Genomic DNA, 72,089 nt, shown 5'->3' with positions numbered 1-72,089 from the left:
GCATTGACATGGTGTTTCATTAGACTCATAACTGGAGCAAGAGATCTTAGGGTGGGCTTTGAAGTGGTGCACTCTTAACGGGCCATGTCAATCGAATTAGGAAAAGGAGAAGAAAAGCAGACAAGAAGCAACAACTTAAGATCGACAACTTTCAAAAGAACATGACACAAGGGACAGCTCAGATGCAGTCTGCAGGTGCTGGAAGCTCATTTTCTTCAGTGGCCCAGGAACAAAGGTTTAAGCAGCTCCTACGGGAGAGCATAGCAACCCACGCTTTGGTTACCCAACGAATTGATACACTCACCCACTACGGACCAGATTAAACATGTGCAGCTGCACTAGCACATCGGAAACGAGCAGTTTTATGCACAGCCCCGTGCTTGAACCCCACTATCCAAAAGAAAAATGCTCCTTGGTGCACACACAACCATTGCATACGTCAAAGGACTTCTTAAATGATGCAGAGACATGTTCACCTTCTCAAAAACGGTCAGCATAGGACCGTTTTCACAAGGGAGAACGACAGCGCTCCTGTGAATATGCCAGAGCATGGTCTCGCATATTCTCCAATCTTCTCCAGTCTTTCACTGCATCGACCCTACAACTTTAGAACGGGACCAGGGAATCTACCAAGAATGATTTCACAATCCCCAGGGCTGAAAATGGGCCTTCATTCGAACAATGGATTTCAATGAGCACGCAAAAAAGCCATCCTCATTCACAGACTGTACCCGTTGTGCCCACTGTGGTGCCCTGAGGAGGCCATAAAGAGGCATTGGGGAACTCTGGGGCCCATGAAAAGCCACCAGCTATGTGGTGAAACCCCCAGAGGTGGTATGGGAGATTCCCCAGAGCTCTCCCAGTCTCCGCTCATCCACCAAAGCAAACATGAAGCACATCTACACGGTAAGGCCCACAATTAAATGACTTCATGGGTCGGGGGAGAGAGGTGCCACTGATTGAGACATTCACAGGGGAATAGGGTGAGGAGGCAGAAACCCAGAGAAAACCAGAATCAGCAAAGCTTTTTAAACAATCTTGTGCACATTGTAAGCAGCCGCTTTGTCTGGGATCAGTCCACAAGTCTACATGTCCATATGTTCACAAGTCCACTTAAGGAGTGGTATCCTTCACTCAGTACATTTTTGGTATAAAAGACCTGGAGTGCTCTTATTGGAAAAGTTAACGGCCAATCCACTGTATAAAAAGAGGCATACATGACCAGGCTGTGTTGTGTGTTTTATGGGAAGGCGTTCACATAGACATGACACAACGATCTAACACCCCCATTTATACAATCCCACCCCACAATATAGAGCAAAGAACAGAAAGTGAGGTATTCAAAAATCAAAATATATTTAAAATAATTATATACGTGATAGCTGGGTCCCTAGCTTTACCCTGGAGCCCAGTACAAAATGGTGTATATAAAATTGTACCAAACGAAATGTTACCTGCCTATATGAATCTCACTATTATAAGCCTACAAAGGCATCCACTTTCAATCACAACAATCTCCATATACATCTACTGTATTCTAATAAACCACAGATATAATGACAATTCACTTACATTCAAATTTTCTATGCAGAAACTCCCCTGTGTATTTGGAAGGTATTGAATGCATAAGCAATGTAGAAGCCACATATAGGCAAGGATCAGACACATTGGGCTATGTGTTAAGCCATTTATATGCAAACGGCAACTTGTTTGCATTGGCTCCTGTAAGTTTGCATTCACAAATAAAGTGCTCATGAACCTATATAGTCTATTCTGAGGCCACATACATATTTAGTTCTCTAAAAGACATGGGCACAATTTTCATTAGTCAATCCTGTGTGACATTAGCTAAACATGAGTGTGTGATTACCAACCAATACATGTTAGTGTATGTGTGTAGGCATGTGTGTGTTTTCAAATCACTAACTCATCCATCTTTCATTTCATGTTTATTTAGGCACAACAAAAGAAGTTCCATAAAAACACATACATGGGATAAAACCTGCAGCATACAACATGAATACAAAAACTGCACTACATTTCCACAACTGATTAACCATAATAAACTTAAAAAAATGTTAAATCAGCCATAAACAAACAAATTAAAATAAGCACTGCATAGCCCATCTGCGCAGAATACCTGGTATCGAGAATGTGTGATGGTTAGAATAACTTTGAAATCAGCATGTTTAAGATCTATTGCGGATCAAACGCATCCAACTCTAACACCAGTAATTTTCTACCGTTATAAAAGCTGCACAAAGCCTAAGTTAATTTATATATTCATCCTCGACAAAGCAGCTTACCTGCATGTACACGAGTTTCTAGAGGCCAATAACTTGCCGGGTCTCAGGCAGTCCAGAAACCACATTACTTGACCTCAAAAACCAGATTGATGACTTCAGGGATGCAGGAAAACCAGCCCTCCTCCTGCTCCTCGACTTATCCGCAGCATTTGACTTGGTGAACCATGATACTCTTTGTCACCACCTCTGTACAGCTGCCAATTTCTCATCTAACGCTACAGCCTGGATCACATCTTTTCTCCAAGAAAGGGTGATGAATGTCTTCTCGGACCAAGCCTGCGTAAACTCTAATTTTATCAAATGTGGAGTCCCTCAAGGATCCTGCATATCATCCACCCTCTATAACCTGCTCATGAGGCGTCTGTTTAACTTCCTGGACGCACGTGGCATCACTTACATAAACTATGCTGATGACACGCAGGTCCTCATCCCCCTAACTGACTACTATGAAGTCAACAGCAAAACTCTTAACTCCATCTACGCTGAGATTCAAACATGGATGGCTGAGAATAGGTTGTGCCTTAACGGTGAAAAAACTGAACTTCTTCTCATTTGTTCACCAATAACGCTCAAGAAACTTGATGTAAAGCACAGATCATTCTCGATCGATAACGCCTCCATCCCAGTCCCACAAGCAGTGAAAGCCTTGGGAGTCTACCTAGACTCAAACCTTTCAATGGGCAGACAGGTCAATGTCATAGCATCTGCTGCGGCCTACCATTCCAAACTGGTCACGGCAGCTAGACCATTCCTGATAAAACATAACTGCATCACCATAACCTGAGCAATAATCGGGTCTCGGCTTGATTACTGCAATGCCCTCCTGGCAGGCACCTATGCAAAAGACGGTCCAAAACAATGCACTTAGAGCGGCCATGTGTATAGCCAAAAGGGACCGTATCTCAGCAACCAGGAAACGTGTCCACTGGCTCCCCATCAAGGAACGTATCATGTTTAAAACCCTCTCCCTCACCTGTCTTCATAACACTGCCCTCTTCTTACATTTCGCAGCATTTTGCCAAACTCTCATCTGTCAGACCCACAAGAAGTGCCTACAGAAATCGTATCACTATCCCTAAGACCCTTAGGGCTCGTGCAGCAGGAGCCAGCTTTCCGGTCATTGCAGCGACCAACTGGAACTCCCTCCCCCCGCACGTGAGAAATATTGACTCACACACAGCATTTAGGAAGGCTGTCAAAACCCTATTGTTTGTATAAATTGTACTAGACTTTGTTATTGCCACGAACATTGTAAGTAAGCTTTCCTATTCTGTGTAACCGGTTATGTAATGTACTACATTTGGAAACACAATGCACCCTGTTAGGCCTTCGCTCCCTGTAACCATGAGCTAAGCTTATTGCCTGTAACTAAGACACCTTCTTGCAACAGTGCCTCGATGCCCATGGGCTGTAGAGCGCTTTACAAATTCAAATAAATAAATATTCCATTTAGTGCAGTGGTCTTCAAACTTTTTAGGCCTGGGCCCCCCGAGAAAATGTGGGTAGGCCGTGCACCCCCAAAAATGTCAAATGGACCGTAAGTCCAAATGGCTATGAACTATTGCATGCCTTCACCGCACCCTACTCCCAGTATAGTCCCTGGGCTCACTCACCTGCTCCCATCACAGTCTCTGGCCTCCCTCATCCACTCCTAGCGTAGTCCCTGTGCTCTTCCCAACCCACCCCACCCCACCACAGACCCTGGGCTCTCCAAACCCTACTCCCACCACTATCCCATGGCTCCCGCCCATCCTGCTCCCACCAGAGTCCCTGGGCTCCCCCACCCTGCTCCCAGCACAATCCCAGGCCAGTGGTGGCTGGTGAATTTTTTAAGTGGAAGTGCATAAACATTTCCACCAGATATGCCATAGCGACCGATCGCAGTGAGGGAACCTGAACCAATCAATGGGGGTTTGGGAAGTTTCCCCGTCAACTATTTTTCAATAATGGGTTAAAATGTTGCATTTTAGATCATGCTTAAAAAAAAATGGGTAAAAAGCCCAACAGTATGCAATTGGTGCTGGGGGCACAAGGGGCAGGCATGATACGTTTTTACTGGACATCTATAATAGATGTCCAGTAAAAAGATACCATCCCTGTCCCCTGGGCCCCACAGTGCCTAACACAATAAACATGATTATGTATGTATGCAAGGCACTGGGGGGCCAAGAGGGAAAGCATGGTATTTTTGACTGGCATCTATGATAGATATCCAGTAAAGAAACACTATCCCTGTCCCCTGGGCGCCACAGCACCTCAGAAGGAGAGCTGATTTTGGCAGGTAAGTATGGGGATTGTGCTGCTTCCCCTCTACCCACACTCGCCAAAATCAGCTCAACGAACCAAAACAAACACAGACACACACACATTCACACAGCAATCACTCTATCATTCACACGAGCACCCATCACCATACAATCACTCATAACACAAGCATACACGCGTCCATACACATATTTAAATAAAAAATAAATGAGCATAAACGTACTTTCTGCAGGGGGCCTGCACTTGGGTGCTGAAACGCCTTGCTCCAGGCCGCTCTGTTCGTATGTGCGAAGAGGCGCAGGAGCTCCTCCTCGCACATACAGACATGCAGTGCCCCAGCCAGCATTTCCAATGAGCTCTGCAAGGCTGGCGAAGCAAAACGCCCCAGCCTTGCATGGCTCAGTGGGCATGTGCGGCTGGGGAACTGAACTGAACTGTCAAAGGGAAACAATGTTTCCCTTTGATAGTTCAGCCAGCCCAGGAGCACTCCCACAGCTGGAAAAAGTAGCTGAGGGAGTGCTCAGTGTTTCACTGGGCCCGCTCCTCAGCTCCTCCATGATGGGTGAGGGGGCCACTGGATGGACGCCCCCTCGCCTATTATGGATGAGCCGCCAGGCTCTGACTGGCCTATAGGGCAATAGGGCAATGTCCATACCAAAAATTCAAAATGCTAGTGTGGACCAGTCAAAATAGGCCACTTTATTGGCCAATGTGTGCCAGTTTGATGAGTTACTTCAATATGCAGCTAGTAGTTTTGACCATTGTTGCTGAATAAATATTCTTTAAATATTACAATTTGCTTACATTTGAACAGAAAACACCCCCTTGGCAACTATTCAGACAGTCTCTGACTAAAAGAATGAATACGGGCCACTTGTTCATTGGTGCCTGAGACAGTTTTATCCCCAGCCTGACCATGTGAGCTGTCCAGCCCATTTCCTCAACAAAAAAAAAAACAAATATATATATATATATATATTTTACATTTCATGCCGGGCTCTCATGCCCGCCCCCAAGGTTGCAGTCGTGCCCCCCTGGGGGCGCACCCCACAAGATGAAGATATCTGATTTGGTGGGCGTTGGGACTGAGTCGCCATTAAGTTATGTCTAGTGTTCAGTGCAGATTTTAAAAATGACAGTAAAGCCCAGCCAGTTCTCAAGGTGTTTGCCCAGAGCTAGTACACCAGCGCTGGACAACATTGTGTGAAGCCCTGCTCATGTGGTATTGGCTTTAAAGTCCTGGCTCTGAGAGAACAATAAGCTGGGCAGAGAAGAATAAGATGTAGCAGAGCTTCAGTCGGACCTTGGCATAACAAACAAGGTTTCATATTGGGTTCACCCTTCCATAAAGCGGTGATCGATCTGAGAGGGAGGCAATTAAGCCTCGATCTGGAAATGATAATCCTTTAATTGGGGTAATTAGCCCAGACCAAATAATTTTGCATCAATGGGTCTGTTATGATCGTTAGGTTAAGACTGCTTGGCTTTGTTAATTCTGTTGCTTCTCTGTAATCAATTGTGCGCGAGATAGGCTGCAGTATCAGCTGTCTCGCCACAAAGGGTATCAACAAGGAGGAGTTAGAGAAGTATTGTTCTGCATTATATTTTCCAAGTAAGGCTTTTACATAACAAAGCCAAGCTATTTTCATTGCTCTGTGACATTTAAACATATCAGATATAATTAGTTGGGATGACCCAGCCTTTGGATTGCTCCAGATTCTTAACCAATGTGAAGGGGGTTGGGCCATTATATCATCGTTCAGGAAGAACCTCCATAGTTACATGTGGGTCCCGAAATTGGGCGCTGAGCTTGGTATCCCCACCAAGCTTTTAAAGAAATCATTTTCTATCACCAGAACGTCTTTTGGGTTCATAAAACCCAGTGAGTCACCCTATACTTAGAGACTGATACTGCTTTTCTATTGTACACCTTTGTTATCAGGTCTAGTGATTGGCATTTGGAGATACTGGTGAAGCAGGTAACTCCCCCTGGGGCTTGTTTAAATCTAGCAGTCTGTTTTCTTAAGTGCGGTTTGTCCAACAGTTTAGAAGCGAATCTGATACCTAAGAAATAAAATTCCTTAACTAGCAGGATTATGTTATTGTTATAGCGCATTGAGGACATCTTCAGCTGGTGCTTTCCTTCCTGAAATATCACTCCTGTTGATTTTCCAACATTGATTTGCAGGTCAAGATCATTCATAAAGATGCAGTAAGCATTGATTAATCGTTGCAATGCCCATGGATCATGGGCAAAGAGTACTGTGTCATCTACGTAGGCTAACAGTGGTAGGGCAGTGTTTCCCAATGTTGGGACATCAGTGCATGTTTTTATAAGAGCAGAGTACAACCTTTTAATAAATAAGGAAAACTACAGGGGGGGAACAGCCATGGCAAACCCCAGTCTTTACTGAAAAGTAATCTGTGCATTTACCGTTTGACCCCCTCCTCACACATGGATCTTTTCAATCTATGTAGGCCTGCACAATATTGATGCACCTGTGTGTGCGGTTTTCCCCAAAGGGCATGTATATTATGCTTTCAGTCTCTTCATAGTTCTGGGCTGGAGATATACGATTCTCCAGTAATAGATATTTAGTTGAAGAATCTCTTCTCTCCCACATTATACCTGACTCTGGGCCTCATCACGAGTTGGGCGGTAACGCCGGCACTATTAGCGCCGGATCACGGGTTTGGCGGCAGGGTTATTGCCCATTCCCCATTGGGCCCATTCGGGAATTCCTCATTCCCCATTGCGCCCAATGGGTAAAATTTGTGCTATTAATCGCACCAAAAATCAGCAAATTTGCAGTGGATTTCCCCCCAGCTCAGAGCTGGGGGGAAATCCCCCAAAGCCATGATCTGGCAGACCCTTAAATGAGGCGGTAATAGGGCTACCACCGCATTTAAGGGTTACCGCCAGACTCGTGATGAGGCCCTCTGTCTAGGCATTAAAAGGCAGGAGAATTCAGGGGATTTGCACTTCGCACAGTTCTTAATAAATAGAGTTAATTCTTTTAGCATTAATTTACTCTCACAAACATCCAGACTATGCTATGGTTTACCTCTGTGGCATTAACTGTGTGATGTCACTACAGGCATTAGAGGCATGCTTTTATACTATGAGTCAACATGTCTCTGCACCCCTTTAAACCACTACTTAGTTTTCAAATAATACTTAACTTTACAAAGGCAATCCCACTTTAAAATGGCAACCTAAATGCTAAATGCTTGTTTTTCACTGCAAAGTCAATTAGTCCTTTAATGGACAGCCTCCCCCTTTACATTCAATATGTATTGGCAAACACAGGGCATGCATTTATCAACACCTGTATTCCCTTTTCTAAACTGCGCCCCCTTTGCATTCCGAGTCCTTTTATCTTCCCAGATTTTACCCAGTTTTCTAATTGAACAATCTAAAGACTGGGTTTGACATGCCTTTTTATATGTAACTTCTGGTTTTGGAAAGACCAGCTAGGAATCCAGTTAGCCAGACATTATCATGTCAGTAAACCGTCAATTCAGGGGGGCTTTTTTGAATCAATCACCAAGTGCCGGCTGGTCATCCCTCTATGAGCTTCTCTGGTATCCTTCTCTCAATGGAAATGGCTCATGGACTGGACTGCCATCTGCCAAGTGTCAGTTATTTGGCTCTGAAATGTCCAGTGTGTTACCATTCTGTCTCTTCCTCGCCCCCATATTCCTTAATCCATCCTTCTGTCCTCTGGGCCTTCCATTATATTCCCTTAGCCCACCCATGGTTTTTCGCAGAGGAGTGGTTTGTTTTCCACATGACTGAAGAGAAACTCATTTAATTTGTATGCTCTAATTTCAGACTTATCGGTGCTACCTTGATAAAATGTAAATTTTTAGTTTCTGCACTTTGATGTGAAAAGTTTATTAGATGATTACATTCTGATAATTTTGGATGATTTCTACACTTTTTCTGCCATTTTTGATACATTTCCAAATGACAGCATTTCATTTCAATATTTGAGAGAGCTTACTTTTATGTACAAATGTTCAAATATGGGTTAATTGGATTTTTCGGTATGATGCACTGATATGTTTAATTTGTGCACATTTTAGGCATTATTTTTGTTCATATAAATGAATTTGGATTTCTGTGGTGTGCAATTGAAGCAGTTCTCCACTTAATCACAGAGATGATACATGACCTAAATATTCCTTTGCCATGCTACCACTATTTACAGTAAAGGGTCTTGTTTGTGCATATTTACAAAATATTTAACTTTGACCAATCCACGACAGATGGCTGGTGCCATGCATTTAAATATCAATGGGCCTCATTACAACCATGCCGGTCTGGAAAGAACGGTGGCGGTAATTCATGATTCGCTGATTCAGAGTCCTGCAGGGAGGAGATGTGACTCCCAGCAGGTCTGACCCGACGGGATTAACACCACCCACCTGCAGGCGGACATGGAAACAACGGCTCTGTCATAAACGGAACCAGTGTTTCCCTGGTCCCCATCCCCATGGTATCCTATGGAACTCCATGGGAATGGGGATTTACAGAATTCCGCCTCTGGAATTACCGGGTCACCAAGGTTGTAATGCCCTGGTGATTCCGGCAATCACGGAGGTGGAATGGTATTACGGTCCGGCGGTAGCCTGCCGGTTTTTCAGGCACAGCTACTGCTGGACTCGTAATGAGGCCCAATGACTCTATCTGTCAACCTTGAAAGCAAAGCCTGGTTTCATGAGTGAATGCCTGAAGAGCATTTATAGTGTTCTATCTGCTTTGAAAACTTGTGTTGAAAACCAGAAAATAGCATCTTGGGGTAGTCCTTAAAGCAATCTGGCCTGGCCATAACATATCATTATTTTCTATCCAGTTGCCACTAGACTGGAAACCTTTGTTATTGTTATCTTGAGTAGTCCTATACGTGTGGACAGAAACTTTAAAATGTTATTTGATTCAGTTCTTTCATTCAGGCCCCTTTGATTATGATTATGAGTGGTCATTGATAACGCGCTTAATACCCAGAGGTTTCTAAGCACGGATACGTGATTGAACCTGTGTTGCTCCGCGTCGTCTTGCTTCCAAGGTGAGTGCGTTGCGCCTGAGCTATCCTCCCGAGACCTTAGGTTGCATTGCTTCATTCTTCAATGCAGACCTGCCTTTCCATGACACAGCAAAACACAATTCAATAGAATTTCAATACAAATCGCATTCGAATTCCTATTCCTAAGCTTCAAATAATATAGTTTGACATACATTACTAACATGGCAGAATAAAGGAAAACAGTATATATTCATTTTCACATTGAACGTAATGTAACCTTTGTTGTAATTACATCATTTTTACTTATCCTATTCACATTGGAAGAACATATGAAGACATTACTAGCTGTCAATTAAATAGCTTTTGGTATTCCCAGCAAAATAACTACTTTAATTCTGTGCCTGCCTGTCATGATGCCTACCTCCAAGGAGCCAGGTCCGACCCAGCAACCCCAGAGGCAGGCATCATTTTCCCCAGGGGAGTGCCAGCGGGCCCAAGCTGGGGCCCTTTGGACGCAGTCCTGGCGCCTTAGGCGCCAGGCTCATGTTGGACCCCTGTCCTGGCGCCTTAGGCGCCAGGCTTATAAAGCTAGACATGTGTTCAAGTGTTTTAATGTGCACTTACCTGATGCAGACCATGCTGCTACATCCAGGCCCTCTTGAGGCCTGAATGGAACTACTTTACCTGTGGGACTACTTTCCACCCGGGTGTGGTCAGGGAAGGATACATACCTGATCGGTGGAAGGATACACACTTGGAACTTCTTCCAAAGCTATTTAAACCACACCCGATCAGTTGTTCTGCTCCTCGCAGCTGGACGCTCACCGTGTCAGCTCCTGCATCTGGACCTCAGCCACGCCTGTCAGTATCCTGGGTCACCTGCAAAGGAAGACAAAAGACCTTACCTGCTAAATCAGCACTACGGAGACATCACACCGACGATCCTGAAAAGGAAGACATCATTTTTTAAAAGCATTTCGCTACGATCGCTGCAGCGCTGCATTTCACTCACCTATCCTGGACGCCTCCATCTTCAGCAGCGATCATCCGGATCCACAGCCACTTCCCAGAGCCTAGAGAGAAAAAGACAAGAACAAGGTGAGAGAAGGAAAGGAATAGGAAAAGCTCAGTTTCCTTCTAAGACTTACCTGTTGGGTCATTCCCATTTCATTTCGGGTCTTGCCGCTTCCAGGCATTTTCCGGACCCCGGCCCCTATGGGGAAAAAAGACAAAGACATTGAATGAGTGAATGCAAAGACATTACCCGAGCACTCATCCAGAACTTACCTGTCATTTACTGGAACTGCACGTTTCACTTCGGGTCGGCGCCATATCTCCGGCATTCCGAACCCCGGCCCCTAAGGGGAAAAAGACATAAGCATTAGCGCTTGCTGCAACAAGACAATGAACATTATTATTAAGCTTGGACTTTTGAACTTGCAGCAGAACTTTTGCAGCACCTTACCTGAATAGTCAAGCTTACCTGAACTCCCATCAATCCTCAATCCAGTGAAGTAACTGGGTTTCAACGCGCCCCTGCATCAGAAGCAGGATGGAGAGTTCATCCTTCCTGACCCTAAGGTGAGACTTCACTGGGAATCGTGGAAGGGTATCGTGGAGGGTTGGAAGAGAGTGGGAGGCTTGAGCATAACTCAGTCAGTAGGTAATACTCCCTTTTCACGCACAGGGGAATATTCCTGCAAACCAGAGAAGCCAGAGTAGAGGGGCCCTTCCTGTCCATCTTCAGAGTCCTGCGCTTCACCATTGAAGAAGCATCAGCACTCGAAGCCAGACCTGCGCCTCCGTGGGAATCAGGTGAGCGTTACAGAACGCGAAGCCTACCCACAATTTCCCACCCGGGCGCTATGGAGACTTCCGAGACTGACCAGCTGGCCCAGCTTTTGGGGGAATTACGGGCAGAGGTGCACTCAGCCCGCCAGGAGACTAACGCTCTCAAAAGAGAACTGATCCTATCCAAGGAAAGAACAGATGACCTAGCCAAAAGGTTATTACAGGCCCAGGCAGGGCACACTCCTTTACCTAATTCCGGAGACATTTCCACATCAATGGGTTTGAATAACCCGGTACAAATCAATCTACCTGGACACATGCCTTTGGCCCCGCCTGAACGTTTTGCGGGGGATCCCAAGAAATGTGCCGTCTTTATGAACCAATGTCGTTTACACTTTCTATGCAGACCCAGAGCCTTCCCTAACGACCAGACCAAGGTAGCCTTTATACTATCTTACCTCAGTGGCAGTGCTGCCGATTGGTCTATTCCATTGGTAAATCAGGATGATCCCATTCTCCAGAATTTTCAGGGCTTCCAGGCCAGCATGGAAAGATTGTTCGTTCGACACACTCAAGGACAGGCCCTTGATAACGAACTGCTATCCTTACGACAAGGTAATCAGGATCTTCTGCCCTACATTGCCACCTTTAACAGACTGGTTGTGGAAACTGGATGGCCAGAAAACAAAAGGGTCACATTGTTTCATCGAGGCCTGCGCGGAGAGCTTAAGGATGTTCTAGCTCAGATAGTAAACCCACCCCAGGTCTGCGCAGACTACATAGACTTGGTGGTTCAACTTGATCACAGACTTCAAAATAGAAAAGCAGATCGGTTCAAGTACGAAACCCGAATACCGATCAAAACCCACGCTAACTCCAAGAGTACCGACGTATCCGAACCTATGCAAATCGGTGTTGTTAAAGGACCATTAACGCAGAAAGAACGAGAGAGAAGGCGGCAAATGCAACTTTGTCTGTATTGCGGGACTTCCGGTCACTTTCTTCGAAATTGTCCAGTTAAACCACCTAAGAAGGTGGTTGGAGCTACTGATAACGAATTATTGACACCTGATTCGGGAAACGACCTAGCCCGACAAGCGTAGGGGTCCGCTTTCCGAGCTTGAAAACTAACTCTTTGACCTCGCATTTTGTCATGCCAATGGTGCTCGTGGACCCAAAACAGCCACAGCAATTGCATGCTATAAAAGCATACATCGACAGTGGAGCTATTGGAAATTACATAGACCGTGAATTGGCTTCCAGGATTAAGCTTCCTCTCTGCCCGAAAGTAACCCAAGATGTCATCACTACAGTAGATGGAACCGAAATAGCCTCAGGGCCTGTAACGCATTCCACTGTTGAAGTGACACTGGTGGGTCAGGATGGACATCGGGAAGCAATCGTGTTTGATGTGATCAAGGCCCCACAATTTCAAGTAATTCTTGGAATTCCTTGGTTAGAAACACATAATCCCAGAATTGACTGGCGAGCAAAGAAGATAAGTTTTCCTGATTGTGAACCAACTTGTTATCTAAGAAATCCAGCTATGGGTCTAGCCTCAACAACTTCCACCCCTGTACAGTTACCGTCAGAATACAAAGAATTCCAAGACGTTTTTCAGAAAGAACAGGCTAACACGTTACCTCCCCATCGGTCTTATGATTGCCAAATCGATCTGGTACCCAATGCTCAACTACCTTGTAGTAGGATTTATGCTCTTACGGAACCTGAGAACCTGCATTTGCGTCAGTATTTAGATCAGTACCTAGCCAATGGTTTTATTCGCCCGTCCAAGTCTCCTGTCTCTTCAGCTCTGTTCTTCGTGCCAAAAAAAGAGGGCGACCTTAGAACGTGTATAGATTATCGCGCCCTAAATCAAATAACGATTAAGAATCGTTATCCTCTGCCCTTGATCCCTGAGCTTATCGACCAGGTGAAAGACGCTTGTGTGTACACTAAGTTAGATCTCCGAGGAGCTTATTACCTGGTGCGTATAAAAGAAGGCGACGAATGGAAGACTGCATTCCGCACCAAGTTTGGGCTCTTCGAATATCAGGTGATGCCCTTCGGTTTGTGCAATGCACCTGCCGCCTTTCAGTACTTTATGAATGATGTTCTTCTGGAACTTATCGACGTCTGTGTCATTGTTTACATTGACGACATCCTGGTTTACTCTTCTTCAGAATCTGATCACAGAAAACATGTTAGGGCAGTTCTTGAGAAATTGCGCCAGCACAGACTATTTGCAAAACTCGAAAAATGCGTTTTTCATACCACAGAAGTTGAGTTTCTCTGATTCATCCTGACACCTCAAGGAGTCCGAATGGACTCGCGAAAGGTGGACGCCATCCTCAAATGGCCATCTCCTAGCTCGGTGAAGGGAGTTCAGAGCATGCTCGGCTTTGCCAATTTCTATTGAAGATTCATCCCGGAATTTTCCCGAACAGTCCAACCCATCACAGCTCTCCTAAAGAAAAACAAATGCTTTGAATGGACTCTTGAGGCCGAACAAGCCGTTCAGGACCTGAAAACCAAATTCACCTCTGCACCTGTATTGAAGCACCCGCACCCAGATATCCCGTACATTGTGGAAACCGACGCATCCAGTTCGGCCATGGGAGCTGTCCTGTCGCAAAGAGACCCAAAAACTAACCAACTACACCCAGTGGCCTTTTGGTCCAGAAAATGTTCTCCTCCTGAAATCAACTACGCAATTACTGATAAAGAGTTACTGGCCATCAAATCTGCTTTCAAGGCTTGACGTCACTACCTTCTCGGGGCAAGACACACCATCACCGTAATTACGGACCACAGAAACTTACAGTATTTAAAGACGGCCAAAGCTCAATCTTCACGACAACTCCGATGGGCTCTATTCTTTGCGGAATTTGATTTTGTAATTACCTATCGCCCTGGCTGCAAGAATGGAAAAGCGGACGCCTTATCCCGGATTGGCATGGAAGAACCTAATTCGAGCTTAGAACCTGTGCCCATCATACCTGAGCAAAGAATCTTAGGCTTAACTTCATTGCAAGCTATTGAGGACATCCAAACGCAAGTAAAGCAACTTCTAGACTCTTCAACCTTACTGGAATGCAGTCAAAAGGGTCCTCATTACACCGTTAAGGATGACTTACCCTACTTCCAGGAGCGGTTGTTTCTGCCAAGTAAAGAATTGTAAGAACTTGTTATTGCCCATCATCATGAATCTTTAATGGAAGGACACCCTGGTATCGCTAAAACGGAGGAAAAAATCAAACGCCACTTCTGGTGGCCTTCTTGGAGAAAAGACATAAAGTCTTTTGTTCTGTCTTGCGGAATTTGCGCCCAAAACAAAGCTCAAAAGAAAAGGCCAGCCGGCCTACTTCAACCCTTGGATATTCCACCGGCACCATGGCACACCCTGTCAATGGACTTTATAACCGACCTGCCTCCTTGTGCTGGTTACAACACAATCCTTGTAATTGTGGACCTATTCTCCAAAATGGCCCACTTTATTCCTTTAAAAGGTTTGCCTTCAGCTTCCACCTTGGCCAAGGAGTTCCTGGAGAATATAGTTCGCATACATGGTTTCCCTTCCGTATTAGTCTCGGATCGTGGAAGTCAATTTATCTCTCATTTTTGGAAGAAGTGTTGCCGATTAGCACAAATAGATGTGCGGTTATCCACCAGCCACCACCCCCAGACCGACGGACAAACCGAGAGAACCAATCAGACTCTCGAGCAATATCTTCGGTGCATGTTACACCAATCTGAGTTGAATTGGAAAGACATTCTTTGGATCGCAGAATATGCATACAACAACTCAGTGCATTCTGGAACCGGACAAACCCCTTTTTATACTTTGTATGGTCACCATCCTCGGACCTCTGACCTAGATCCACCTCTGACCCTGGAAATGCCTGCAGTAAATCATCTGCATTCCACAATAACCCGAGCCTTCAAAGAAGCTGCAAGTCATTTACAGCAAGCCAAGAAAAAGTATAAAGAAAACACTGATTTGCACCGAAGTAAAACTCCTCCAAGTAGGAGACCAGGTATGGCTAGCAACTAAACATTTACCCCTCAAGGGCCCGCGAACCTTCAATCCCAGATTCATAGGACCTTATCCCATCAAGGCTATAATCAACCCAGTGGCCTTTAAACTGGATCTACCGTCCAACATGCGTATTCATCCAGTTTTTCATGCATCACTTTTGAAGCCAGTACAACCAGGAACCCGATTGTCCAAGCCTCCAGATCCAGTTCAAATTGAAGGGGAATTAGAATTCGAAGTTAAAGACATTTTAGACTCCAAGGTGGTAAAGTCAAAACTCTTCTATCTTGTTGACTGGAAGGGATATGGATCTCAGGAGAGATCGTGGGAGCCTAGTAACCATGTCCACGCACCTCGATTAGTACAAAGGTTTCACCGGAGATTTCCGAACAATCCAAAACCCCCGGAGGAAAGAACCTTGGGAGGGGCCTTGTGGGGGGGTACTGTCATGATGCCTACCTCCAAGGAGCCAGGTCCGACCCAGCAACCCCAGAGGCAGGCATCATTTTCCCCAGGGGAGTGCCAGCGGGCCCAAGCTGGGGCCCTTTGGACGCAGTCCTGGCGCCTTAGGCGCCAGGCTCATGTTGGACCCCTGTCCTGGCGCCTTAGGCGCCAGGCTCATAAAGCTAGACATGTGTTCAAGTGTTTTAATGTGCACTTACCTGATGCAGACCATGCTACTACATCCAGGCCCTCTTGAGGCCTGAATGGAACTACTTTACCTGTGGGACTACTTTCCACCCGGGTGTGGTCAGGGAAGGATACATACCTGATCGGTGGAAGGATACACACTTGGAACTTCTTCCAAAGCTATTTAAACCACACCCGATCAGCAACTCACGCTTCGCGTTTTTCTGCTCCTCGCAGCTGGACGCTCACCGTGTCAGCTCCTGCATCTGGACCTCAGCCACGCCTGTCAGTATCCTGGGTCACCTGCAAAGGAAGACAAAAGACCTTACCTGCTAAATCAGCACTACAGAGACATCACACCGACGATCCTGAAAAGGAAGACATCATTTTTTAAAAGCATTTCGCTACGATCGCTGCAGCGCTGCATTTCATTCACCTATCCTGGACGCCTCCATCTTCTGCCGCGATCATCCAGATCCACATCCACTTCCCAGAGCCTAGAGAGAAAAAGACAAGAACAAGGTGAGAGAAGGAAAGGAATAGGAAAAGCTCAGTTTCCTTCTAAGACTTACCTGTTGGGTCATTCCCATTTCATTTCGGGTCTTGCCGCTTCCAGGCATTTTCCGGACCCCGGCCCCTATGGGGAAAAAAGACAAAGACATTGAATGAGTGAATGCAAAGACATTACCCGAGCACTCATCCAGAATTTACCTGTCATTTACTGGAACTGCACGTTTCACTTCGGGTCGGCGCCATATCTCCGGCATTCCGAACCCCGGCCCCTAAGGGGAAAAAGACATAAGCATTAGCGCTTGCTGCAACAAGACAATGAACATTATTATTAAGCTTGGACTTTTGAACTTGCAGCAGAACTTTTGCAGCGCCTTACCTGAATAGTCAAGCTTACCTGAACTCCCATCAATCCTCAATCCAGTGAAGTAACTGGGTTTCAACGCGCCCCTGCATCAGAAGCAGGATGGAGAGCTCATCCTTCCTGACCCTAAGGTGAGACTTCACAGGGAATCGTGGAAGGGTATCATGGAGGGTTGGCAGAGAATGGGAGGCTTGAGCATAACTCAGTCAGTAGGTAATACTCCCTTTTCACGCACAGGGGAATATTCCTGCGAGCCAGAGAAGCCAGAGTAGAGGGGCCCTTCCTGTCCATCTTCAGAGTCCTGCGCTTCACCATTGAAGAAGCATCAGCACTCGAAGCCAGACCTGCGCCTCCGTGGGAATCAGGTGAGCGTTACACTGCCTTTGACATGTAGCATGGTTCATTCTTGGAAATCAAGGCAGCTCAATTTAAACCATAGCGTTTTTTCTGATAAAAGCTACACTCCAAGGGGAGCCCTTTTCCATGAGGCTAGAGAGGTGTGGCCACTAGCCAATAATCCCCCTAGGAGTGGTTTAATGTGGGAGGACCTCATGGGGAGGGATTCCCCCTCTGGGGACAAAGACGATCACCTAGGATACAGCACATTGACAGGCCGATTCATGGAATTCCTCACAAAAGTGTTGCACGCGGCTGGCGCACAGCGTGCCCGTGCGAATGTCTGCGCCAGCCGCGTGCGATAAAATCAATTTCCGCCACAGCGTATTCATGGATTCTCGCCGATGCAGGCGTGGCGCAGAGTGGTGCAGCGACCCTGCAGCAGCGGCAGTTACGCCCCCAAGAACGCCCTTGCGCAAGGAAAAGCCATCAAGATCGCAAAACCATCGCAAAGGGCCGTGCCAACCCTGTACCAGTTTAACGGACTGGCAAACAGCAAACGCAAAGCGGGGAACGCGTATTACGGGTCTCGGGAACACACGTGCGCTAGAAGTTTCACACGCGATCTGGCCTGGGGGAGCGTGTGCGTGTATTTCAGGGGTGCGTGAGAAGTTCCACACGCGATCGGGCCTGGGGGAGCGGGGTACGTGTATTTCAGGGGTGCGCGAGAAGTTCCACATGTGATCGGGCCTGGGGGAGTGTGTGCGTGTATTTCAGGGGTGCGCGAGAAGTTCCACACGCGATTGGCCTGGGTGCGTGTAGTCCAGAGGTGCGCGAGAAGTTCCACACGCGATCGGGCCTGGGGGAGCGTGTGCGTGAATTTCAGAGGTGCGGGAGAAGTTCCACACGCGATCGGGCCTGGGGGAGCGGGGTACGTGTATTTCAGGGGCTCGCGGGTGGTTTTACACGCGATCGGGCCTGGGGGAGCGGGGTACGTGTATTTCAGGGGTGCGCGAGAAGTTACACACGCGATCGGGCCTGGGGGAGCGTGTGCGTGTATTGCAGGGGTGCGCGAGAAGTTCCACATGCGATTGGCCTGGGCGCGTGTAGTTCAGAGGTGCGCGAGAAGTTCCACACGCAATCGGGCCTGGGGGAGCGTGTGCGTGTATTTCAGGGGTGCGCGAGAAGTTCCACACGCGATTGGCCTGGGTGCGTGTAGTCCAGAGGTGCGCGAGAAGTTCCACACGCGATCGGGCCTGGGGGAGCGTGTGCGTGAATTTCAGAGGTGCGGGAGAAGTTCCACACGCGATCGGGCCTGGGGGAGCGGGGTACGTGTATTTCAGGGGCTCGCGGGTGGTTTTACACGCGATCGGGCCTGGGGGAGCGGGGTACGTGTATTTCAGGGGTGCGCGAGAAGTTCCACACGCGATCGGGCCTGGGGGAGCGTGTGCGTGTATTGCAGGGGTGCGCGAGAAGTTCCACACGCGCTTGGCCTGGGCGCGTGTAGTTCAGAGGTGCGCGAGAAGTTCCACACGCGATCGGGCCTGGGGGAGCGGGGTACGTGTATTTCACGGGCTCGCGGGTGGTTTCACACGTGATCGGGCCTGGGGGAGCGGGGTACGTGTATTTCAGGGGTGCGTGAGAAGTTCCACACGCGATTGGGCTGAGTGCGGGTATTCCAGGGCTGCGCGGGAAGTTTTACACGCTCGCCTACAACACGTATTCATGGAAACGAACGTGGCCAATCCGGAAACACGTACGCCAGCAGGAAGTAGGCGTACGTCCACCCGCACAGCATAAAAGTGCACGCAAACAACAAACAAGCTCAGACGCCAGGATGAACATACCGTTCCTAGCAGCAGTGGCCGTGGGATACCGCAGGAGAAGGAGGAGGATAGTCCGGCCCAGAATTTTTACACCCAGTACCAGCCTTTTTGGGATGCCTGATGACCATGTGTATGGGAGGTACAGGTTTCCACCTCACATAATACTCAACCTGGTCAGTGAGTGGGAGGATGACCTCACATCAACCACCCTGTGCTCCAAGCACTCAGCCCCCTGGAGAAGGTCCTCAATGTACTGCACTTCCTGGCCACTGGATCATTTCAGCGGACAAGTGCCATAGTGGGGGGGGTGTCACAGGCCACGCAGTCACGCTGCCTACACCAGGTCTTGGCCATCATCACTGCACGCCCATCAGTCCGCAGGCACATATACCTCCCCAGAGCACCTGCAGAAAGGCAGGCTGTTGCCCAGGATTTCTACAGGGTGGCACAATTCCCCAAAGTGCTAGGTGCCATTGATTGCACCCATGTGGCTCTACGTCCCCCCAGAGCAACTGAGCACATCTATAGAAACCGCAAGCACTGGCATTCCATCAACGCCCAGGTAGTATGTGATGCCAAGGGAATCATCACCTCAGTATACGCCAACTAACCAGGCTCCACCCACGACAGTTTCATCTACAGAATGTCTACCCTAAACCGGGACATAGAAGCTGGGCGGCATGGCGATACATGGCTGCTCGGTGAGTATAAATGCCCCTGCGCATGCATGCATGTCAGATACTGAGTAATGTCACAACCCCACTGATGATTCCCATCACCACCTCCCCAGGGGACAGTGCCTACCCTCTCAGCACCCACATGATGATGCCAATTCGGAACCCCACCACGCCACCCCAGGTAAGATACAACACAGCCCACATTGCAACCCGGGGCATCGTGGAGCGCACATTCAGAGTGCTCAAGTCACGCTTTCGCTCCCTTGACCATTCTGGTGGGCAGCTGTTATACGCTCCCCCAGTAGTGTGCAGGATCATGGTGGCAGCATGTGTCCTGCACAACGTTGCAACACGCCGGGGCCTGGCCGTGGACATGGTGGTGCCCCCACATCCCCAACCACATCCATGCCCACTGCGCATGGGAGGGGAAAGGGCACGGGGTGAGGCAGCCCGTACGCAGCTCGTGGCTAATTACTTCACATAAAATCACACCCCTGTGGAGTGCACACAGCCCTGGCACATACCAGCTGACAATCAATGATGATTGTAACTGACAATTATGATGTGTCAATGGACAGTCAACTGTCACAACCATACCAGCCTGAGATTGTACATCTGGAAGTGTACCATTGTGTGCTTCCCTACCTACACCAACACCACCAATGCTGTGTTCAAAAGACACACTTCTATGCTGCTAAAATCATTACCCCCTTGCAAGACACAACATGACAACAGTGCCATGTCACCCAACCCCTCCCCAGCAACGCCACACAACACACCATGGCATGACATGCCATGTGAGAGCAAACAAAGTCATCCCCCAAACATGACACGTGTCACAAAGTACAGTGTCCCTAATGGAAACTGGCCACACACAATATACCCACATAAATGTAGAAACAACAACACACATGACCAAATACTTACCACAATACAATCGACATAGCATAAACATGACAGTACTAAGGCAAAGGATAGGTAGTCTTACAACATGAGAATGCCAGCACATCCACCACCTCCACCTGTACAGTGTTGTTGCCACGCACATCTGGAAGTCCACTGCTCACAACACAAGCTCCATCTCCAAAGTGGACGGCCTTGTGAAGACATGAGGAATGAACCTGCAAATTAGGATGTAGACATGGATGCACAAGCACACATCAATACACCATGCAGTGCACAATACAACAACAATATGCACTAGGAATGTATACACAGTATTGACTACAGACTGCCCACACAGCTCATGGGAGTCCAAAGTCACTGTGTAATTCACTGTCACTTGGGCACACCCTTTGCAAGCCCATGGAAATGGGGAGCAGGAGGGGTGTGTGTCTCACGAACCCAAGAATCTAACCCAAACTCAGGACAAGCCTACATGTGCCCAGCCGGAATACAGTGGATGCCCACGGGAGCCACACAAGGAAACACACTGCAACAAAAAATCAAAAATCAAAAATGGCCCTGTGTGGAGGCCACCCAGGAGGTCCGAGGACAGGGTGCCCACCAACAGCCACCTGCGTGAATGTTGCGAAAATAAAACACCTCCATGGGCTCATGGCCTGCACGGCTACTAAATAGTGGGAGATTCACTCCTGGATTCGCTCTCCTCAACCTCTGCTGCTGCTGCCACAGGAGGTGGTGGTGCTATGGGAGGCAGCCCACGCAAAGCCCTAGTTTGGTCCTCCATGGCAGCAAGCATGCGGGTCTGGAAGGCCTCGTTCTGGAGGGATATGGTGCGGAGATCCCCATGCAACACCCGACGTGTTGCCCGGACCTCTGCCCGAGTTGCCTGCATCTCTGCTGAGAGCGTACGGGTGACGCGCTCCAGCAGCTGTTCCGTCCTGGCGACAGTGGAAGCCTCAAGGTCCACAAGAGTCTGCCTGAGGTGCCGGACCTCTCCCCTCAGGGCTTCCCTCTGTCCCTGGGCATCTATAAAAATTCATTCCTTCAGATTGTCCAGGGCCGCCTGTCTGTCCCTGTTGGACGCCAACATGTCCTCCCTGACTGATTGGCAAATGGAGTCTGTTGCCTGCTGTAGTAGCTCCATCTGCCTTTCTGGGGGGACAATGGAAGTGGCCACCCTCTCCATGGCTTGAGCAATCATTTCTGATGATGCTGCCTGTTGGTTGGCCATACCGTAAATGGATTGCTCCCATGCGGTATTGCCTGGTGGCGGACGGCCACCGCGTTGGCGGGCACCACACCTGTCTGGGGCAAGGCGAACTGCACCTTGCTGTGTTGGCACTGCCTGAGGCTGCAGGACTGCATTTCCCCTCTGAACTGCTGGCCCAGGAACAGGATCAGATGTTGCGGAGTGTGGCCCTGCATCCGTAACCACCACAGGCACACCTACCAACACTGACATCCCCATAGTTAGCTCTACCCCTGGTGCAGGTTGGTCGGACAGAACAGTATCCCTTCCATGAACACATACCTGCGAATCCACATAGGCCTCATCCAAATCAACACCTGATAAGAGTTCTGGGGAGGTGCAGCCAGGGACACCCCTGGACAGTATGGCCTGCAGCAAGAGAGGGTTCTCCCCCACCACCAAACCTCGTCCCCCACTGGTGCCTGGTCGTGCTTCAGATCCCTCCTGGGCCTGCACCATCTCCTCTCCCTCAACAGCATCAGGTGCGTCATCCTCTGCAAAAACATGAAAGACAAAAAATGGAAACAGGCATTAGCACCATGGCACGCTATTAGGCCAGACAAGCTACAGTACCAGTACTTGATTTACACATGTCCCACATGACTATAACCCTCCCATGCATGCACTGTCCATGAGTTGGAAGGGGAGGAAAATGTCAGACACTGATGACACCAAGATGGGAGAGCAACACATCAGCTGCATGCTGGCTAGCAGTGCCAGCACACATTGGCCTGTGAGTGGCATGTCCAATACACATACATGACACATGCCATCACACAGATGGCATGTACCATAGGCATGTCATATATGTGACAATAGGGCAGTGATGCGCAGTAGAACCAGGTGAATTCCTACAATCAGCCTGAATGAACACAGCTAAATACGGAACAATGTTGTAGCAAAATGCCACTTCAAGGGCAACTGGCGCGATGTAGTGCAAAACGCCTACTGTGGCCAGAAGGGATACTGTAATACCCAAATCCCGGGGCGCCGAATGCATTGGATGAAGCACATGAGTGGGCCAAAACACTCAGGCACACACACCCTGACCTGGCACTCAACCAGAACCCCTCCCAAAAACAACATACACATGGATCACACACACATGCATGTGCACTCACCGGACAATGCCTCGTAATCTGGCAGTTCTCCCACACCTTGGATCTGCTCCTCTGTGACGTAGGTCCCAGCAACATGCTCATGTAGAGTGAGTTCTATGTCCTCTTGTGGAGACCCACCTCCAGTCACCAGAGTTGCGGCATGACTTGAGGCCAGCTTTTTCTTTGCCCTACGCTTAAGGTCGTTCCAGCGCTTGTAGCACTCAACAGCTGTGCGCCTCATAAACCCAAGGGCACTTATGCTGTCCGCGATGGACTGCCAGTGTGCCTGACGTCGAGCAGGTGTAATCCTACACCCTGAAGTGACCAACATTTCGGCGTCATGTTCGGACACATACTGCACAAGTGCATCCAGTTCGGCATCATTGAAGCTAGGCTTCCTTGGCGTGCCGGACCGTGTAGCCGTGTCGGGGTCATCAGCCTGTACTGGACGAGCACTCTTCCTCTTTCTTTTTGTGGGTGGTGGGGATCCGGAGTGCCCTACGCCGCTCTGCACACTAGAGGCAGGAGCACCGGTGGACTGTGTAGTAGTAGTGTGCGATGGCACACTGACCACATGACTTTCTGCAGGCATTAGCTGAAGTGTGATGATGGCAGGGGGAACCTCAGTCTGATGTACCGGGACCAACACTGTCCTTGCTGGGAGAGTCAGAGCTGGGGTGGACGGAGCTGCAGTTGCCCCTGCAGCCTCCCCACCCCGCCTACTCGGGGCAGCAGATGACATGGCTGCCCCTGTACCACGTGGCCTGGTGACACTGGTTTGCACCGCCACCCGTGGCCTAGACTTGGCGACCTGGAAGTCAGCCTGGGAGTCACCCTGTGCTAGGTCAGGTGCCACAACGGGCCGGTCCAACAAGGGCTGAGCAGGGATGGTGTCAGCCACGTTTCCCTCAACCATGGGGGGGGGATGTGTGTCCCTGACTGGTCCTCCACACGTGGGGGTTAGGGGGAGTCTGCAAATCCTGGCCACGTCCCCTACCGCACCCACCACGCCCACATCTTGAGGCTCGGCCACCTTTGCCACCCTTACCACTTGCTCGCCTCCCAGCCATGGCACTGATGGAGTTGTGCGTATGGGAGTTGCAGTGAACAATTGTCCTGGGCAATTGGGGGTCAAAGGGGTAGGGTACTAGATGGAATTCGTACCCAAGTGCTCTAACAAGGCTGTATGGAACCCCTGGGGAAAGATGACGGTCACGCAACGCACAGGCACCCCTAAAACAGAAAATGACGTGCACGCGACCCCTCGTAGACCATGTGCGTGGGAAAAGGAACCTGCACTACGCTGTGGCACCCAGAAACACAAAAATGAACGTATGCGTGTCACACGCAGCCTACAATGACCTCTGAAGGGGTACGCTACACACGGGGCTAGCACAGTTGGTAAATACGTGTGCGACTCACCGTCTGCCTGGGAAAAGAGCGTGAAAAAAACGCGCGTGTGCGCGTTGGCAACACCCCCGCCAAAAGAAGAATTGTACACTGTCTGAGGAGACAGGACAAAAGGAGAAGTCAACACTGTTTGAAGAAACAGGTCGAAGAGAAAATCAGAAAAATACTGACAGAGGTAACAGGGAGTACGAACTAGAAACGCTGTGAAGTAAATCGCGTGTGAACCGACAAGAAGTACAGATTTCACCCACTCGCTCTCCACGGGAAGCATGTACAAGGAAATTACGTACTACACGCACCTTTTAAACCGCACCACACGTCCAACATCACTTCCGCGTATACGCACTGAGGCACTATCCTCCAATCACGCGGGCTGACACTCGGACGTACAGTTTTTGGTCTTGTAACATTCCCCCGGGTACAGGGACACGCCCACGCGTGTCACGTCACAGACGCGCTTGCGCTGTCAGGGCCTTTGGTCCAATGGAATCGCATACACAGGCCAATCGCGTGTGGAACTTCTCGCGCACCTCTGGAATACACGCACACGCTCCCCCAGGCCTGATCGCGTGTGAAACTTCTCGCGCACCTCTGAGATACATGCACACACTCCCCCAGGCACGATCGTGTGTGTAAACACCCGCGAGCCCCTGAAATACACGCGCCCAGGCCATTCGCGTGTGAAACTTCTCGCGCACCCCTGAAATACACGCGCCCAGGCCAATCGCATGTGAAACTTCTCGCGCACCCCTGAAATACACGCGCCCAGGCCAATCGCGTGTGGAACTTCTCGCGCACCTCTGAAATACACACGCCCAGGCCAATCGCGTGTGAAACTTCTCGCGCACCCCTGAAATACACGCGCCCAGGCAAATCGCGTGTGGAACTTCTCACGTACCCCTGGAATACACGCGCCCAGGCCAAACGCGTGTGAATCTTCTCACGCACCCCTGAAATACACGCGCCCAGGCCAATCGCTTGTGGAACTTCTCGCGCACCTCTGGAATACACGCGCCCAGGCCAATCGTGTGTGAAACTTCTCGCGCACCCCTGAAATACACGCGCCCAGGCAAATCGCATGTGGAACTTCTCGCTCACCTCTGAAATACACGCGCCCAGGCCAATCGCGTGTGGAACTTCTCGCGCACCCCTGGAACACACGCGCCCAGGCCAATCGCGTGTGAAACTTCTCGCGCACCCCTGAAATGCACGCGCCCAGGCCAATCGCGTGTGGAACTTCTCGCGCACCTCTGAAATTCACGCGCCCAGGCCAATCGCGTGTGAAACTTCTTGCGCACCCCTGAAATACACGCGCCCAGGCAAATCGCGTGTGGAACTTCTCGCGCACCTCTGAAATACACGCGCCCAGGCCAATCACGTGTGGAACTTCTCGCGCACCCCTGGAATACACGCGTCCAGGCCAATCGCGTGTGGAACTTCTCACGCACCCCTGAAATACACGCGCCCAGGCCAATCGCGTGTGGAACTTCACGCGCACCTCTGAAATTCACACGCCCAGGCCAATCGCGTGTGAAACTTCTCACGCACCACTGAAATACACGCGCCCAGGCAAATCGCGTGTGGAACTTCTCTGGCGCACATTTTTTTCCTGCGCAGGGACGCTACTGCCTGCTTTCGTGTGGCGGACATGTATGGGCCTGTGCGCGTCTTTGGCCGTGCGCTGTTTTTCCCTATTCGATTCCATGAATACGTGTTGCAGGCGAGCGTGTGGGCGTTCTGCGCTCTTGCCTCCTGTACTTCCCCCGTGACGCCCACATTTTCACGAATTGTTCCCCATTCTGCGTGTGACGTCCCGTGTTACGCCTACTTTTGTTATGTGCGCCGCGCTATGTGCGAATTCGCTGTGGCCTTATCGCACGGCGTTTCGATGACCTGTGCGCCAGCGTGCGCCGCGCACTTTTTCAGCGCACATCCCACATTTTGCGCGTGCATGGGCTTCCATGAATTGATGTGCAATGTTTTCTGTGCGATAATCGCACTTGCACTGCGATTTTCGCTATTTCACTGCGAATCGCACGTTTTCGCACGCGTGTGCCGTTTTTTCGGCGCACATTAATTCCATGAATCGGCCTGTGAATGTTTTCACTCCATGACATTTCCTAGCCCTCCTTTATGTTTAGAAGCATGACCTGGCAAGCAAACCTATGTAGTCCTGTAACATAGGGGATGAAGCCAAAAGTTCTGGGATAAGGAAGAGCACAGGAGACATGAAGGTAATTTACTGTGCTGGTACAAGGTGGCCCAGAGGAGACATGAGGATTTAGTCATTAATAGAGGGGAAGGACTTTTTACAATCTGCATGGGAGGAACTGGATACAATGTACGAAAAGAAACAGAGGACTTTCAAATGAGTTAAGCCCTGTCACAGAGTCGAGCACAGCTGTGAGAGAAAGCTGGTGTTGCAGATCTCCAATGCGGGAGATTCAAATCCTGCTGGCACATCAGCAGGAGGAAGACAGGGAGAACACCAGTGAGCAGATATGGGAGTTCTCTGTTGGGTCTGCCGGTACAGAACTGAGTACATGACCGAGAGAGGGAAACAAACTGAGCCGTGCGGGGAGACACTGAGCTGCAGATCCTTACAAGGAGAATCTATCCTGTTCCCTGGAAGCTCTGGTGATGTTCCAAAGCCCCAGAGAAGGTAAGGTCAGGTACGGGAGACCTGGAGGACATGAGGGAACAGGTGGGAGATACACTTGAACAGCTTTCCCTTGGCCCAGTGGGTGTGGGACAACTTTTGGGCCCAGCCATTGTCAGTCGTGCCCCAGCATCATCTTCCTCATGTCAGTGGCAGAAAGAAACCCACTGACCACCAGAGAAGGGTCTGGGACCCGAAAACAGAAACCATTAGTAAAGAGGAACTCTTCCTCGTCACACTGGTAAAGAGAAAACCACTATCCACCGTGGAAGTGTCTGGGACCTGAAATCAGAAACTGATAGCATAAAAGGAAATCTTCCTCATCACAGTGGGAAAGAGAAAACCACTGCCAGAGAAGGGACGGGAACCCTAACTAGGCCAAGAGAAGGGTCGGTGACCCTAGGATATGTGAACCAATTATCAGTGGCCACAGAAAACCATCTGACCAGCAGAAACTGGTCATGGACCCTAACAATAGCAAGCCAAATATCCATGGCAGAGATAAGTCCATGATTTGAAACACAATTTCTTGATGTATAAGCGTCTTACAAATGCTAGATAAATAGAAATTAATAAATAAACCAATACAGAAGGTTCCAGGACAGTAGTGAAGTGAACTAGAGAGCAAAGGAGAACTTCCTACTGAAAGTAAGAAAGTGAAACATATTGACCCACAGAGATTGACATAGAACATTATTGAAACTGGGAGAAATTGGAGAAGCCCAGTACAGGGTTTTGAATGAATAGACTGTGAACTGTGCCAAGTAATACCAGGAGAAGGGAGTCATTCTCCTGGTACAGAGCCAAGAGTTGTGATAAAGACGCCAGGGGAAGGGAGTCATTCCTCCCGGCCTTGTTGTGAACTGTACCAAGTGATACCAGGAGAAGGGAGTCATTCTCCTGATACCAAACCAGAAGTTGTGTTAAAGACACCACGGGAAGGGAGTCATTCCCCCTGGTCTTGTTGTGAACTGTACCAACCAATACGAGGAGAAGGAAGATATTCTCTTGGTCCTGAGAGGACAAGTGTGCAGGAGACACCGGGGGAAGGAAGTCATTCCCCTTAGTTTTATTGGGAATTCTATAGATCTACACCAGGAGATGGGTGTCATTCTCCTGGAGGTGAAATTTCATAAAGACTGGGTGAAACCCACAAGCCAGGGGAAGGGAGTTATTTCCTCAGGTATTTCTGTTGTAAGAGAACATTCTATTGGACAATATTCGATAAACAGTAGAAGGGAGACATTCTCCTGAAGAAGGAACATTCTGTTAGTTTACCTTTTAATGTAGCGTGAGGGCTAGAAGTAGGTTGTGGCACAGGACGGTGGAGACTCATTTGACGGACATTTTGAGAGACCCTTTTAATATTTGTTTTGAGGCAGAGAAACCCCTTTCAGCAGATAGGGATAGTGAGGACCTTTTCTTATTTACACAAATAAATGTTTACTAGCCGTTCCCAGCATAACATACAACATTCTAGCAGACAAGGGCCTCTATGATGTGTCTTTGCAGATGTGTAATTGTCGACCGTGTTCCATTGCAGAGTCGCTGTGATAGCATACGATTGCGTAGTAGCAAGAGCACCTTCTTTCAGTTTTAGCTTGTGAGAAAGCATTTGTCCTACAGCATTTTGCACTTTACAGACTGCAACGTTGAGCCAATAATTAACTGTTCATTGACACTGGAACCACTGTGCGCTGTGTGAAGAGAAGTGGGGGTGGAAAGAAGTAACTTGACTTTATTCTGCATGTTTACGATAGTGGAAGGTGAAGGTGACCGCGTAGAACCATGCTCATTCATTTTGTTAAAAGGGTAGCTGTTGTTGAAGTGAAAGGGCACACAAAGGTGCATGTTGCCATTGGTATTATGAAGTCTGGCTTTGAAAATAAATCAGTTCAACAGTTATATTCCAACATTTGGGCTTGCTCTGCAATTTGACAAGTGTCCCTTTTTAATGTGACAGCAAGCAAGAGATAGCGATCTCCAATAATTTAAAGAGTCTGCACATGCTAGTTCATTTTGCTCTTATCAGGAAGGCCTTTCTTATTTTATTTATTTTATGCCTTGTGTTTTTGTATATAAGTCCCCACAGCTGTGTAGGAGTTAAAACCGTGTTCCAGAGAGAGGGTAGTGTAGAAGTGAGAGGAGCAGGAGAAAACAGGAGGTATCTAAGCTAAACTTTAAGAGAGATAAGGGTTAAAAAAAAGGACTAGTGCAAGGAGCCAGCTCTGCTTTGACCCATAACCTGGAAAGAGCCAGAGGATTCTGAAAAAGTTTAGAGAGAATGGCCCAGATTCTTGCAGTAGCTAGAAAGCTCCCAGATGTGAAAGGAGGTCACCCTGACATGTGCCATAAAGAGGCTTAATGCCAAGAGGGTAACCCTTGGCAGGGGATTATAATTAGTGCAACATGAAAAGTGCCTAAGTTGTGGGAGAGAAAGTCCTACCGAAGGAAACCCACTGGGCTAGGCATTCAACAGTCCCATAGAACAATGGGTAAATTTGCGTAATCTTGCATCTTTAGGAGTTGCTCAAACATCTACTTGTTCCCGTATACAGCTCATTTTATGGGTTCTGAACAAGGCTTTTATAGACACAGACCACCAGGACTTTATGGATTAGAAAAGGAATTGCCCATTTGAGTAAGGTTGTTAGTCTTCTTAGTCTAGATCCTTTCACGTGATTTGATTTACTCCACCATCTTGTCACTGTGACTTCACAAATTCCCATTTTTTGTTGATCTCCTTTTCCTGTAGGTAGTTCTCCAAGCCTTCCACACAGAAAAATAGCAAAGGTGTTCAACTAATCCATGTCTATTGATTGATATGTTGTACCCTTCACATAGCACACCTTTCTTGCTAGCACTGTAAAGGACCGGAGGGGGGTATCTGTACTTCTGCTCTCTCTATGGTAGAGGAGAGGCACAGATGATCCCAGCCAAGATTCTCTATTATTGGTACGTGGTTGAGCAATCAAGGCCTAGCTTCTCAGGAGGTGACGGAGGCTGGTTCTTAAGTACAGTGTAGTCCCCAAGCACCCACAAAGGAATGTCTGCACACTGTATCGGTTAAAACACAGTCTTTATATAATTAATAGTCAAGGTTATATACAATATCACGATAACGCACTTTGTGCTCGGTTATCTATAATGGCAAATATACAGTTCTACATGGCACCACAAATACTATTAGATCTCTTTAAAGTGCATCAACTGTATGGTTAAATGACACACAAATCAGTTTGTAAAGGAAACCAACAATAGAGGTAAGAGGAAAGCAGTTGGTAAGAACAATTGGCAGAAATACTGGTCACTACCATTAAACACAGTTCTGCGTGGAGATCCCCCAACCTGGGAAACCTGTAGAATAAAGATACTAGCCCAGTCCATATATTGTTCACAAGAGACTTCCCAATAGTTCTGCAACCCCAAATTACCTGGTGTTGTAGCGGTCCTCGTCTGGGAATTGACGGCCCTTCTTGAGGGCCCTCCCTTTAAGGCAGGAGTCACGGGTCATCGAATGTCCGATGGAGAACAGAGTGTGCTACGACGGTGAAGTGGGCGTTCGTTCCTAGCGGTGCTCATTGACAGGGAAGTGTAAACATCCTGCAAGGAAGAGGTGTGCAGGGCACCTCGGTGTTGATAGTTCTTGACCGCAAAGAGATTGGAGAACTGTGGCCCAGCAAGGGCGTCGGGTCGTCGGCCTCTCTGTGGTCTTTGGGTGGCAGGAAACCCACTGGCGGATGCTCCTCGGCACGTCGACGGTCAGGCCTTCTCCAGCGGGATACAGCGGCAACGATGCAGACGAGAGCGTCCTTGGATTTGAAAGTTCTTAGGCAAACGGGAGCACGGAGGCTCCAGTCAGTGACGGCGGTCGGCGACAGTGGCGGACAACGGTCCGGGTGCTTCTCTTTGGGATTCGGCTGCAGTCCCTGTCTCGGGTCAGCAGCCTGTCGAAGGTCTGTCTACCAGGGAGCTTTGGCAAAGATCAGCTGGTGCACGATGGTCCCTTGTAGCTTGGGAAGACGGTGCCTTACCAGGTCCTCTCTATCCCTATCTGCTGAAAGGGGTTTCTCTGCCTCAAAACAAATATTAAAAGGGTCTCTCAAAATGTCCTTGGAGACACAGCAGCTTTCAGATTGTGAAGGAGAGCAACAGCAATTCTTCTCATCCAGCAGGGCTTCAAGGTTAAGCTTCAGGATTACTCCAGTTACTCGTCGTAGTGGACTTCAGCTTCTGAACACAATTCCTAGCAGTGAGAGGTCCCCAGATATACTGTTGATCTCCCATTCATTCCGCTAGGTCATACTCAAGCATCCAATTGTCATGATGCCTAGCTCCAAGGAGCCAGGTCGGGCCCAGCAACCCCAGAGGCAGACATCATTTTCCCCAGGGAAGTCTCAGCGGGCCCAAGTCGGGGCCCTTTGGACTCAGTCCTGGCGCCTTAGGCGCCAGGCTCATAGCGGACCCCAGTCCTGGCGCCTTAGGCGCCAGGCTCATAGAAGAGGATATGTGTTTAAGTGCTTGGGTGCACACTTACCTGATGCAGACCTTGCTGCTTCATCCAGGCCCTCTTGAGGCCTGAATGGGACTACTTTACCTGTAGGACTACTTCACCACCCGGGTGTGGTCGGGGAAGGATACATACCTGATTGGTGGAAGGATACATACCAGTAACTTCTTCCAAGGCTATTTAAACCCCACCCGAACAGCCACACGTGCTTCGCGTTGTTCTGCACCTAGCAGCTGGACGCTCACCGTGTCAGCTCCTGCATCCTGACTTCAGCCAGCCTGCCGCACCCTGGAACACCTGCAAGGGGAGAAAGGAAGAGAATAGGAGAAGAAAAGCCCTTACCTGCTAAATCTGCATCCCGGAGTCATTTCTCCAACGGCCCTGAAAAGGAAGACATCATTTTAAAGGCATTTTGTTTCGATCGCTGCAGCGCTGCATTTTACTCACCTTTGCAAGGCGCTTCCATCTTCAGCAGCGATCTTCCGGATTCAGCTACGCCCCGGCGCCTAGAGGAAAAAAGACAAGAACAAAGGTGAGAGTGAGAAAAGGAATAAGGAAAGCTCAGTTTCCTTTTAAGTCTTACCTGTTGGATTATTCCCACTGCATTTCGGGTCCTGCCGCTTCCTGGCATCTCTGGACCCCGGCCCCTATGGGGAAAAAAAGACAAAGACATTGAATGAGCGAATGCAAAGACATTACCTGAGCGCTCATCCAGAACTGTTTCACTTCGGGTCGGCGCCATATCTCCGGCACTCCAAACCCCGGCCCCTAATGGGAAAAAGACATAAGCATTAGCGCTTGCTGCAATTAGACAACGAACATTATTATTAAGCTTGAACTTTTGAACAGAACTTTTACAGCGCCTTACCTGAACAGTCAAGCTTACCTGAACTCCCATCAATCCTCAATCCAGTGAAGTAACTGGGTTTCAACGCGCCCCTGCATCAGAAGCAGGATGGAGAGCTCATCCTTCCAAACCCTAAGGTGAGGCTTCACGGGGAATCGTGGAGGAGGTATCGTGGAGGGTTGGAAGGGAGTGGGAGGCTTGAACATTGTTCCACAGTTGGTAATACTCCCTTTTCACGCACAGGAGGGTATCCAACGAGCCAGGGAAGCCAGAATAGAGGGGCCCTTCCTGTCCATCTTCAGAGTTCTGCGCCTTCGACGCCGCGCCTCCGTGGGAACCAGGTGAGCGTTACAGAACGCGAAGCCTTACCACAATTTCCCACCTGGGCGCTATGGAGACTTCCGAGACAGATCAGCTGGCCCATCTTTTAGGGGAATTACGGGCAGAAGTGTACTCAGCCCGCCAGGAGACTAATGCTCTCAGAAGGGAACTAATCCTATCCAAGGAAAGAACTGATGATCTGGCCAAAAGGTTATTGCAGGGCCAGGCAGAGCACACTCCTTTACCTGTTTCCGGAGATATTTCTACAACAATGGGTTTGAATAACCCGGTACAAATCAATCTACCTGGACACATGCCTTTGGCCCCGCCGGAACGTTTTGCGGGGAATCCCAAGAAATATGCCGTTTTTATGAACCAATGCCGTTTACACTTTTTATGCAGGCCCGGGGCCTTCCCCAACGACCAGACCAAAGTAGCCTTTGTACTATCTTACCTCAGTGGCTGTGCTGCCGATTGGTCTATTCCATTGGTAAATCAGGATGATCCCATTCTCCGTGATTTCCAGGGCTTCCAGGCCAGCATGGAAAGATTGTTCGCACGACACTCGCAGGGACAGGCCCTTGACAACGAACTGCTATCCTTACGACAAGGTAATCAGGATCTTTTGTCCTATATCGCCACCTTTAATAGACTAGTTGTGGAAACCGGATGGCCTGAAAATAAAAGGATCACATTGTTCCATCGAGGCCTGCGCAGAGAGCTTAAAGATGTTATAGCTCAGATAGTAGATCCACCCCAGGCCTGCGCAGACTACATAGACTTAGTGGTTCAACTTGATCACAGACTTCAAAATAGAAAAGCAGATCGGCTCAAGTATGAAACCAGAGTACCTATCAAGACCCACGTTAACTCCAAGAGTACTGACGTTTCCGAACCTATGCACATTGGCAGTGTTAAAGGACCATTAACGCAGAAGGAACGAGAGAGAAGGCGACAAATGCAACTTTGTCTGTATTGCGGAACTTCCGGTCACTTTCTTCAAAGTTGTCCAGTTAAACCACCCAAGAAGGTGGTTGGAGCCACTGATAACGAGTTATTGACACCTGGTTCGGGAAACGACCTAGCCCGACAAGCGTAGGGGTCCTCTTGCCGAGCTTGAAAACAAACTCTTTGACCTCGCATTTTGTCATGCCAATGGTGCTTGTGAACCCAAAACAGCCTCAGCAGTTGCATGCTATAAAAGCATACATAGACAGTGGAGCTATTGGAAATTACATAGACCGTGAATTGGCTTCCAGGATTAAGCTTCCTCTCCGCCCGAAAGTAACCCAAGATGTAATTACTACAGTTGATGGAACCGAAATAGCCTCAGGGCCTGTAACGCATTCCACAGTTGAAATCACTCTGGTGGGTCAGGACGGACATCGGGAAGCAATCGTGTTTGATGTGATCAAGGCCCCACAATTTCAAGTACTTCTTGGTATCCCTTGGTTAGAAACACATAATCCGAGAATAGGCTGGCGAGCAAAGAAGATAACTTTTCCTGATTGTGAACCAACCTGTTACCCAAGGAATCCACCTATGGGTCTAGCCTCTGTAACTTCCACCCCTGTACAGCTACCATCTGAATACCAAGAATTCCAAGATGTTTTTCAGAAAGAGCAGGCTAACACCTTACCTCACCATCGATCTTACGATTGCCAAATCGACTTGGTACCCAATGCACAACTACCTTGTAGTAGGATTTATGCTCTTACTGAACCTGAGAACCTGCATTTGCGCCAGTATTTGGATCAATACCTGGCCAATGGCTTCATTCGCCCATCAAAGTCACCAGTCTCTTCCGCTTTGTTCTTCGTACCTAAAAAGGAAGGAGACCTTAGGGCCTGTATTGACTACCGCGCCCTAAATCAGATAACGATTAAGAATCGTTACCCTTTGCCCCTGATACCTGAGCTTATCGACCAAGTAAAAGATGCTCGTGTGTACACCAAGCTAGATCTCCGAGGAGCTTACCACCTGGTACGTATAAAAGAGGGCGACGAGTGGAAGACTGCATTCCGCACCAAATTTGGGCTCTTCGAATATCAAGTAATGCCCTTCGGTTTGTGCAACGCACCTGCCGCCTTTCAGTACTTCATGAATGATGTTCTTCGGGAACTTATCGATGTTTGTGTCATCGTTTATATTGACGACATCCTGGTGTATTCCTCCTCAGAATCTGATCACAGAAACCATGTTAGGGCAGTTCTTGAGAAATTGCGCCAGCACAAATTATTTGCCAAGCTCGAAAAATGCGTTTTTCATACCACAGAAGTGGAGTTTCTCGGATTCATCCTGTCACCTCAAGGAATTCGAATGGACTCGCGGAAAGTGGACGCCATTCTCAAATGGCCATCTCCTAGCTCTGTGAAGGGAGTGCAAAGCATGCTTGGCTTTGCCAATTTCTATCGAAGGTTCATCCCGGAATTTTCTCGAACTGTTCAACCCGTCACAGCTCTCCTAAAGAAAAATAAACGCTTTGAATGGACTCTTGAGGCTGAACAAGCCTTTGAGGACCTGAAAACCAAATTTACCTCTGCACCTGTATTGAAGCACCCGCGCCCAGATCTCCCTTACATCGTGGAAACCTATGCATCCAGTTCGGCCATGGGAGCTGTCCTGTCGCAAAGAGACCCAGAAACTAACCAACTACACCCTGTAGCCTTTTGGTCCAGAAAATTCTCTCCACCTGAACTCAATTACGCAATTACTGACAAAGAACTACTGGCTATTAAATCAGCTTTCAAGGCTTGGCGTCACTATCTTCTCGGTGCAAGACACACCATCACCGTAATTACGGACCACAGAAATTTGCAGTATTTAAAGACGGCCAAAGCTCAATCTTCGCGACAACTCCGATGGGCTTTATTCTTTGCGGAATTTGATTTTGTAATTACCTATCGCCCTGGCTGCAAGAATGGTAAGGCAGATGCCTTATCCCGGATAGGCATGGAAGAACCCAATTCGAGTTTAGATCCTGTGCAAATCATACCGGAACAAACAATTCTGGGCTTGACTTCATTGCAAACCATTGAGGACATCCAAGCTCAAGTAAAACAGCTTTTTGACTCTTCTGCCTTACTGGAATGGAGTCAAAAGGGTCCTCACTACACCGTTAAGGATGATTTACCCTACTTCCAAGAGCGGTTATTTCTGCCAAGTAAAGAATTGCAGGAACTTGTCATTACCCGTCATCATGAATCATTAATGGAAGGACACCCCGTTATCGCGAAAACAGAAGAAAAGATCAAACGCCACTTCTGGTGGCCTTCTTGGAGAAAAGACATAAAGTCATTTGTGTTGTCTGGCGGAATCTGTGCCCAAAATAAGAGTCAAAAGAAAAGGCCAGCCGGCCTACTTCAACCTTTGGACATTCCACCAGCACCTTGGCACACCTTGTCAATGGGCTTTATAACTGACCTGCCTCCTTGTGGTGGTTACAACACGATTCTCGTAATAGTGGATCTATTCTCCAAAATGGCCCATTTTATCCCTTTAAAAGGATTGCCGTCAGCTTCCACCTTGGCCAAGGAATTTATGGAAAATATAGTGCAGTTACATGGTTTCCCTTCCATATTAGTCTCAGACCGTGGAAGTCAATTTATCTCTCACTTTTGGAAGAAATGTTGCCAACTAGCACAAATAGACATGCGGTTATCCACCAGCCACCACCCCCAGACCGACGGACAAACCGAGAGAACCAATCAGACTCTCGAGCAATATCTGCGGTGCATGTTACACCAATCCGAGTTAAATTGGAAAGACATCCTTTGGATTGCAGAATATGCATACAACAATTCAGTGCATTCTGGAACCGGACAGACTCCTTTTTATACCCTGTATGGTCACCATCCTCGGACCTCTGACCTAGATCCACCTCTGACCCTGGAGATGCCTGCAGTAAATCACCTACATTCCACAATAACCCAAGCCTTCAAAGAAGCTACAACCCACTTACAGCAAGCCAAGAAAAAGTATAAAGAAAACGCTGATTTGCACCGAAGTAAAACTCCTCCTTACCAAGTAGGAAATCAGGTATGGCTAGCAACTAAACATCTACCCCTCAAAAGTTCGCTCAAGGGTCAGCGAACTTTTAATCCCAGATTCATTGGGCCTTACCCCATCAAAGCTATTATCAACCTAGTGGCCTTTAAACTCGATTTACCATCCAACATGCGGATTCATCCCGTTTTTCACGCATCTCTTCTAAAACCAGTACAACCTGGAACCAGACTGTCTGAGCCCCCAGGCCCTGTCCAAATTGATGGAGAATTAGAATTCGAAGTGAAAGACATTTTAGATTCCAAGATAGTTAAGTTGAAACTCTTCTATCTTGTTGATTGGAAAGGATATGGACCTCAGGAAAGATCTTGGGAACCCAGTAACTATGTTCACGCACCACGATTAATTCAATGATTCCATCGAAGATTCCCGCACAAACCAAAACCCCGGAGGAAAAGACCTTGGGAGGGGCCTTGAGGGGGGGTACTGTCATGATGCCTACCTCCAAGGAGCCAGGCCGGGCCCAGCAACCCCAGAGGCAGACATCATTTTCCCCAGGGAAGTCTCAGCGGGCCCAAGTCGGGGCCCTTTGGACTCAGTCCTGGCGCCTTAGGCGCCAGGCTCATAGCGGACCCCAGTCCTGGCGCCTTAGGCGCCAGGCTCATAGAAGAGGATATGTGTTTAAGTGCTTGGGTGCACACTTACCTGATGCAGACCTTGCTGCTTCATCCAGGCCCTCTTGAGGCCTGAATGGGACTACTTTACCTGTAGGACTACTTCACCACCCGGGTGTGGTCGGGGAAGGATACATACCTGATTGGTGGAAGGATACATACCAGGAACTTCTTCCAAGGCTATTTAAACCCCACCCGAACAGCCACACGTGCTTCGCGTTGTTCTGCACCTAGCAACTGGACGCTCACCGTGTCAGCTCCTGCATCCTGACTTCAGCCACGCCTGCCAGCACCCTGGAACACCTGCAAGGAGAGAAAGGAAGAGAATAGGAGAAGAAAAGCCCTTACCTGCTAAATCTGCATCCCGGAGTCATTTCTCCAACGGCCCTGAAAAGGAAGACATCATTTTAAAGGCATTTTGTTTCGATCGCTGCAGCGCTGCATTTTACTCACCTTTGCAAGGCGCTTCCATCTTCAGCAGCGATCTTCCGGATTCAGCTAGGCCCCGGCGCCTAGAGGAAAAAAGACAAGAACAAAGGTGAGAGTGAGAAAAGGAATAAGGAAAGCTCAGTTTCCTTTTAAGTCTTACCTGTTGGATTATTCCCACTGCATTTTGGGTCCTGCCGCTTCCAGGCATCTCCGGACCCCGGCCCCTATGGGGAAAAAAAGACAAAGACATTGAATGAGCGAATGCAAAGACATTACCTGAGCGCTCATCCAGAACTGTTTCACTTCGGGTCGGCGCCATATCTCCGGCACTCCAAACCCCGGCCCCTAATGGGAAAAAGACATAAGCATTAGCGCTTGCTGCAATTAGACAACGAACATTATTATTAAGCTTGAACTTTTGAACAGAACTTTTACAGCGCCTTAACTGAACAGTCAAGCTTACCTGAACTCCCATCAATCCTCAATCCAGTGAAGTAACTGGGTTTCAACGCGCCCCTGCATCAGAAGCAGGATGGTGAGCTCATCCTTCCAAACCCTAAGGTGAGGCTTCATGGGGAATCGTGGAGGAGGTATCGTGGAGGGTTGGAAGGGAGTGGGAGGCTTGAGCATTGTTCCACAGTTGGTAATACTCCCTTTTCACGCACAGGAGGGTATCCAACGAGCCAGGGAAGCCAGAATAGAGGGGCCCTTCCTGTCCATCTTCAGAGTTCTGCGCCTTCGACGCCGCGCCTCCGTGGGAACCAGGTGACCGTTACACCAATCATGGCGAAGGGAATTCATGCATGCAGGCAGCCAATCAGGCACGTAGTGAATTCAGGCCATTCACTTCTCTCCAGACACTCACAACAAGTTATGTGTATTGGGACAAGTACCCAGCCATTCAACACTCCACACTGCATTCATACCAGTTTCGGGCAGGGCTGTCTCAGTCATTGTGTCAAACACCAGAAACTAGACACCCACAACACAGAATGTGTATTCGTCACACACTCCATTCACCCAGGTCCCACCCATAGGCGTACCCACAACCTACGGTCGTTGGGAAGGCTCCAGCCAGTCTGCACTTCCGCACACTACCATATATGGAACTTCCACCCAACAGCCAGTCAGGGCGAAGGGACAGAGTTAGGGCTTCCCGGGACTTCGGTAAGATCAAGGTAACCGGCGATGGAAGGCAAGAGGTCATGGGGGCCATCTTGTCTCCATCAGAATCTACCGATTCCAATGACAGGGCCTGGGCATCCCAAAATGGAGGAGGCTCAGGGCACCAGATAATTCAGCACAGAGCTGCCACCAGCCCGTACCATGCTCTGTGGGCCGGACACAGGTGCCCAAAAACATACACTAGAGGCACAGGGTTGTACCCCTACCCATGAGTGCCATAAGGGTATCCCATGGGTCTGTTCACCAAAACCAAAAGAGAGAGCTGCACCGCCAGGAGTCCCACATGAACTCCTGTGTGTAAAACACGACAGAACACACGATAAAAAGGCAGTAAAGGACAAGGATACGGAGGCCCTGTCCCTCCGATGCATTTCCAGCATCAGAAGCACCACCAACAAAAGCCTCCCCTGATTATCCAGGGGGCGGTCAGAAGCACGCCGGTCCTTACCTTACCCTAACGTATGAGCTATTTTGATACACTTTCCCAGTCATAGTGTCCAGATACATTGTCTTGTTGAAAGAGGCGGAGGTGATGGAAACTGATGAAATCACACAGGATTGATTGGAGGGAAGCAAGGAGGTACAAAGCTTTCTGCTCTGCAGAGGATGATATCTTTTGTGGGTTTTCTTCACAGCTTAAGACAAATGGAGAATGAGCTAAATCTGTTCCAAATACTTATGGAAGTCTGACTGCATGGGAATTACTATCCTACATGAGGCCCTGATGGACAAATGAAGTGCAACAGCTAGGGGTGTACTGAATTTCAGCTTTGAGTTAGTATTCAGTCAAAATGTGTCCAAAATGTAGGTATTTAGCTTCGGCCGACTAACTTTTAGAATAATCACTCATAGACAATCATAGCAAGCAGGGGACAGGATGTGGCAGCCAATAAGGACTTTCCTTATTGACTGTCGCAGCTTGCCCAAGGAACTATGCTGGTATGTGCTGGATCTGGCTGGCATTAAGAACTGCGAGGGAACCATGTCTCCTCACTTTTCTCAAGCCTTCTGTGCCCAGCATAAGACCAGGAGAAGAGAAACACCCACCTCCTACCACCCTGCTGGAGCTGCAAGGTGAGCATCTCCCCCATTGCTAGGGTGCACCAGGGTTTGCCCGGTAGGCCCTGCTGCTGCATTAATAGAAAAGAAAAAGCAGCATCTTGGGCCACCTGGCAATTGTTGTGCAGGAGCCAACGGTCTTTGCCCTGGCAGCCTCCGTTGCTGCTTTTTTCTAGAAAACTAAAAAAGCATCATCAGTGGCTGGCATGGAAGCAATTGTGGCCCCATTGCTGGAGGATTGCTATGCCTTGTCCCGGCAGCCTTTTTTTGTAATGGAAAACAAAAAAGCAGCATTACAGAGGCCGCTGGGGCAAAGCAGTTGCCCTAAAAAAAAACTCCAATTGTTGCTGGGAGTTGCCAGGCCTTTCCCCGGTACCCTCAAGCCCCCACATTTTTTAACGGAAAAAAGCATAGATGGGGCAAGCAGGGCAAGATTCCGCATCCCCTTTGCCCAATTGTTGCTGGGGGTTGCTGGGCCTGAACCTGGTGTCCCCCAAGCCTCCAAATTATTTGTTTAAAAAAAGGAAGAAAGCATTACAGAGGCCGCCGGGCCAACGCCAAGCAAACCCCTCCCCTAAATTACTAGTAGCGTTTGCTGGGCCTTATCCTGGAGGCCCCCAGCCCTTCATATTTTCTAAAGAAAACAAAGACGTACAGGCGCTGCCAGGCAAAGCAAGGCCCTGTGACCCTCTATCCTCCTCCGCCCTCCCATTGTTGCTGGGACAGATAATGTAGCTTGCCTGGCATTCCTTAACTGTAATCTCCCACACATAGATTTCGCACATCAGTGGGATATGTGTAAAGCAAGTGAAAACAATCTCTTCTTTAATAACTTTGTGTTCTATAACCATAATAAACCTGAGTGCAAATATTATCAGGCGACTTTTCTTCGTTTGCGAAGTGACCATTACCATGTGCTTTGACATGTTCTAGTAAAATAATCTACTATTTAACTGACTATTCGACTCTGGCCGAATATTTTGACCAACTATTCGGTATTCAGTCGAATAGTAAGTTCACTACTCAGTTCACCCGTAGCAACAACATCCACTAGGCAGCTGGTCAGGCCCCCGAACTCCATCACACACCATTATTACTGCACAAGGCCCCAGTCCCATCTCTAGAGAATGATGGTCCAATTAGTTTGGAAAAGGGGATGGGACAAAAGGAGAGGAAGTAGGAGTAATGGGATTACCCTTAGGTACTACAATAGATGGAGCCAAGGACCCAGCCAGGTCTGATGGAATCACAGTCAGAATAAGCACTGGAGCTGTGAGTGTGCTGGTGTTGTATGTCCCCCCAAATATGGCAAAAGTGAAGAAATGTGAAGGTAACTGGGGTGTTGGTGCTTTGCTGATGTTAAGGTACCAAAGAGCAGCTGGCATCGGCTCTCAAAGTACTCCTTCATACCTGCAGATGGCATATGCTTCTACACATTTGATAACATAGCAGGCACTCCACTGATGTGAGTCAAAGCATAATAGCGTGTCCTGTCCATGGTTGAGGGACTGAAGTCAGTGGGTAGAGATTAGTACCAGAGTAGAGACAGACTGTGCTATTGCCCCCGTTTCGAGAGTCACTGAACCACTTGGCTAACAAGGAAGTAGGTGAACGTTTTCTGTCCTGACATGAATTGAGGAGAAACACGGGTTTAATCCTCCTGTCAGGGGAGATCATGGGAGTGGTCCTTACGTCTAATCTTCCTGTCAACAGATTGCTGGAGAAAAGTCCCAGATTATGTGGACATGTCTTCCATGCATCCATTCAAACGCTAGAAGAGGCATTGTCTTGTGGTGCTATTTCATGCAGGAGTATGTGCAACGTGGACACTTTGGGGGGGAAAGCAATTCATGGGCTCCGAGCTCTAATTAACAGGCTCGAGTCAGTGTGCAAAATTTATGTATTTTAGTTGGTTGTGGGAAGAGCTCTTTACCGGTGTATCTCAGACACTGCAAATACCTGCCCAAAGGGCCTTCGAACTGTAATCTAATTCTTTGATTTTTTGTCTGCAAAGTCAGTCATCTGTATGATCATATGGTTTATTATTCCTATGTTTTGCTCTTTTGTTATCTTTGTATATGTTGTATTCTTATTGTCCTTTGTTATGTCTGCGCCCTCAAGCCCTTGGGTCCGTAGGTGCCCAATATAAATCCATTAAACATAAACATAAACATAAACAAAATACTATTTTATCTCAGTATAAAAACCCAGGTAATGACACTTAATTCCACATTGCGCCAAAAGCCAGTGATAGGTGCGGGAAAGTCCTCAGGGAGAGCCCCACTAGCGCTGCACCAGTGTTAAGTTCTGCCATGATGTCCTAAACGCGCTATTATAGTTGAGAGCTGTGAAGAACTCTGAAGATGCAAGATGCTGGCCTTTTTTTGTGGGATCTCAGGCAAATGCGCAACAATAGGCATAAAAGAGCTAGGCAACAAGGGCACCTGCATGACCCCTGTACTAGAACGCAAGGGAAACTGTGGTATCCTGGTATGATTGTAGCTAGTGCTTGTGTATGAAAGGGCCTCATAGAATGTTAAAGTGGAGCTGAGAGTGTTGGAGGCATGGGGGTTCCAGAGAGTGTCGGTTGGCACTTGGAGATAGACTGGGAACCAGGGCAGAGGCTTATTCTTACTCTCCTACCTTTCATGACTATGCCATGTAACCAAGAGGAATAAAGCCTGTTCCTTTTACACTTACCTGAGTCAGCCTGGTTCCTGCTCCATGTCATTCCTGACTCAGATACATCAGGAACTTCAGAGAAGACCACCGTATGGCTGGCAGTGGCTACAGGAACAACGCTCCTCCTCCAAAAAAAAAACAACCTGTATGTGTACAGTGTAATGCTAAGGGATGGTGTAAATAAAGGAGCCCCAGTGACCCTTGGGAAGAAATCACTGCTACATGTGCTGTGGGAAAAGATCAAAGCACTGACTGTTCCCCACTTCAAATCTCAAGCAACCAAGTCAGAAACGCCACCGGTAGCAGGCCTGGAAGGCTTCTCCCAATGCTTCAGCAATGCCCACAGAGCCCTGTACCAATGTGCATCACACATGATACAAAGGCGCCAAGAATGTTCTGGGACATGCACCTTTATAAACCTGTATTTAATAGCACAGGCAGAGAAAAAGAACCCATTGGTGCTGCAGCATAAGGGGAAAGGACTAGTGAGTACGAGAATCTTCAGCACATATGTGGACGTGTCTGTGTCCCAAGCAGAGAAAATGACTTGGGGAACAGCTATAGTTTTTATACTTTTGCTCCCAGGCATCCTTTGAAAAGTGCAGTCGCCTTTTTAAAAAAACGTCGAGGGTTATAACTCTCCCTCACATGTTCATTTGGAGTTACTAATGTTAACGAAATGGGATTTTAATCTGAGGCAAAAGTAAAACCTTTTTTGTAAGATAAATCACTTATCAGGCCAACTTTAACTTCAAAACAAAGTTGTGAACAGGAAATACTACTCGCCTGTGCTTACATGTGCCGGTATCTTAGGCCAGGATCACACTGCCAGGGCCCGCACTCCGAAAATGTGCCCAAGACCTCAGTAAAAGGACAAAATGTGCAGTGAATCCAACATGTTGAGCACAATTCGATTAGAGCTAGAAACAAGCACAGTTCCCTTTTATTTACCTTTTTTCTAAAAGTATTTAATAATATTGATAATGTACTTGCCCCAATTGAGTTGACAGTTTCTTAGTTGACTAATTTGTGATTAGTTTGACAGACAAGCACTTCATCTTATCTGCATCACTCAGCTAAAGAGTGCACTGCATTGTACTTTTGAGTCACCCTTTAATAGGTATTCAAAACAGAAGGGATTGCACTGGAGCACCTTGTGATCTTGGGCAAAACTGTTCTGAGAGGGCCTCATCACGACTTTGGCGGTAACCCTTAAATCCGGCGGTAGCGCTATTACCGCCGGATTTAAGGGTCCGCAAAATCAGTACTTCGGCGGATTTCACCCCAGCTCTGAGCTGGGGGGAAATCCGCCGAAAATTCTCTAAGAGCTCAAATTTTCCCCCTTGAGCCCAATGGGGAATGGGGCATTCCCGAATGGGCTCAATGGGGAATGGGGAATTACATTACCGCTGAACTCGTGATCCGGCGCTATCAGCGCCGGGGAGTTCGGCGGTAGGACTAATACCGCCGGCGGTAATACTGCCAAAGTCGTGATCAGGCTCTGTGTGTTCACTAGAAGTGAATTTCTTGACAAATTGAAATATCAGTTTTAATAGATGTTGTAATGTACCTAGCACAGTTATTTGTACTTGCAACTAATCCAAATGTAAACTCTTGTATATTAGTGCATGATTTATTTCCAGTAATCAGAAATGAGGATTTTCTTCAAGCCAGCCCCACCAAAAACCTGTGTTCCTAACCAAAGAGCACTTAAATCGTTTTTTGGGTTTATTTTTCTGGGCTGGAAAATCTGCAAAGTTCAGTAGGTCACAGAAAGTCAAAGCTCTGTCACTAGTAGAAGAAGACCTCAGTAAAGTAATTGCACGAACATCAAAGTCTCAATTTGCATGTAAAAGGATCATGCCTTTAGTGATCAATCACTTTTTTGCTCAGCCTGCCTTACTCGCAGGTTTCCTGACATGTTTGCAGCTTTAAGGGGTTGTTGTTTTATTGTGGGCCAAACCTGAGGGTCAGTTGAAAGCTCTGGTGAAATGTCTTTCGCACCCGGGGAAGGGTGCTCATCCAATTAGGTGGCTGGCACATCGGGAGAGAATGCTCATTCTCTGCCCACTGTCCCAGCCTCTGGCGGCCCTTCCACGGGTGGTGCCATTATTTTTTCTAATGTGGGGAGGTAACAGCGAGCCCCTCCCAGTTGCCTCCCCACCCCACAAATCAATCCAAACTCCTTCCCCACCGCCTCTGTATCTCCCCACTTACCTTCCAGAATGGAGCTTTGTGCTCTAGTCCCAGCAATCCTCCCGTCTCCCGACTCCCAACCTTTGCACAGTTCCATGAATCGAGGTTTGTGTCGGCAGTGCAAGGTCAATTTTCAGCAGTGCAAATTCACTTTGAGCAGGGCAAATATTCCATGAATCCGGCCCTAAGTATGTGGTTTCTGCTAAAGAGGCACAACCCCTGATTCATGGAACTGTGCAAAGAGTATTTTTGCCGTGCAAAGTCCGGGCAAAGTCATTTTCCACTGCTAAAGTGACTATGCGCTGACTTTGCCCGGACTTTGCACTGCAGACACAAACCCTGATTCATGGAACTGTGCAAAGTGTATTTTTTGCAGTGCAAAGTCACTTTTCCGCAGTGCAAATTCATTTTGAACCGGGCAAATATTCCATGAATCGGGACCTTAATATCTACATTTCTCACTAGAATCCCTAAACCTTGATTATCTTCATGTAACTTAATGGTTATGCCTTTTGTACATTGTTTAATTAATAGAACAGGAAAAGACATTTAGGTGATGTTTGAAAAGAGTTGTTGAGTGCTTCCCAGCAATCTTTTGAAGCTAATTTCTAGGAACAGTTATGAGAAACACGCACGTAATGGTTACTTATGGAAGGACGTTTTCTTTCGAAATTTCCAGCAGTGCCTCAGGATCTAATATTAAATATGTGCTTTATAAAATACAATATTTGCCTAGTTGAGAAATATGTGTGCTCAACGCAGGTATAGCTATATCACAGCTGGAGCCCTGCCATGTGACGATCAAAAATGGGTTTTAACTTTCTGATCAAGCATTCATCATTTTTGACCGATGATATAATACTTTCTTTAACTTTTAACATACCAGTGAAACTAATAATAAAAGGTTTAATGAAAAAAATATGCATTTGCACAATAGAGATACCAAACGCAGAGCAAGAACATTCTGCATCACAAATGAATAAGGAATTGTGCCCCACCAAAAAACATGTCGAACTGAAACGTTGTGCTCCAGAAAACGAATGCGTAGCCCAGCGGTACCCAGGGTATAGCTTGTGGCCAACGTTTGCTTGCAGCACCTTAACATGTTGCTTCCTGTTGCTGATATCTGGTCTGGGGAACCGCCGATACTGAGCAGAAGAGGGGCTTTATTTGCAGGATATGACGTGGCAGGGTAATGCAGGGAGCCTAGCCACGCAGCATGCTTAGGCAGACTAGCAGCAAATATGTTGAGGCTGGGGGTGTTAGGCTATGGAACTAGGCGAGCAATATCTTGGAGTCAATGCTCCATCACATTGGGACGCCAGGTGAATTTCACTATCACATGAGGTGGTAACACAGGAAAGAGTGTAGGCTGCAGATTAGCTGGATCCTTTGAAAGCAACACGACAGCTGCTTCAATCAGCAGCAGCATTCATCCACCTTCACATTCACACTGTGTGGGTCATGAGGAAACACAATGTACCGGCCGTTTTGGGGGGGCAGTGAGTCAACAGCTGAGGAGAGCTTGATAGCCACTATGTAACTATTTCTGAGGTAAGGCTGAAGGTCTATTGTAAATTCAGACAGGTCAAGTGGACCCTAAGTCAAGGCTACTGCTGCACGAACTCCCCACCAGAGCACTCATGCATCAGTCCAAATGTGCAATGCTCCGTAGTCCCTGTTGGTATCGACCCAAAAGATCGTATCTAGACGGTTTTGCTGCATTTGGCATAAGTATAAAATACCAAATCCAAAAATACTGAGGTAGGTGAGCGCGGGTTGCGGGGGTGACCCCCACATACAAGAAACAATGCAAAAGAAAAGCTCCAATTACGAAATGCGGCAGATTGGCCCTCCGTATTTTGAAATTCGAGCCGTCTGTATTCTTTTAACATACATCCATCCCTGTCTTGGTTTAAGCTATAGCACTCAAGGAGCTGCACCACTAGCTTAAATTACCTGGACCGCCTTGAGTTGGTGCTCCATTGAAAGTGGCAGCAGCAGAAATCAACTGCCCGAGTCCCCCCACTTCAGCTCCCTACAGGTGCAAATTAATGGGAATTTTGGAGAAGTATGCAAAAGTATCATGAGTTGTAAAATGGAAACGTGCCCCCTTTTGGGGAGGCATTTTTCACTCACTGCAATTCTTGCTGGAAGATTGTCATCTGATGGTTAGATAGCTGGTAAGCTCATAAGTCACAAATAAGTGGCATGTTTGGCTAACTGACCATGATTACATGCGCAGCTTCATGAAACCAACTTACTGGCATGTTAAAAGCGCCCTCAAATTGTGAAGACATTCGCCTTAAAATCCCAATTGTGAATGTTTTAGACTGAAGAGGGTGGTTATGAATCGATTTTCAGATCTGTGAAAAACTGCAATTGAAAATGCAATCTATGGCACAAATCTGTATTTTGAGCATCTTACTGGAACATTCTCAGAAAAGAGTTATAAACATAAAAGTGTTTCATATTTCTCTGTCCTTCTACAGTTGGCTACTTTTATATCCAACATATTAAACATTGACTGATACTGGCACTTTCATAGCAAATGGAAGTTTAAGGTTAGCAAAGCCTCCTCGATGTGAAAACCATGAATCTGTCTTGAAACCTGTCAATCAGTCTGAAAAACATGGGCATTCTGCATTTAATACTATAAATGAAACACCTAAACAATTATTAGAGAAAGGGAAAGGGCCTTTAGGAATATGCCATGGCTTCAGGGATCACCCTGTAAAATGTGACATTATATTTTACTGTTCATATATAACGCACTTAATACCAGCAAGTGGTTTCTAAGCGTGGGATCAGGATTCGAACCTGTGTTGCGCTGCATTGTTTTGCTTCCAAGACAAACTCGTTGCCCCTGAGCTATCCTACCTTCCTCCTTTGCTTTTTCTTTGTTTTATTCAAACAAGTGCTTTGCAGCTGCGTCTGATGTTCGCGTGTGCAAAGGGACCTCGTGGGAGCAGGCAACAGGCGATTAGAGAGAGGTGGTGGGGGCGCAGGCTGAGCTGCACTCAAGCTGCTCGGACCTCAGGCTTATACCAGTGAGTATAGCCTGCATTTCAAGCATCCTGATTGGCTAGCACCAACTCCCAGAGTGCTATTATCGCTTTAACCCCCACTGTGTGGGTGTCCATGGCCGGTAACAGCCTGCCATCCTGAGCCAAGGTAGGCCCGAGCGAAGCAAGGGCTTCGGCGAGGACTGTGGGATGTTACCGGCCGTGGCTGCCCCCCACAGCGGAGTGAAAGCCATTCGACCCCAGGGTTTAATGGGGGTGCAAATGGCTTTTTTATTTTTCTTCTGGAGATTATCTCCGGAGGGGAAGGGGTGGAGAAACAAAGATGGCCGCCGTCACAGGAAAAAGGCACTCAGTCCTGAGGCACTTGAGGCTTGTCTTTAGGTATCAAATGATTTTTTTATTCAAAGCATCTTTTCAGTATTATAAGGTTTTTGGTGAGTCAATAATTCTGAGTTATCAAATCTGGATCCATGATCGTACATGTGTATCACCCAACAATTTATATTACAAAATCAGGGCTCCAGAAAGATGAAAACCAAAAAGTCCATGACTAGAACATATAATAACAAATCATTTCGTGGCTGTTTGCAGTGATTTAACCCCTTAAGTGCTACCGGTGAGTATGTTTGCCCTGATATCGCATAGGAAACATTGTAGGCTCCGCCCACTCCCGCAGTTAAGTTTAAAAGATGATTAATGGACTGCAGACACAGACCAGCTGTGAGCCTCTTTTTTTTTTAGAAAGGTCCACGTCGTTTTATCTTAAGTACATGCCGTTACTTAAGGGTTCCAGTTCACTTGACTGTGTCCAAAGAGAGACCACCCACCAGCCATCCTCACCCACTTCAGCTCAGGCCCTAAACTGACAGAAAGCACTCATCAACATTCTCTTGAGCTGTCAGTCCCACATTTGCATTAACATTCCACTGAATTCACAAATGGTCAGCAGGACAGGACATCATTCATCCAGTCACAACAGCATTCAGAGATATTAATAAAACCATTTTTTGTGCCATATAAATAAGTGGCCACAACAACGGAAATTTCTGCCCTTTATGTTTTGAAAAGTAAATGTGGATACTCAAATGGTGTTTGCATGACAATATCTTTAGTGCATTGAATATTGCATTGTTATTAAGTTTCTATCCAGGGCCGACTTTACAGAACAGGCGCGCTCAATGTTATCTAGGAGAAAATGAAACACATTTCCAGTAACATGGCCACCATGCAGAGTTGTGTAAGGTGCTGATCCTTTTTTAAAAGACAAACATAATGATAAGCTGCTTACAAGGTGGTGTGTTGCAATCACGTGAAGGTACCCATGTGCCGGGTCTGGGTCACCCAGCATTCACGAGGCATCATGAAGTAACATGGAAGAATGTCACCATCAGGGGAGTAATACAAAGAAATGAAAAACAGACTAATGTGAAATGGCACAATTATCCCTTATTTAGTGGTGCAGACTATTGTCTTCAGCTAGGTGTAAGCATCAGGTTAGAACTAAAAGTCGATGTTTCTAGTAACATAGAACTAGCATCCATTACTAAATCCAATATAGCAAAATTAATGAAGAATGAATGTTCAAGAAATGTTACTGATAGCTGAGAAAACAATATCCATTAATTACCCAGAAATTATGGAATATGAACATGCACCTTCTAGGACATATCAAAGACATTGGAAAAAAACAAATATAGTGAAACTGAGAGCAAGTGGTTTTTTAATTTTTCTTCTGGAGATTATCTCCGGTGGGGCAGGGGTGGAGAAACAAAGATGGCCGCCGCCACAGGAAAAAGGCACTCAGTCATATTGCTCTAGAGTGCGATGATCAAGGTTACATCAGGGAAAGAAATAGAAGGAGCTGTTCTGGGTTTATGTGCAGTGAAGACTGTTTATATCAGTCAGAGTCCAATGTATACACAAATGTATGTATACTGATTGAGTCCCCTTTCAGTTGCGCAAAGCTGCTAGATGTATCTGGGTTCCTTCTGTCTGAACAATAATGGATGTTTTCCTCCTCTGGGTAGCATCCTTATTGGGTGAATACCCATAAATCTGATTTCATCTATTTCATTTTTCCTCAGTGTTGAGATTGCCAATGCATTGAAAATAGATCACGAGTGTCAAAGTTTGTCATAGCTCTTACATCTTCAAGGATGCACATCTTGAGTAGTGCAATGGTGCTGCCCATGTACAATTTTCCTGAAGCACAATCAGTGATGTAGAAAATATAATTTGCATGAACAATGATAAAGTGCTTTATCTGAATAATCAGAGATTGACCACATTTAACAAATCTAGCTGACATAGATTGTGCCCATGTCTGGGTTGACGGCATTGTTGTGAGAAAACTAGGACTACATCTATTGCACAAGTTAGGTTGTGTCTTAACTTGATTTGAGTTGCAGAACAATTAAGTCAAGTAATGTGGTATCACGTATTAACATTTTCTAATTTCACTTGAGAATTCTATCAGTCTGGTGACTGTTGAATGTTTTCTGTTGATGTTTCATCACTAAATTAAGTCTTAATGTTTGAGCTTCTTTGCAATGTGCTGCACACAAAATGTTCTGTGAATATCCATGTTTTTAAAATTGAGTTATAATTTCATATGTATGTTTTTCATATTCATGGCCATCACTACACTTTCTATGAGCACAGAGCAATCCACGAAAGGGGATTTTTTGTGTGATGTTCCTTGGATGGGTGTTTTTTGCATGAAGGAAAGAATTATTTCTGAAGATTCTGGTTTGTAATGAGTGTGAGAAACCTGAGGGTAAAACCCCTGGATCCTATTCTCAGGTTGCCAGGGAAAGGCCATCACTCTTCGATCCCGACCCTGGGGGTGGAGAAGCGAGGGAGAATCATCTGGGTGGATTGTCCTTGGGGACTGGGAGTGGGGTACACTTAGGAGGGACATGGTATCCCCCTTGCCCTGTTGAGTGACAACCAAACCCTCCCCTGACCTTTATAGGTTATTGGAGAGTTATTGGAGAGCTGTTCCCCTCCATTTCCCAAATATAACACTGGACAGTACTGAGACGAGGAAGAGGCGACTGAGAATGATGAACACTACACCTTTTCACCACTTTGGTACTGGCACTAGGAAGATGCCTGCTGGGAGCCGGGAGGCTGAGGCATGTCCCTTTTATTTATGGTGAGGCAAGTCTCAGAGATCCACAGATGCAGCCTGTCAAGGGGCTGCAGGTGTATAGAGAACTGGGAGCAACAGGGAGGCCTGTGAGAGAGAGACCAGCAGGGGACCTTGCTTCAGAGGAGGCAGCCATGGTGGGACCGGACAAGGAGCCAGGATACCAGCAAATTTCCACAGAGGACTTGCAAAGCCCATAGCAAGTGAGCTGTGTACTTATTGCAAGTCTGGGAGCCTCTTTGATAGAGGGTCCGCAGCAGAAGCTACGAGAGTGAGTACGAAGAAGAAAGGATGCCGCCTGCGTCTGCAAAGAAGCATTCCAGTTGCCAACATGCAGAGAGAAACAAACGACAGGTGAGCAGTACTCGAGAGGGTGAGGATCCCAGCTTCAGTGGTGAAGGAGAAGCAGAGGGAACCGCCAGAAGGAGACACAACAAGCCGGTGAGCGTCGCGGAGGACGCTCGAACACCGGAGCGCTCATGCAATATATATTGAATACCGAATAGAACTTTATAAAATTAAGCAAACCCAATGCTATTACCAAATTGAATGGAACATGAAAATGAAGCAAAACCAATACTTATTGAATACTGAACCGAATGGAACTTGAAAATTCAGCGAAACATATACACATTGAATCCAGAACTGAATGGAATTTGAAAATTAAGTGGCGTGAATGCTTAATACAGAATTGTATGAAACCCTGAAGTTAAGCTTAACTGTTGAATGAAATAAAAACCTTCATGGGCCAAGCAAATAAAGTGAATAACCCAAATGCCCATGTGAAAACGAATTACAAAAAAAGGGGCACAGGTGTGACAGATAGCCATAAGAAATTGGGTGTGAGCAAAAACACCCTTAAACTGAACTTTTATGAATGAATGAAGTGCGACAAGGCCAAAGACTGGAAAGGATGTGTGACAAGTGATGGCAGAGCCACGAGAATGACGAGGAAAAGCCAGAGGATTGAAAAACTACACATTAAAGCCAAGAAACCGAGAGGCAGGGATCCTGGTTACACGACATGTGATGGGTGGACTGTTCGGCCTGACATCTGCACCTAGACCAGTGAGCCCTAAATGATGTTAAAAACCAATAGACGTTGTGATGATGAAGTTAAAGTCTTGGGGAAGGGAACCCTGAGACTTGAGGAGCTACAGGTGTGGTTTTGAGAACGTAGCCTCAAGACGTTGTGTTTTCTGTGAACTATGTTGCTTGAAACTTGAGGAAGAGAATCCCAAGGATTGCTTTTGAACTGTATCACCTTGAACAGGAGAAAGGTAATCTTAAGACTTTTTCGTGGAACTTTCTTATACTTGGGGAAGGGGTACCGAAAGAAAGCTGTGAGCTCGAAGAAGCTCAGAACTTTAAGTTGAACACTATTTCTTTTATTTTTGACATGCCTACACATTGGATAGCTTTAGTTGTAATTGTAATTGTTTATTTATACAGTGCTTATACACAAGTGGAGTGCTTCAAGGCACTCCAAGCTGGGAGAGGAACAAGGAAATACAGTAATCATTCTTAGGCCTTGAAGTTTCCGAAGGAATCTAAACAGAAAAACTAGCATACTAGGCCTGACAGCATTTCTCCTAGTGCAAGTGCATGAAGGGTTTATAGTTTCGACCAAGCTAGGGAAGGGGGACAGAAGAAAAAAAGGGTGGGTGGGGGGGGGGGAACAGGACAGACGAACAATACTAGTCCTAGTACATTTAGGTCATGCATACGTACAGACAGGGGTGCGAGGAGGAGGGGTCTGAGGGGGGTAACAAATGCATCCAGTCCAACAGGCCCTGGGTTAAGTGCAGAGATGTTGCCTCACTTATGGAGCGTAAGCGGAGTGCAGTAATGCTGAACATAGTGCAGTGGCCCGGAGGCAAGTGTAAAGACTGGTGGCGGGGTCCTGGGATCTGTAAGAGGTGAACCAGGCAACCAGTCAGCAATAACTGAACAGAGTTAGGGAGGAGAAGGAGGAAGGAGGGTGAAGAGAAAAAAGAGCAGAGGTTAGCAAGGGAGAGGGAGAGAGAAGGAGGAAGAGAAGAGGTAGGTCTTGAGGTGTTTCTGGTACTTATGTTGCTCTGGCTCAAGACAGAGAGAGGCAGGGAGGCTGTTCCAGAGGGAGGCACCTGCCGAGGACAAAGATCTACCCCCTAAGCTCTGTTTGGCAAAGCGGCTCACCCGCTGAGTTTTGGAGGAGGATGAACGGAGGACTCTAGAGGGCGAGTATTTAAGAAGAAAGTGTTGTAGATAGAGCAGGCGCCGACCCCAGAAAGCCTTGTGAATTATGCAGAGGGTCTTGAACTTGATCCCTGCAGCCATGGGGAGCCAGTGGAGGGATTTCAGTGCCCGAGAGATGCGGTCCCTGGGATTGAGGCCAAGGATAAGTCTCACAGTTCTGTTCTGGATGAGTTGTAGGGGACAGAGAGTAGAAGTAGGAAGATTGAGAAAGTGGCTGTTACAATAGTCCAGCCTAGAGAGAACCAGGGCTCTCGAGGTGGTGAGCCTCTGGGGGAAAGTTAGAAAAGGTAGAATACCTCTGAGGAGGTGCAGTTGGTAGTGGGATATTTTGGAGATGTTGGAGATGTGAGAAGCGAAGGAGATAGAGGAGTCGAAGATGACCCCAAGAATGTTTGCCTCATTGGTAGCGGAGGGTTCTGGGCAAAGGGAGGCCGACAAGTATAGGTTTTGGACACAGGCAGACTTTTAAGTTGAACTCATTGACTCAGACTTTCCTTCGTTTCGCTCAGGTAAGGAAATCCCACCTTAGCATAAGGCAAGTTAGGCCTTCTACCATCCCGAAATTTGATTTTTTAATGTATTTTCTTTGAACTTTAAGTCTGCTGTCTGTGTTCATGATCCCTTCACATTAGTTATTAGCTATATCTATGTTCAAGTCTAAGAAACAAATGCATTCTTGGTGCATAGCTCTGATGAATTAAAGATTATATGTGTTATGATTTAAAAATTCATTAAAGGTTTCCAATGTTTGAATCACATTTTTCCAGATAACAAGAATGCCATCAATACATTAATGCCAATATAATATGGTGTCAGATCCTTGCGATTGTAATTATGGAATGATCACATGCTGTTTGAAGTGCCTCCCTGAAGAGGTTGACATCTAGCAGTGTAAATAGTACACCCATTGTTGTACCGTGAAGTTGGCGGTGTAACTCTTAATTGAAAAGAAATATATTATTATTCAGCTTAAATGTCAAAAGGTCCACAAGCATGGTTTTTTGTTCTATATTCATTTGTGATCCGGTGTTGGCTAGTTTTCAGATTGACTGAATACCTTGATGAGGTTGGATAGAGGTATGGAGTGCTACCACATCAAATGTAAACAGTAGTAATCCTGCTATCCACTCAATTGATTGTAACTGCCAGTTAATGTTACCAACATCTGGTATATGGGACAGACATTCCTGCATATATGACCTCCACAGAATATCAATACATTTTGACATGTTCTCCGTTAGGGGATTTATTCCACTAATGATTGGTCTGCAGGGAGGGAATTCACAATCAGTTTTAGCTATTTTTGTTAACAAATGTAAGGCTGTCTTAGTTGAATAAAAGGTTTTAAGGTATCTGTTCTCAACTCTGACCGTCCTGCTGTTTTCCCATTGATTATTTAGATTTTTAATTTTATAAGGTAAGGAATAGGGTATTGAGATATTTTCTCATGGTAGGAAGTATTTTTTAATTGGCGCATTCCTTCATTTATGTAGTAAATCTCTGTTCATTAGTGCGAGATTGTCTCCTTTATCTGTTTCCTTGATAATCAATTATTGGTCATTACAGAATGAAGTTGTTCCTTTCTAGTCATGTTACTCCATCTAGATTGTGAAATGGTTACAAAGTTCAATTAACCTTGCAATTGATGTAAGTCTTCTAGCATTACCTGAAAATGACAACCATATTGTGTATATGTGTAAATATTGAAATCCTCCAGGAGATATTATTTACAGTTAGCCAACAGTCATGCCATCAAATATTGATTTCATTTATAGTCATATGATATGATATCATATGATATGATAAGTCATTTATAACGCGCCTGTACACAAGTGTTTCTAGGCGTGACAAGACAAGGAGGGGGGAACAGAAGGAGAACAAACAACGATCTTACTAGGCCTTGTGTCATTCAGATTGCGCAAGTGTGGGGAAGAGGGGAGGGGAGAAGTGCCAAATGGGTGTGGGGGGTGAGGAGAAGTTCAGGTGACTCAATAAGTGCTGCCAGAGGGCGGCTCTTAAGCGCAAAGAGAAGGGACTGTAGGGGTACAGATACAGACCCTTAAGGGCTGAGGGTGCCTGGAGGCAGTGCAAGGGCAACTGGATATGCAGGAGCCTGGGCCCGAGTTCAGGGGTGGCCAGGTGACCAGTGTGCGGAGCTATCAGGGACATTAGCAGGAGGAGAAAGAGAGAAGGAAGGTCTTGTGTTGCTTCCGAGAACTGGAGGTGGTTCTGCTCAAGATTGAGAGAGGCAGGAAGGCTGTTCCAGAGGGAGGCCCAAGCCGAGTAAAGAGATCTGCCCCCATTCTCTGCTTGGAAAGCATCTTACCCTCAGAGAATTGGAGGTGGATGAGCGGAGAGCTTGAGAAGGACGATGTTTTTGGAAGAGAAAATTGGAGGTAGTGCGATCCCAGGCCCCAGAAAGCCTTCTGGACGATGTTAGGAGTCTTATATTTGATTATTACAGCCACAAAGAGCCAGTACAGAGATTTCAGATGTGGAGAGATATGATTCCTGGACTTGAGGCCAAGGAAAAGTCTTGCAGTCCTGTTCTGGATGAGTTGTAAAGGTTGAAGAGTAGAGACAGGCAGATTTAGAAAGAGCCTGTTGCAATGCTCCAACCTGGAGAGGACCAGGGCTTTAGAGACAGTGAGGTTAGGGGGGAAAGTGAGAAAAGGAAGAATACCTCTAAGGACGTGCAGCTGAAAGTGTGATTTCTTAGAGATGTTGGAGATGTGAGGAGAGAAGGAGAGGGTGGAGACGAAGATCACACCAAGGTTCTTTGCCTCACAGGAAGGAGCAGGAAGAGGGCCCAGGGTGGGTGGCCAGAGAGAGAGAGGAAAGGAGGCAGCAGGTATCCCGATGAGGACGATCTCTCTGTTACTGGCATTAAGGCAGAAATCATTGGCACACCATTCCTGAATTGCGACCAGACAGTCTGGTATGAGAGAAGGAGCAGAGGGGGCTTTGGGAAGCATGAAGAAGAGCTGGGTGTCATCTGCATAACACTGAAAGTTAGAACAGAATGTAGCGAGGCGGTGGGCCAGAGGTGCCAGTTTGTGGTTGAATAGCCAAGGAGAACGGTTACACCCCTGGGGAACACCACAGTAGAGAGAAAGATAGAAGAGAGGAAAGACCCCAGTTGGACCTGGGAGGGTCGGTCATTGAGAAATGAGGTCAACCAGGACAGGGCCTGACCAGTGATACCCAGGTTGTCATGGAGGCGATTGAGCAGGATGGCATGGTTCATCATGTCAAAACCAGAGGATAGATTGAGGTGAATGAGGACAGAAGGAAAATTAGAGTGAAGATTAGATATCAAGTCTTCACAGGTGTTCAGGGGAGCAGTTTCTGTGCTTCTGGCAGCTCTGAAGCCAGACTGGTGGCCGTGGAGACAGCCAACAGATTCAGTATGCAGATTAAGCTGGGAGATGGCCAGCTTTTCCAGGAGTTTGCCCAGGAAAGGAGTGTTGCAGATAGGGCGATAGTTAGGAAGAGGAAGGAACAGCAGAGGGCTTCTTAAGAAGGGGGTGCACAAGGAAGTGCTTAAGGGAGAGGGGAAGGTTCCAGTGGCAAAGGCGTGATTGCTGAAATCAGCCAAGGCTGGAGCCACGGTGTCGATGTGGTCCTTGATGGTTATGGATGAGCGTGGGTGAACCTGCTTTGATGAGATTTTCATAGGTCGGACTTGTCTAGAAACATTGTCAGCGGTTAACAGGGGAAAGGAGGAGAAAGGAAGAGGAGAAGCGTCCAAAGCCGGGTCAAAGGGTGGCAAAGGAGGCATGAGAGGAGGTAGAGGAAGAGAGAGTGCACATGATGTCCTGAGTTGTAGTGGTGAAATGAGAAGCCAGGCAGAGGGCCTGGGAGGGAACAGGAGAGGAAGAGACTGCAGCAGGATTGCCCACCTCTTTGCAGATTTTGAAAAGTTCATCCGAGTTGTTTGATGCTGCAGAGACACAGGCTTGGATGTAAGCTCTCTTCTTAAAGAGGACAGAGAGTCTGTACTGCCTTTGGAGCAGTCGGCAGGCCCGTTTGTCAGGTGGTGAGCCTGATGCCCTCCATTTCCTCTCAACCGCCCTACACTTGAGTTTAAGGGTGGCAAGGTTGGAATTGTACCAAGAGTTACACTTGGAAGTGGGCTTCAAGCAGATCCTCATGTCAGGGGCAAGGACGTCAAGAGTGTTAGAGATAGAGAATTGAAGGTTAGAGATGGCTGTGTCAGAGTGTGAGTCAACCAAAGTTGTAGGAGGAGGTGGAAAAGTAGCAGTGAAAGCCTCCACTGACACATGCTTCATGGGTCGGCTGACCGAGAAGGTAGATGGCAGTGCTGGGGACAGCTTGACCTAGAGAGATAGAGGTAGGAGGAGAGGAGGAAGTGGTCACACCAAGAGAGAGGAGTGGTGAGAGGGTTAGAGAGATGGAGGTCTGGGGAGATCAGAACATCAAGGGTGTGCCCTGCAGAGTGAGTCAGGCCAGAGGGAAGAATAAAGAGAGAGATAGAGAAATAGAGAGAGAGAGAGAGAGAGAGAGAGAGAGAGAGAGAGAGAGAGAGAGAGAGAGAGAGAGTTGAAGAGGTTGTGAATGAGCCCCAAAGAGGAGTTGTTGGCATGCAGGTAGATGTTCAGGTCTCAAAGGAAGAGAAGTTGAGAGGTAGAGACAAGGAGGGAGGAGGAAAGGTCATCCCACTCAGAAAGGAAGAGGTCAACCTGGCCAGGCAGCCTGTAGATAGTGGTCACAGTGAGAGAGAGGCCAGGAGAGATAGAGAGCCTGCAGACCAGGCATTCAAAGGAGGAGTAGTCCTGCGTAGGAATGACAGAAGCAAGTACCCACTCCTGGAAAATCAAAGCTACACCCCTGTTGGGACAGTTAGTTCTGGGTTTGGAGAGGATCTTGTAGCCATCAGGAAGGAGAGTGTAAAAACGCGTGTCGAGCTGGCTGTGAACCAAGTCAAGCTCTTCCAGGGTATGGCAGATGTCACAGGAGTAGTTGACAGCAGAGAGAGTTGAGAGTAACGATGTGGAACAGGTTGCCATTTTTGAAGGACTTCTGTGGAGGGGTACAGGCAACAGGTGCACCCTGCAGAAGCGTTGGAGGTGCCCGAGGATGGGCAGAGGAGGAAGGAAGAGAAGGCAGGTTAGTCGGAGAGGAAGAAGAGAGTGCCAGAGAGCTAGCTGAGGAAGGAGACAACAGGGTGGCCAGAGAAGCAGCAGAGGGTGCCGGAGAGGTGGCGGAGGAAGGAGGCAGCAGAGGAGATAGAGGAGAGTAAGTAGGGTTAGCAGGAGAAGAAACAAAGTTGAGAAGGCACAGGAAGCATCTATCAAAAAGGAGGAGATTGGCCTGAGGGCCCTGTACCAAGACTGTGCCATTTAGGTAGACATTAATAATAGTCTTAGAGGAATCAAAGAGAGCCAGGAAGGCCTCCCACTGGGTGCCACCATTAATGGGGGAAGAGGAAAAAGGAGAGAGAACAGAGACCATACGGTGGGTCCATAGGCCTGGAGAGGGAACGACAAAGATGATGTCGGTGAGGGTCTGTCTGGAGGAAACACTGGTGTAGGTATCAGCAATCTGCAGCAATAAAGAACAAGGAACCTAGGGTACGCAGGCAATACTATATAAGACTGTAGAGAACAACACAGAACAAGATGCAATGGAGCTATGAAGTCAGAAGAATACAGAACCTTCAACGATGCATGAAATCAGATGCAATACAAAACATTCATAAAGCACAATAACAACAAGGAACCTAGAAATAGGGAATGCAGGCAATACAATGCAAAAACAGTGGGAGAAAACACAATGTCAATACAGAAGAGATGGGATGCATGGACAGGATGATGGGACCTCCGATGCGAGGAAGCGCGAGCGGCCTAAGAAGTTGTGCGGAATGATGCGAGGTGTGTACCTGACCTAAGATGGGGCACGACTTGATGCGAGGGAGCGCACGTGACTTCAGAAGCAGAGAGCTCATGTAGTGTAAAGTTATGACGAAGTGCACGTGGCCTAAATTGTGAGGGAGCATGTGCGGCCAAAAGGTACGAAGGAGCACACATGGCCTAAAGTTTCGAGGGAACTCACAGGGCCCACAGTTGTGAGGGAGTGCACGCAGCCTAAGGTTGTGAGGGAGCACATGCAGGCAGGGGGGAAGTGAGCACCAGATGGTGGGGGGTGCGAAGCCCAATAACAGGGTGAAATTCATATGAAGAAAGAGATAGGTACAAGATCAGGGGGGCTGCATAGAATGTAGCAGTGATAACTGTAAGGAAGGCATGGTATCCACAGTAAGACAGACACAAGTGACCACAGTTCAAATTGTATTGAACTACAATTGGGTTTGAAAAACACCTATCTAATCCTAAATGTAAAGATGGTAGCAAGCTACGACCAAAAAATAATAACAATGCAGTCCTAGTGGTGTCTTGTCAAAATAAGAGCAGCCTATGCTAATAAACCTTTTGCCAATCCTCACCTCCAAATAAAAATAGTGTGGGAACCAATGTTATGCAAAATAAAAGTGTTCAAGAAATGATATGTCAGGATATTCAAGCAGTTGGCTTCCCTTCCCCATGTTTTCAGCACGGGATAAGGTAGGACACTTGAGCTTAGCACAGTCTCTGGCTTCTCTAGCATGAGGGCACAGTTCAAGACTCCAACATCATGGCCTTCTGTGCCAAAGTCTCTTTGCCGTTCAAAGTCTCTTTTTTCAGAGGTCCTGATGTAACAAATAAATAATAAAGTTCCTTTCCTTTCAGGATTCTCCTATGCTCACTTTTCTCAGGTCATATGCATTTCACCTCAGATCCCCCTTCCCGGGCTCAGATCCACTTTAACACAAAGTTCGTATTTTCGCATATACACAATTTTCTTAGGATTTCCACTTATTCAATTTCTGGGGTGATTCACGGTTCACCCTGGATCCCCTCTGCCACAAAATCTTCAATCAGTCTCCCTCTGCCGAGCTCGGACTAATTCATCTATCTTAACACAAACATGCTTTAACACAAAGCTTTTAACAATCCCAATCTTGATCTCCCTCCGTCGGACTTGGTCTAACTTTGTCTACTTTGCCACCAACTTTCTTTACTGTATTAACATCGAAGACTTTCGATTGTGCACAGGATTTGGCTTGACCCATTGCAGGACCACTTCGATTTACAATACTTTGCCACTCTTTCACATTTGTTAATTCTCAGCTGGACACCTTACAGAGACCTTCGATTGAGCACACACTCGGTGCCAGAGCACTCTGTCAAAGGTATTGTATATCTTGGTTTCAACTTGGTTTCAATCACTCATCTGCAGTTCAACTTTATTTGATTTTGTTATCACACGCGTTTCATATAATGTTTGTTCCAGTGCTGGCCATACAATTTTGCCGCTTTCAACCTTGGCTTCAACACAGACTGGTCTTCTAGTGGCCTACCCAACTCACCTGCTGTGTTGATTTCATTGACGCTGCTTTGTTGTTGGAGCCAAGGACAGTACCACGGCAGCTGGCGATTCTCCCTGCCTTGATTATCGACGCGGGAGGGCCTTGGGTACCTCCAACACACAATGCAGGATTCATAGCCTGGTTTCCTGGTCTTATGCTTTCTATTCTCGAGGCTTCATGAAAGTAATGGTTCCTTGTCGAATAGGTCAAGGGAACTTCCCTACTTGTGATTCCCTTCGGTTTTGCCATCCTTCTCCTTGTGTTAAACTGCCATCTTGGAACTGTTGTTTCCTCATGTGCTCTGCCTCGCTCAGTGTGTGCTCTTGTGCTCCACCTTTTATCTGTGTGGGTAAGTGCAGTGGAAGTCAGGTGTGCTTGATGGTCAGTAATTGCCTGAGCCTGCCTGACTATTTGTATTAGGACATGTCAGTTATAGTATACGGCTCTGGTTCATTTTCTCTGATAGTGGGCTATCCAAGAGAATATGTTTGTGTTGTTGGTGTAGTGAAAGGGGGAGCTGAGTTCCTAAGTATCCTACCTGGTACCTGGTAGGATGGGGTAAAGGTGTTACTGGGAAAGGGATACCGCATCTCACCATCTGGTGTCTCACTCCCACTCCCCAAGGACCCCTCACTCAGGTGATCCTCCTGCACTGGTCCACCCCAGGAACTCGATCCAAAAGCGATGGCCGTGTCCTGGTCACCTGGATGACAGATCCCCGGGGACTAGTGGGTGAGACACATTCTGGTTTCTCACATAACACTCCTTGCACCTTCTTACCTTGTGGCCGTAGAGAGGAGGGTAAAGTCGTCCATGCTCACAATATGCACTGCTACCCCATCGCTACCCCATCACCACCAAACACCTGCGTCACTCAACACAGCAGCCTTTGCCGCAGAGGTTCCGAACCTCGGTTCTTAAAGGCTCAGTAGCATGGACGTAATGAAGCGTGCTACATGTAATCAGCAGTGTCTCCTGCGCACCTGCATCACTCAACACCGCGGCCTTGTCTTGTGAAGGCTTTGGCACAGAGGGTCCGAACCTCGGTTCTTAAATGTTCAGTAGCCTGGACATAACGAAGCGTGCTACATGTAATCGGGCAGCATCTTCTGCGCACCTGCTTCACTCAACACTGTGGCCTTGTCCTGCGAGGTCTTAGCCGCAGAGGGTCCGAACCTCGGTTCTTAAAGGCTCGGTAGTGTGGATGTAATGAAGCATGCTACATGTAATTGGGCAGCATCTCCTGCGCACCTGGGTTCCTCAACACAGTTGCCTTGTCCTGCTATATCATGTTATTTGACTGGAGTAGCTGTGGTCTGCAGAGTTGGATGAATGCTTTTGTTGTCTATGCTAAAACTACTTTTTGTGTATTAACTCAGGTAAAACGAAAATTATCAACTTTTCATGTAAAAATTAAAGAGTCAATCATTCCTGGTTTCTAAATCATTAAAAAGTTACTTGTACAGATACACTGATTTATTTGGGATGTCCCATTTTTTTAAATCATGCTAAATTAAAAAACATGGAATACCTGAGAATCAAAGCAGAAAGTTTAAGAAGACCAATGAAAAGGATTGACAATAAATATTGGACATTTTCCATCCTCCCCTTAATAAAATATTATTAGGGCAGAGGGATTCCTAAGTAATTGTATGGCATCAATGTCTTACCCATATGTATATTGATAGTTTGGAATTTTATGAAGCGCTAATGTGCAGGAGTACTTTGAAATGACCTAATTGTGTCCCAATGGCATTCATCTGATATGAATTAGGCTTATATTCTATATCAGGCAGAACAAAATTGAGGTTTTTAAATTTAATGTGTACTTTTTAAAATCCTGTTAAGAATTGTTTATATGAAGATATAAACTACGTTTCACAAAAAAGACAACATTGCACAATGATGTTAAACCTTGATGTTTGCTCCAAGATTTTGGAAGAATTGGGTTTTATATTAAGTGATTTGAACACTAAACTGATGATTATTAAGACAGTGCTTTTTTCAGATGATTGGAGAAGAACCATTGAATCTATGCATAAATATAGCTCTCGCATCTAATCTATGAACATAAGAATGTTGGAACTCTTCCTATATATATGCGTCTCTTTCCGTATCAAAGGGGACAGCAAGAATTTTTAAGATACGTTTAAACATATTGCCAACCCGGGAAGTGCTTGCTAGAAGGATGTTGATATCAGTACAGATATATTTTTGTATACATTGTGAGGATGTCAATAGTACTGAAACTTTGAAACACCATCTAATTACCTGACCCTCATTTAGTTTTAAAAGATTATTGTATTTTAGACAATTTGTTTACAGACCAGATTTCATAGATAGTGATGCGTTTTGGTCATATTTATTGAGTGGTCATTCTAATTCAGTAATTTATGCCATCTAAAATGTTATAAAATTGATATATGAGGATTTGTAAAAATTGAAATGTGATGATTTGTAAGTAAGATTTTGTAGATGTTATTATTTACCATACACAATAAAAAAAAAGTGTCATTACCTGTCTACACTGACATTTGAGTGGAATCTAGCCATTTTTTACTGTGTCACAGCATATTTCTCTGGGCATCTTTAATGAAGTAAGTATCATAGGTGTTATTAGGTGTCTAGACTAGCATTTTGTTGCAACTAGACTAGCCATTTCTTACTGTGGCTTGACATTTATTACTCGACATCTCTGATAAAACAATCATGATAAGTGTAATTACCTGGCTAGATTGACATTGGGTTCAGCCAGTCCTTATTGTGGCATTGTATATTCTTCTGCGCATCTATTATAAAGTAAGCATGACACATGGTATTGTGTGCTTAGATTGACATTTTGGTGTTGCCAGTCTAGGTAAGTCTTACTGTGTCATGGCATTTTTTACTGTGCATCATCAAGGCTACACACCATGTTGTTATTAGATGTTTGGCCTACATTGTGGAGCCAGTTTTGACATGTTTTCTTGTAGTGGCATTTCATGTTTAACAGCAAAGTGGTAAGATAGCTCAGTGTGTTGGGCGCTCGCTGCTGCGATCTGTGTGTGATCTGCAGGTGACAGGTTAGTTAAAAGCCTGGCAAAGGCCAAATCAGCCTTTCATTCTTCCGAGGTTGATGAGTACCAACTTCGGTTGGGATGATAATTGTATGTTAATATGTGCTATGTTCAGCGCTTTTGTGAAAGTGCTGTATAAATAACAAATCATTATAATTAATTAAAGCATTATTTGCTCCTGTGCACTGTAAGTGACTTGCATCTATTAGATTTTTTGATACTGTATTATCGCAGCAACTGGAAAAGTAAGGGATCTACTTTTCATATACTGACAATACCTGACATGCAGCTGTAATTGACATCATATGAAAGTAACTGGCCATAAAATGTTGAAGTGGCATTGACTTTGCCTACTTTTTTGTATGTTTATAGTTAGCTAAAACCTTTAACACATTTTTAATCATATACTTCAAAACTCTTAGTTCATTGGAAATGGCAAAACATTACTTCAGACACATTATAAAACAAACATTACTGACATTATTTCATTCAACACAATACAATCTAATACTGTATACTATATACCCATCTGGGCCTCCCTTTCTATTCCCAAGATTACATTTTCCACCTATCCGACAAAATTACTCCCTTCCTTACTTCATTATGGTGGACTAATCAAGAAAAATATTTTCCCCTAACCTTTCGTTTTTCACTATTAAAATATTCACTAAAGCAATGGTAATTGAAATAGAGTATCCATACAAGAGCCTAGCCCACATGACATCACTGTTTAAATCCTATAATCTCCTTATAAACTTTCCCAACCACATTTTCCTCGGCCTAGTGTTGCGCTTCAGCCAATCTGCAAATTTGTTAGCGTTTCTGCCTCCCCCGGATTTTTACAGAGCCAACAATTTCTTTCTTGCCAAGGGATCCCTCTTATGGGACCCCACCTTTTGTAGGCAGCCTAGTTAAGACGAAGGCACAAATAAATGAGCAATATTTCAGCCCTGGGAATATAATCATAGAGGGCTGTATCTCCTTATGTTTCCTCAGGTGTGTGGTTAGCTGCCCTTGTAGTTTATACATTTACCTTCTCTGTATATCTTCCCAATTTTACAATTTAATTTTCATGGTGTTGTACATCTTCACCGGTCTTTCCATCAATGTAAGTTTGTCTGAGTACATTTTAGCAAGAATCAGGTCACAGCACCCACCGAAATTGCTCAATGCTTTGTCATAATAATTGCTTAGAGATATATTCAACTCTTCAAACACCGAACCCGATGGTGGAACATATATGGCCTATGTTGTACTATTGGGTCTAACCCTGCCATATCATGAGCCCTTCCATAACATACGAAGGCAGACCCTTGTTTAAATGTTGCTGGTACCTAAAATATTCTTGTCTGCTCCAGTACATATTTGGTACTTTAAAATGTTTACATTTATGTACTGTTACACCTGCAAGTCACTTCCGGTGATGTCACCAGGGTTAAAGAGGAACTGATGCCACCCGTGTCAAAGGCCAAGTGACATGTCATCAGATCTGTGATGTCATTTCCACTACCCCAAGCATTTTGGTAAATTGACGTCCATGGGGGAGGGGGACAAGGGGCTGCATAGGGGCACACTTACCTGAATCCCAGAGGGGAAGATAGCAGCCTCCCACATCAGAGGCGGCTCAGGGCAGGGGCTTTACCAACAGGTAAAACCTGTGATCCAATCCTCCTGATTGGCTGGGATGATTTAATCCACACCCTTCTTCCAGGCGCTAATATAGCATATTTGTATATTGATTGTAAAGGTTGAAAGTTAATACCTTTGTGGACTTATGATAGTGAGATTCATATAGGTAGGTAACATTTCATTTTAGTTTAAATAATTGTTTTATGTACGTACCATATTGTAGTGGGTACTAGGGTAAAGCTGGAGAACCAATTGTCTGAACTACCCTTATCTTAAATAAATGTCAATGTTGTGAATACTGCACTGTCTGTTCTTAGTCCTGAATTGTTGAGTGGGATTGTATAAATGGGGGTATTAAATTGGTGCGTCATGTCTGAGAGAACCACTTGCCAAAAAATACAAATATACTCAAAGGTTCCTACATATAATAAACTCAGACACTGGAAGACTGATTGCACCCTGACTCCGCTGAAATGTCTCACCCATCTTGGATGCAGAGACTGAGATGCAAAGCAGAAATAATACCATGTGAAAATTGACCTTGAGGCTCCCTAAGTAGCATAATTAGAAAACTGCAGAGTGGATGAAAACACCGTGGGAGATGCTTGCTGCAAACAAAGCAACCTCAAAACTTAAATTCTGCTTCACGCATCATTTTTCACAGGAGTAGATGTGACAACATTTGTTTTCAATTGAATTAAATGGGGCCCTTTCCCAATAAACACAAAACCCAACACGTTAAAATCTATCGCTATGCTCCCAGAAAATCCTCATATCCTGCAAGAGACACATTCTGCATGGATGAACTCCTTCCGCCTGTCAAGGCAGTCCTGAAGATTTTTGAAGCAGACTGAAAGAATTACTTTTGAATATCCTGCATCTTTACAAAATAGAATGGTATTTTCTGATTTAATATTTCTAATGCATAACCAAAGAAATGACTAGTACATTCATGGATCTCTGTGTTCCAACCAAGGTAAAGAAGAATGCGCAGTCCTGTTGATCTCTTGTTGAGAACCTATAGGTACCGCTCACCCCAGTTGCTTGCTCCGCTTCCTCAGATAAATTGGGCACAGAGTTCATATGCCCATAAACCTGCTCACTAGATGCTGGCAACTCCAGCCACTGATAGGCCCGGATAAGAGACTAATGCATCTTTTAAACCCACTTTCTTTTACATTTCCATAGCCTGCAAAAATCCAGCAGCATCTTCAAATTGGTTTCTATTTACTGGAAATATCCGTTCTGGATTATTCTAATGGATCAAGCATGCATTTGTGGTAAATGTGTTTAAATGTTTACTTATACAGATGGGTCAAGGCCACTTTTTTTGTTCATGTTTTTTAAAAAATGCTCGAAGGTATTAATTAGTACATGTGGTATAATTTTCACTTATTTCGAACAACACATATGCAAAATCCCGTGTTTTGATTGAATGCACATACTCAAACCTAGAATTAATGTGAGATCCAACCAAAGAATGGTGGTGTTCCACTGGGATCAATAGTCTGCTGCAGTTAAAGAATGACCTCTTGTCCAATGCACTGATCTGTTCATCCAGGTTGAGATTAGCCTCCCTGAGAATCCCCAGGTTTCTACATTCTCATAATTGTTAGGTTTTGTCCAAAATATCTCCTACAAACCAGTAGGCAACCCAGATTATTTAGCAAATGGGGAGGCCCTATCATGAGTACCTTTGCTTTAGAAGTGTTCAATTTCAACCTACTATTCCTCGTTCACCAAAGAGGATAATAATGAGTATGGAGAGGACCTTAGAGGTTCCAGTGACACACAGACACATTTGTGACCTGAAGAATTAAGAAATGTCAAGTGTGGAAACAGATACATATTAAATAACAAAGCGAATAAAGGCCTTGCCTCTGAGATGTCACTATCTGCCTCTGATGGTGAGGAGTAGCATGGTCCGAGTTGAGTGCTCTGTTTGCTGTTGACCAGAACAGAGAAGAATCAGTCAAAGGAAACACCATCACCATGGGCCACCATACTCAATTCATCTAGATCCAGCCCAAAATTCACATTGTTTAACTCTATTGTCAAGTCGAACCTGATCAGCAGGAACAGTGTGCCACTGAGAGCCTGGGGGAGACTATCATCCCACACAAGGATAAGGGGTGCCTTCTAGGTCCCATGACGGATTACAGGTTACAGTTGGCTCACCAAATTTACATTTTCTGGCTGTTAATATGAGTAAATATATCATGTTTAAAACACATGTATAAACAAAAGCAACTAATCAGATAAAATGTATTGCATCATCTACATTTTAATCCACCAAACACATTTAGAATCTTCCTTATGGTCAATTGGTCAATTGGCAAGAGTCAAATGCATCACAAGTGATCAAGAAGATTATGATTTACAATGTAAAAGGATGCAACACAAGTTATTCCTGGATAGATCCCTAGAAGAAAAATTGCTAAATAGAGTTATTATCAAAGTTCAGTCATCAGTTAAACATCTTAGAGTCAATTTTGACTCCCATCTGTCTGTGAATCAACATGCTCATTGAATAACTACCATCTGATGATCCTCAGTCCAATCAAGCCAGTTATCTTGGCACACCATGTGGCTACTATAGCTCAAGCAGTCATCAGTTCCTGATTATGGGAATGTACTCTTACTAGGCGCAACTCAATATGCTTAAGAGCACATTCAGGAAGTTCAGAAAAGGGGAGCTAGGATTGCAACCAGTGGCTCATTTAGAACATATATTTCACACATCCTTAGGAAAATGCACTGACTCCCGGTCTCAGCTAGAATTACATGTATAACACTTGTGATTGTGTTGAAGATGCTTTGTGAGAAGTGTTGTAAATACCTGCCAAACACATTTCAGTTATTTTGTCCGCCACGTACCATTAGATCTGCCCACTCACCATCCCTAGTGAGTGTTAGATTTAAGCAGTCTAGAGTGATGGGATGGTCTTTCCATGTTTTGGCAATCAAATCTGGAACTCGCTCCCATCAAACCTTTGATCTATCAAACACCTTCTTGACATCAGACGAAAACGTAACACTCACCTTTTCAGTTAACAGCTCAGATTGACTGGAACGTGCCTATGTGTTTTCGAAGAAATAGTGCTTCTATACCTTTTGGTCACAGGTGCCATATAAATGCAGATAGATAGATAGATAGATAGATAGATAGATAGATAGATAGATAGATAGATAGATAGATAGATAGATAGATAGATAGATAGGCAGAAGAAGAGAAATGAGTAACAAAAGAAAAAGTGAATCAATTAATAAGACATTACTTAGTCCAGTATGAGTTCCAAGAAAACCACCACATATTTTCTAAAAAGAATTTTTAAATGAAAAATATAGTTAAAGTCAAATGGGAGAATTTGCAGCATGAGCCTAAACTCAAAGATGTATTCACAGAACTTCCGACATACACATACCAATATAATCACAATTTACAAGTCTTTTTGGTTAAAACTGGAAGACCTGAATCAGATCATCAGACTCATCTTAAAATACACAAAAACAGGGTCATATCATTTTAAAACTGCATGGCCTTTAGTAACTTCAAAAAAGGCAACACGGTTTCTCACCCGACATTAGAGAACAAATGAAACCCAGAGATTATGCTGTGCTATGCTAGGTATGTTATAGTTGTTCTTCACTAAGTGGCAACCTCGTAAATAACCCCAGTTGTTATAAAATCCCAACCCACTATTCTGGGACAAGAAACAGGCTGTTTTAGAAATCAATATTTCCTTTTATTAAAATTAAATTAATTCAAAGGCAATTCCGTAACATTTATGTGGGGAAGTCGCCAAGGTATATCATACATACATTAACATAGGAGCTTGCCTACGAAATAAAATCAACTTGCCTCTGAAATTCTCAATAAGGTCCAAAACAGACACAGTCGTTCCATGAATCAACTAATTATGTTTCTGAGCACCTGCTTCTAATGGAACAGTATAAATCATAAACAATACAGTCTAATTCAATAAAACATCACTTATTGGCCAGTGTGTTAAATAATGTTCACCGCGTATACATGAAACAAACATTCTTTCATAAATCAAAGACTTTAAGACATGCTCTATTTTCTCCAATATCAATAACAATTATTGGTACAAGAGAAAGGTTGGATAAGCATCAACATTACCATGCTTCACTTGCAATTAATCCTCCCCATGAAGATGTGGTGTGTTGGGTACATATCTTATGCATATAAAGCACTTTATATGCATATGATATGTGGAGTAGCATCACAATCTACAGGTGTGCATTTAGAGAAACTGTGCTATCACTTTATAACAAAGAGAATATTGATGTATCCACACTTTGGGCCTGATTTACAAAATGGTTTTCAATGGGACTTTCCCATACATTTTGGTAAATCAGGACCTTTGTATCCACCCAAGATAATGATTTTCTGAAAGGACAACCATCAACCCAATTCCCTCATCTGATATATCGTTAAAGAGATTGTTTCTATTGACAACTTTAAGATTGTAATATATTGTGTTGCAGTAATTATGTATTGTAATTGAAAACACTAAATGTTTGCATTGAATAAAATTGAACACAAGATTTACAAACTGAATATAATCAAATTGTGTTATTTTTAAAAAACTAACCTTGAAAAATGGTTGAATTAATTCGCAAAGCAAACTGTACAGTGATTGATACATCAAATCTCATAAGTAATATTAACTTTTGACTGAAGAATCTCTTCAGTATGTACAGGTGTGCATGGGACGGGAGTGTCCATAAATTGTGGATGCTGGCTGTTTCCAATTTTATACAATAAATCAGATTGCACTTGGCTTCCAAAACAGTGAGAAAGCAATGTTGCATTTCATACTTAAATGTTAAAGGATTATATTTGGGATCAGTTTCCACAAGTGACATCCCCCCAGTTCTTTCCACCCTAGGGACTTAGCAAGGAAATCATTCTGTGGGACTTGTATCTAATTGCATTGGGGAATGTGTATACTCATTTTGGATAATTATTTTAAGACACAAGGCCAGCATGGATCTGCAGAGTTTCCAGGTAATTTTTTCCCGGTCAGCTAGGCCCCTCTGGTCTGTTTCACCCGCCTCTAGGAAATCAGTTCTGCCTCAGGTAAAATCTGCTTCAGGCTTTCCCCTGGACAAGGCCCATGCATCTCCAGAAAGGCTCCAAGCTCAGTGCTTATCCAGTTAGACAGATTTGTGCCACTCTGTAGCCTTCACAATCCTAGAGCTTTCTCTTCTCTTCCACTGCGTTTCTCTTTATAACGTCTCATTTTCCCACAGTATATAAAGCACTTTTTGATTGGTGGAATAGTCTATTGGTTAGCTTAACAGGGTGACACTCCCATAAAATGCACCCCTTCTTTTTTCTAGGTAAGAATTTATCAACTTCTGACAGGGGTGTACTCGGAACAATTGGGGACTCATAATCATATGAGGAGGTATGGAATTCTTCCATACCTCCTCATAGCAAAATCACACATCGATGAACTATGGATTGCCCACAAGCCTCACAAATTCAGGGATGTGTGGCATGAATGTGTATGATTATTGTTGATAACGTTATTCGTTTTTAGGTTTTTATTAATATTGGATGAATATACAAATATCATGTTCTTACTGCTAACTTGCAGGTGAGCCCCACAGTATCAGGACATGTCTTCTTTGTGCACTAGGTCATATCATTGTGGAGTTATGTAGACGTTTTGTTTTGCATTTCTAGGGTATTTTTACATGATGAGTTTCCTTTCTTCAATTTCTTGAAGATGGCCAACCAAATCGCCTGCGGCCTTAAGCCTCCCCTCATAAACAATATATGCATGGTTCAACAGATATTTAATTTGAATCAAACTCACCACAGACTCAGCAAAAGCAAGCATTAACAAAGCCAAAATAAGAACTGACATCTGGCCATTCAGATTAAACAATAATATATTCTCTGTATACATTCTAATATGTAACTATTACACTTAATACATTTACAGTAGACTTCTATTTGCATTTATAATTGCACCACAGTATTTTTATGACAAACACATTCTTGGAGGATAGTCCACTTGGTTTTGACCACTGTTGGACTAAAAGACAAATGGCATTTTGGTTTATAAAAGTACTGGTTAATACATTGACTGGTGTTGTTTTCAAACTAGCAGTTTCAGTGATATAAACTGAGTTTTTTTTAAATGCTTATCATTGTTTTCAAGGTAATGTAAATACGTGCCAGTGCTTTAGCTTTCTCACATTTTTCTCCCCACTCTTTGTAGGGAATGATGATAAACATTGTTTAGATGAAATGTTGCTCTGTATTTCAAAGGCTCCATATTTCATGTTTGTAGAGTTCTTTAAAGTCAAACCTTTCAGCTGAATGTAGAAAAGTCTATTTAGAAAAGTGGCTTTCTGCATACTTTTCTGTGAGTTTATACTTCAGCAGGACCCAGTCCTTGGGCTTTCTTGCATTTTCACCTATTCATTTTGTGGCAACATTTGCGTCATATGTCAGGTCTTGTCTGTTATGCGATAATGTTTATGAAAAGTCTATTCAGAAAAGGAAATTCCATCAA

Source organism: Ambystoma mexicanum, chromosome 9, assembly GCF_040938575.1.
Source record: "Ambystoma mexicanum isolate Mex_15411 chromosome 9, UKY_AmexF1_1, whole genome shotgun sequence".
Classification (NCBI taxonomy): domain Eukaryota; kingdom Metazoa; phylum Chordata; class Amphibia; order Caudata; family Ambystomatidae; genus Ambystoma; species Ambystoma mexicanum.
This window is presented reverse-complemented; position numbering follows the sequence as displayed.